At 31.0% G+C, this 55,987-nt stretch overlaps 4 protein-coding genes across 7 annotated transcripts; 3 read left to right on the top strand and 1 right to left on the bottom strand.

The window, feature by feature from the left end:
* Positions 1-10,508: 10,508 nt before the first annotated feature.
* On the top strand, positions 10,509-25,547 carry LOC112740967 (general transcription and DNA repair factor IIH subunit TFB1-1). Of its 2 annotated transcripts, none has more exons than XM_025789726.3 (22): positions 10,509-10,796; positions 12,519-12,657; positions 12,821-12,961; positions 13,836-13,914; positions 14,034-14,095; positions 14,245-14,305; positions 14,715-14,817; positions 15,461-15,536; positions 15,957-16,052; positions 16,726-16,770; positions 19,520-19,576; positions 19,691-19,846; positions 19,959-20,024; positions 21,116-21,239; positions 21,941-21,997; positions 22,076-22,185; positions 22,351-22,542; positions 22,734-22,847; positions 23,107-23,184; positions 24,188-24,235; positions 24,360-24,428; positions 25,138-25,547. In XM_025789726.3, the coding sequence occupies exons 3-22, from the start codon at positions 12,881-12,883 to the stop codon at positions 25,216-25,218; spliced, it is 1,755 nt and encodes a 584-aa protein (XP_025645511.1). In that variant the 5' UTR covers positions 10,509-10,796; positions 12,519-12,657; positions 12,821-12,880; the 3' UTR covers positions 25,219-25,547. The 2 variants fall into 2 exon arrangements, with proteins under 2 accessions (XP_025645511.1, XP_025645512.1); XM_025789727.3 differs by having other exon boundaries at positions 10,587-10,796; positions 12,554-12,657.
* Positions 25,548-27,197: 1,650 nt separating this feature from the next.
* LOC112740966 (adenosylhomocysteinase) lies at positions 27,198-29,834 on the top strand. Its single transcript, XM_025789725.3, has 3 exons — positions 27,198-28,081; positions 28,471-28,735; positions 29,120-29,834. The coding sequence occupies exons 1-3, from the start codon at positions 27,371-27,373 to the stop codon at positions 29,599-29,601; spliced, it is 1,458 nt and encodes a 485-aa protein (XP_025645510.1). The 5' UTR covers positions 27,198-27,370; the 3' UTR covers positions 29,602-29,834.
* A 10,275-nt stretch (positions 29,835-40,109) lies between these two features.
* Positions 40,110-45,405, top strand: LOC112740965 (glutamate decarboxylase 1). Of its 3 annotated transcripts, none has more exons than XM_025789722.3 (7): positions 40,110-40,455; positions 41,246-41,459; positions 41,552-41,752; positions 42,636-42,850; positions 43,567-43,820; positions 44,278-44,330; positions 44,725-45,405. In XM_025789722.3, the coding sequence occupies exons 1-7, from the start codon at positions 40,328-40,330 to the stop codon at positions 45,157-45,159; spliced, it is 1,500 nt and encodes a 499-aa protein (XP_025645507.1). In that variant the 5' UTR covers positions 40,110-40,327; the 3' UTR covers positions 45,160-45,405. The 3 variants fall into 3 exon arrangements, with proteins under 3 accessions (XP_025645507.1, XP_025645509.1, XP_025645508.1); XM_025789724.3 differs by having other exon boundaries at positions 40,131-40,455; positions 41,557-41,752; XM_025789723.3 differs by having other exon boundaries at positions 40,236-40,455; positions 41,252-41,459.
* Positions 45,406-52,870: 7,465 nt separating this feature from the next.
* Positions 52,871-53,230, bottom strand: LOC112740577 (protein RALF-like 22). Its single transcript, XM_025789225.1, has one exon. It carries the CDS (start codon positions 53,228-53,230, stop codon positions 52,871-52,873), a length of 360 nt encoding a protein of 119 aa, XP_025645010.1.
* Between the last annotated feature and the right edge of the window lie 2,757 nt (positions 53,231-55,987).

Here is a 55,987-nt window from a genome sequence, read left to right as displayed (position 1 = left end):
GTCTCATCCCAAATTATAAGTTTGGCTTTCAACAACAGCATTGCTTGAGAGGAACCAGGTTTGATGTTACATATAGAATCCTCAATTATATTCAGCGGTATTTTGAACCTTGAGTGTGCCATTCTTCCATCGGAAAGAAGTAAATATGCAATACCACTTGAAGCAATGTTCAACACAATATCACCCCTTGAGCGAATCTCAGCAGACATAAGGTTCCAGAGAAATGTTTTTCCAGTACCCCCATGATCATACATAAAGAAAAAACCCTTTCATTACAATACACAGCTGTAACAATTTTATCGAATGCATATTTCTGCTCAGGTGTTGCGATGGCTAACATGTTTGAGGCATTTTTCTTTAAATCATCCCTGTTAAAGTTTAGCTCTTCCCTGATAACCTTTTCGGTTAACAAAGAACTATCAACTTCAGTTGCTAAAGGCATAGGAGGTTAGTCTTTCAAGGTTTTACCATAGGAATGTAAGATCTTGTCTATATCCATTAAGCACAACTGATTAATCTCATCATCTGACATGGTTAACTCTGCATATTATACGATACTGTAAAAATTCAACCAAACTAAAAATGATCAATAATGAAGAACTTTTATAATTGCAATTATAAAAACTTACCTCTCATGTTCATCACAGTTCTCTGTCGATACAAAATATCATTTGAGAGTTCATGCCAACATCTATTCCAGACATATTCTGGTCTTGAGATATTGTTGGATGTTAAAAGAATGACAAATAACCTTCTAACATATGATCCTGAGGCCCACGAGCTTGCTTCCTTAATTGCATCCATGAATTCTCTGTCATCTTGCAAGAGTCCAAGGACGAAGCATGCATCTCTATATGTAGCATAAATTGTTCCTCCTACTGTTCTTATATCTCAAAAATTTATACATCCTCTTTGAGTATTTAAGAGAAGTCGTTGGTAATATTTTTCGGTATTTGCTGCAAAAAACTTGGTTAAAATCCCACTTTTAAATTGCTAAATGGATTAGGCTACGCGATTTCAATTGTTATGTAGCTACACATCCGCATAAGATTAATTTTTCTAAAAAATATAGAACAATTCTAAAATTGTATAATCTACAGATTATAACTGCTGAAAGTTATTTGAACATTTGTTTTTTAGTGTAGATAAATCGAATAAAATGGACGTAGGGTACATGCTATTAAGATTTTAAATTTAAATGGTCAGATAAATAAGATCAAAATTGAATATAAACTCATCATTACCTGTAGGTACATGAGTCAACCTTCCAATTGCGAAGCCTTGCTTTTGAGGAAACCACTTTGAAGCATTGTCCTTCCAAACAAACTTGGTTGGAAACTCAGCATAAGTCAGACTTCGAGCATAGGGATATGACATGTTCGTCGCCATCCATCCCAAAAACATGGACTTGAGATATTGCTCTTTCGTCGATATCATTCACATTAGAAGTTTCACTATAAACCATAGGTTGCTCATCCTCCAAATGGAATGGAAGTCTAATCACAAATAGTTCTTTCTCTTGGATTTCGTATCTAAATAAACCAAACCGCCTCACATACCAAAATGTACCTATAATTGTAGTGATTCCTAATTTCGTCAACAACTTGTGTGGCTTCTAACGGATCACCAGCGTTGTATAGGGTAGTTGTTACATGGTCATTGCCCTTGTGTACATACTTAAACAGATACTTAATAGAACTTGTTTGGCATGTGTATTCTACATTTATGTGGCACCCAAACTTGAGCAACAATTCTGGATTATAAGGAACAATAAACTTATTGTCTAGTACACATTCTCTTTTCTTCTCTGTTCGACCGTTATCAGTACGCGTATATTTGGGAAATCTGGTTTCATCAATGAGTGTTTGCTGTCTAAACTCTTTGGGATAAAACTTTGAACAGGATCCATTCTTCATGCAAGGTGAATTGTTGTTGTATAGACCACATGGACCATGTACCATGTAATTTTGAACAGCTCCATGTAGATTTGGCCTTTCATTTTCATCAGGAATCTCAGCTGTTGTATGTTTGTTTATGTCATCTAGTGTTATATGTTTGTATTTATCAACCCTCAACTGTGATTGTTTACACCTAAAGAATTTTAACCTCTCTGATTTCACCATTGTGTAGGCATCTACTAGAAACTGTTGGAATAATCTCTTTGATCTCAGAATTAACGGAGATTCATCCGTCCTTTTCTGTACGTAGTTGAAAAGCAAAGAATTGTTGCAAAGTGATTATTTTGTTTTTCTTTGTAGGCCTAGCGGAGATAGAATCTGATGTTGCAATACCCAAACAAAATCCATCCTCCCCATACGGAAACAACAATGGATATTGCAAGGCTAAATAAGATGGGTGAAAAATATCAATCTGTTGGAGCTTTCTAGTTTGACTCTCTATAATAATATCTCTATCTTTGCTTAGTTGTTCAACATCGTCAACAATCAATGCAGCCACTTCAGATGCATATGGCAAGTTGTATGTCCTGCCATCTGTAGTCCTTTTACTAATCAACTTAAGCTTTATGTTTGTGCAATTTTTCTGTTAGTACCTAGCTCTTGCATAGCAAAAATTCTTTGTCAAACTATTATATTTGTCTAGCATGTTTCTTGATATTGCCACACTTTTCTTATCCCGCTCATTTATAGCTTCATTCGAACTACACAAAAAAAAAAAAACACAATAAATTTTATGTTATTTTCTCTCACAGATAAAAAATAACTAAAATGTTTGACTGCTTGCATGAAAATTACCGAAGTGTGCTTATCCGATTATCAATCTCATTTTCTGTGTCATAGATATATAGCTGGGCAAATGTTGGTCGCAGACTATCTGGAGGAAGTAAGCTACCAATGCTATGGTAGTTTTGACCCCAGGCTTAAAAATTAGAGGAGCAGTCCCATTGTTCACCCCACAGTCAATTTTTCTGGCCATTGATGTAAAACAAAACATTGAATTAAATGCCCTTATATTTTTTAGAAAATTAATACTTTTTTGATCTCCTCTAGTATGAAGCTGAATGAGCTTATCAGGAGGCACAGAATGTAGAGGAAGCTCGATTTTTCCTTCCGTACAACATAATGAAAATTTTGGTTAGGGCGACTGTTTGAATTTAGCAAGCCTTTCTTCAGACCACATCTATACAGTGTTGACATTGATAAATAGAATTTTCTATATCCCACACATCTGGCGAATGAACTCTCTTTAGATACTCAGTTGTCATACCGATACAATTTAGTCCATGATGTACACAAAGATGCAAATAAACATACAGATAAAATTTTTACATACCGTCTAAAGTTTCTGAGGATGGTATGAAATTATCTTCTATATTCACATCCGGCATTGAATCATCATAACCATTCAAATGGTTTCAATAGCAGAAACCACATACATTCAACTCTTTCACCATCTCAGTACAGGTCCGTCCGAACAGAGTTGCGGCCTCCTTATCGAACACAACAAAAGTTGTTGTAGCAGTACCATAAAAAACCAACAAATTCAACTTATACCTGCTTTTTTTATTTAAAAACATCAATTGACACTTGGCCTGTCACCCTTTAGTTACAATAAAATCATAAAAATTATATTCAACATAATTTAAATGTTCAAACACAATTTTTTTAGGCTTATCAGTTTTATAGATTTTAGTCTAGCAGAGGAGACTTTAGTATAAAATTGTTGTAGGTATATAAATTTTTTCTATGTATTCTATCTCATTTTGCCATTTTTTTTTGTGGATAGACAATATTTCCATCAATCAAAGCAGTTTTATTTTTAATAAATTGTTCTCTTATTGTATACTAATTGTTGGTATTAAGCTAGATATTGCTAAATAAATTAAAAAGAGACATAATCAATTACATAACTATATTGCATTTTTATGAAAAGATTGCACAAATAAGTCCAATTAGAGTCGTACCTATCAACCACATTATTCACGTCCTTATTACAACCATCGCAGAAGTATGTATCCGTATTAGCTTTTGCCTTCACGCTGCAAACACAAGATTTATACCACCAACTTAGAACGGGTTCAACATCAAGAATAGTGGCCAGAACAACATAGAATCCAACCTACATAGAAACAGTTTGAAAGTAAAAAAAACAAACAATGAACCAAACATAAAAAAGTAGTTTTTTATAAGGCACTCACATCCGCAGCCGCACGTAACTCCTTTATTGTCTTTCTCTCAGTGGAATATAAAACTTCATCTTCATTAACATACGCCAGTTTGCCAAAAAGCACAGACAAGTACTGCGAGATCTCTCTATAGTACACGCTACTTATCAATCACAACGCCATAAAAATACAGTCAATATGCACAACTATAAATAATTCACAATATTGGTACAATACCTTTTTCGAAGCTTCACAGCCTCAGGAACATCTGAATTTATCAAGAGCTTGGTACCATACATAATGTTCTGTAAAATATTGCTACCTATGTACAATAATCATTGCTTAAATGAGTTGTACAATTATACATGACAGAAAAATTATCGAATGAAAAATAACCAAAAGTGTCCTTAGATTTAAAAAAATAACTATAATCTACTGTGAACCTAATTAATTAGTAAAATTTTTTATTTTAGCAATGAGCTATACAAAAAATATTTATTGTAAATATAAAATAATAAAAAATATTATATAATAACAAAAATATAGCTTGAAATTATATATTGATTAATTAATTGTTGAGTAATTCAACATAGAATTTACAATTAAAAAAATAAAAAACTGGTGATACAATTTATCCACGTGTATATAATAATAATTTTTATCGCTTCAAATTTTAATTTCTAGAACGCCAGCCATTTGCCTGAATTGTTATTACTGTTTTCTATAATTACACTTGTAATTCCACATGATCAAAAGTATTAAAACACAAAACATAGTACTTATAATTTTGCTTCCACGACATATAGTATCACACTCTAAAATTTAAAAACAAAAAAAAAATTACTATTATATATAACATCACACCATAAAATTTTAAAACTAAAAATACCTATTGAATCGCATCCCAATAATGAGTAAAAATAACTACAATAAGATATAACCATTCGATAGTGGTCAAATCCTTACAATTAAAAATAACTACCAATAGCTGTTGCTCACCCGCTGTCACAAGACCCTTGATCCATTCCACCATCTCTCCAAGAACAGCAATATTAAGCTTTAAACTACAGAGAAAATGTTAATTATTTAGAAAATAAAAAATTGCTTATATAAACATATTAAGTGTTGAGTAAAGGCATCGAAAAAATGCATCTATCATTCTCAATATGAATGACCAATATGTCAATAAGTTTGTCATTCTTCACATATTTTCTCTCACTCTCTACACCGGTCATAACTCCAGCAACGTCTAAAATAAATATCAAACAGAAGATTGTGCACAAATCACCCGTCTTAGTGATATTTTGTCATAAAAAAAAACTTATGTACTTGCCATAAGTCATACGCTTACCAACCAAAAAAGGATGTTGAAGAGAGTATTCCATAATTTTTCTAAAAGGGATCAACTTAATACTATATAATGGTATTGCATCACAGAAAGAGGGTAAGACAATAGTTCTTTTTTGAAAAAATAATCGAAAATGATGTGGTGTTGTGCGGTACAACCCACAGTTGTTGCTAACTCCAAAGTATGTAAAAACATACGCAACTCCCTCCGATATCAATGATTTGATCACAGATATAAAATCTTTACCTATATAAGCATGCATAGTTGTTCCTATTTTTCACAAAATAAAATATTTTATTATTCACTTTCTACACACAGTACCAATAAAGTCCAACTAAATAAACAAATAAATTTTATATAAAATATTTCTTTCAACAAAAATAATTGAATAAATTAAAAAAATAATTTAATTCCAAAATATTAAGTATTAAGTATTAACTAACGGATTTATATTCACCCAAAAGGAAGAATATACATATAATGGATTCAAATATTTAATACTTTAATGTATACTATCATCATATTTTACACAAAAATTTAATTATATATTAACACAATAATTAAAATATTTAATTTAAAACGAATAATTTTATTGTTTAGTGACTTTTACTTGAGTATAAAATTTTTGTACTTGACTTTTTTTTTTCACGCAACTCATATAAAAAACAGATTGAGAAAACTTTTGATTTATTTTTTTAACCATAGGTATTAAAAAGAAAACATTTGTGATGACAATCATGCATGAGAATTAAGTCTTATGTAGAAGAGGATTAAGATTAACGACAATCATGCATATGCGTTAGTCATGCTCTTATTATTTTTTTTTTCTCTTTTTTCCCCTCCATATTCATCTTTGTTTAATGTGATTGATTTAGTCTAAAATTTTGAACGTTAAATCAGTGGAGGCTATATTGCTTGGTTCCAACAGTCAACACTACTTGGAGATGCTTGGCACAAACTTTTCTAATACAAGCCTCTCTTGTTAGTTGTCACCCATACGGGAGGAGGAAATTTAAGTCTTCAAGATGAGAATAATAAACAAAGAAGTAAGGAATAATCTTATTCTCAATTTTGTTGTGATGTGCTTATTATTTCTTATCAAAGATATACATTATGCTTTTTTAGGATGTGAAAGCAATAGCGACTCAAATTTTGTTGTTTTTGGTCGGCATAAACTCTTATATCCAATCTGCATTATTTAGTGATTATGTATCTTGGCATTAGTGCATGTCTTTGCAAGCTAAAATTTATAATTTTATATAACTGTTTATGAAAATCTTGCTAAAAGTTTTCCAATCCCTCTCTTTATTGGCCGAATACAACATGAGCTATATATTAAATCTGTTTTTGACTGTAGAATCTTTTTTTTTTATGATGAAAAGCTTATGTTTTTTTGCAGAAAAACATAGAGCTGGGCTTTGTTCTTGTTCTGTTTTTTAATGAATAGTCCCAAAAAAACAAAAATTGTTGAGGTTGAAATTATGACAATTATGAGGTGAGGATCATACAAATATGGGAATAAGTGTATGAAAACAGAGAAACAATTATGTGTATGAATAAAATTAGAAGTACCTGCTCATCCATCAACACCATTTCAATGGAGTTAATAGATTTGGGGTCTTTGAATCTCGGTAAAGACCAAAGTTTGATTACTCTGACATGAATCTTCCAATATTCTTTTGGCGGTGCAATCATCTCCAACAAATCATATTGCTTAACCATTTTTTCTCTAGTGAAAAAAATAAGAGCAAACATAAATTCTAACAAGTACGTATGGTAAGATTGTAGGACCACACGTCCACACCTCTTAGGCTTTTATAGCAACTAAGAAGAGGTAGATTTTCGAGTAAATCATTTTAAAATCAGAGTGAATCCAAAATCACATATCCTCCATAATCCAAAAGAAGAAAAAATATGTCTTAATGATTTAAAAAATGAAAAAATATTTGAATTGAAAATAAAACACTTATTCTACATCATAAATACTGGCAAATCAAAATGTACCAAGTAAAAATAGGGTATGAAAATAAGATCTAAATCCATGCATTCCTTGCAGCAGCTCACTTCCATCAGTTACAGATAGGGAGTGTCCCGGTGCGACGACGATTTGAACGACAACAACATTAGTGAAAGTCTCCTCTTGTCGGTTCGCTATCTAACCTCTTTGGTCACATTAGTATCTCTGATCGTCGTCGACCTCCTCGCCGGCACAATCCCGTCATCATCCGCCGCCGTATGAGCAACCAGTCTTCTCATCTTCACTGTTCTAAAGTTGCCAATGCCAAGACGCCGTTCTCCATTGCTGGCGTATATGTTTGTTTGCTGGGAGAGAGAAGACCCAAAAAGATTAAAAGAGGACTTTGGGTGCGGGTTGAAATTAATTGTATGAGATCCGGATAGGTTTTCTATCTGCCCAGCTTAAAATTGGGATTAGTCTCCGTAGGCCCATGTTTTGTTAAGATGCAATGGAGGCAAGTAAGCCAACATGGTGTGGGCCCTACTTTTTTATTCCCTTTATATCACAATTCACAAGTTCTATACTTTGTTTGATTGTTGTATAAATCATGAATCTACATTGGGCCGCCTAGAAAATTAATTTATTCTGCTTACCTTTTAGAATGAGTTTAATTAATAATTTGTTATATAAAATTATTTTATATTTTTAATAAATCAAATCTAATGATATTAGTTAATAATACATAGAATAATTCTATTTAGAATGAAAAAAATTTTGCCTTATATTACTTTTGCTTACGAAAATATAAAACTTAAAACTTAACAATCCATGGAATATAAAAGGCTAAGAAAATAAGGTGATTTATAAATTATCTTTAATTTATATATAATATAATTAAATTTAATGAATTCAATTAGAATAAATAATAAATTATTTATTTTATTTCAGACTTTATAAATGAATAAACCAATTAACTAATATAAGGAATTACAATTAATGTAATAAAATTAATCAAGTATTATATACTATAATAAATTACATTAATATTTAAATATCTAATCAAATCAATTAGTTAATATAATTAAGTCATATCAAAACACTTAAAAATGTACCGTTCTTAAATAAATACTATCTATATTATATAAACCATATTTAAATCCATTTTTCCGTGCGTATATAATTTAAAGTAATTTACAATTTATTTGATTGAATATTATAATATCAAATAATTTATAAATTAACATTAATTCATATATAATATATAATTAAATTTAATAAATTTAATTAGAATAAATAATAAATTATTTATTTTATTTTAAACTTCATAAATGAAAAAATCAGTTCATTAATATAACGAATTATAATTAACGTAGTATAATTAATTAAGTAATATAGATTATAATAAATTATATTGATATTTAAATATTTAATCAAATCAATTAGTTAAAATAAGAGGTAATGACCAAATCAGTACCCGAAAGATTCAAATGCTGACATTTTGGTACCTCACTATTGTTATTGACAAAATGGTCCTTAAAAGATTTTAAAATTTGACAAGCGTGCCCCTGAGCTCGCCGAAGCAAATTTTCGGCAAGCACAATGCTGATGTGGCCACCGTGTTTTGGTGACTTGGCAAACCACCCCCAAAGTTTCCTCCCCAACGCACACTCCTTCCCCTGTCACAGCCCCTATCCCCAACGCACACTTCTCCCCCATCGTAGTCTCCGCCGTATCACAACCCCCTCCCCAACGTACACTTCCCCTTTCTCCCTCAACACCACCATTCACAGCAACAACAACTTTAATATCAACAACAACAACAATCTCCACCACTCTCCCTCTCCAACGCACACTACCCCTCCCTCCCTCAACCCCACCACTCGCAGTAACAATAGCCTTAATATCAACAACAACAATAATCTCCACCACTCTCCCTTCCCCAACGCACACTCCCCTCTCCCTCCCTCAACACCACCATTCACAGCAACAACAACCTCAACATCAACAGAGTTGTCCTAAATCATGAATTGTCCCAAATTTTTAGGTTAAATTATCATTCAAAAAAAGTAATAACAATAAAACTCAGAGAAAATAAACAAATTCATATACAATAATCAAAATAAAATAAAATAAAATAAAATAAAATACAACACCACCAAAGCAAGAATAGAGAAGAACACCAGACACAGAGGGAGCACGACACAATGGAGTCAAGATGGAACCCAGATAGAGGAGGCATGGCGGCGACTGGGGGCTAGCAGCACGCAGATACAAGCAGTAAAGGCGACAGCGGTGAAGACGCACAAACAACGCAATGCAATGAAGGAGATAGACGACACTGGTGAACGCAAAAGATCCGATGACGAGATGGTGACAGTGCGGTGTCGATGACACTAACTCTGTAAGACTGAGAAGGTTGAACTCCACTACTGTTTTGGAGAAGAGTGAGCTGAGAATGTGAGACATTGTGTTGAGAAGGAGATTAGAATTCAAAGAGACAAGGAAAGAGGGATTAGGGTTTAGAAATGGGGATTTTGGATTGAGGAGGGGGGAAGTGCGTTGGGGATGGGGAATTAGGATTAGGGAGGGGGAGGGAAGGATTAGGGTTGGGGAGGGGGGAGAGTGCATTCAGGAAGGGGAGGGGGAAGGAGAAGGAGAAGTGCGTTGGAAAGGAAGAAAGGAAGAAGTAGGGTGGGGTGGGGGGAGGGGTTTGCTATGTCATCAAAATGTAGTGGCCATGTCAGCACTGTACTTGCCAGAGATGTGCTCCGGCGAACTCGTGGGTACGCTTGTCAAATTTTAAAATCTTTTAAGGACTATTTTGTCAATAACAATAGTGAAATACCAAAATGTCAGCGTTTGAATATTTTGAGTACTGATTTGGTCATTACCTCCTAAAATAATTAAGTTATTGTAATAAATTGTATTGAATGAGTTAAAAACTTAAAATAATTAAATAAAAAAACACTCTTCAGAGTAAGTATGTCAGTATGTCACGTCAGTTCCATCGTTAAATATAAAAATCTAATTTTTATATAATATAATAGATAGAATAGATTTTGATTATTAGCTCTCTCGAAATAATAAATCAAACACAAATCCCAAAATACCCCTACCACTACTAGCACACCGGATTCTCTGGTCACTTTACCGACCATTGGCCACTATTCGAAATCCCTAACCTTCTTCCACATACTAACAGAACGGCAGCCACTCCTTTCTCCAGCATCTGCGGCCACTGCTCTGCGGTTCTCTCTCCACCGTTGTCGTGCTACGTAATGCCTCTCCACCGAGACCGCAACCTTTGAGCTCATCGCCGATCTCCTCTCCTATCCTCTGCTCGTATACTGCCTACTTCGGAAACTTAGGTATGCGTTCTCGTTCTTCATCTTCTCATACTTGTCTTCTCTCTTTCTCGAACCTAAATTTGTGTCTCTTGTTTTATTATTTTGCTCTCACCTCTGTAAATTGAGTTTATTTATTTTTAAACCGTGGTATTTTTGTATGGTGTTTTGTGTCATTTTCTGGAATGATAGAACTTTGGCATTAGAATTTCCCTAATGGAATGAGCATTGATGGTGTGTTTCTTCTTCTATTTTTCTGTGCCTATCTTGATACTTGATTTCTGATTATTTGATTATTGATTATTGAATATTGATGACTTTATCGGTTAAGAATACGGATTAGTTGAATTTTTAAATTTCCTTTTTTTTTATCTATGTTTTTTATTAAATTAGTTCTGATTTTGCCTCTTTATGAAAGAATGAACGAATTTAATTTAAGACAAATGGAAAGGTGAAGGCCTTAGTTTGCTTCTGTTTTGCTTGCCATTTAAGTTCACTAATCCATCTTCATTAAACAGAATGTAATAAGTGTCTTGCATATGATTGTTTGCAGTTCTTGATTTATCTTTTGTTGATGTAAGGAGACTCGTTTTTGGCTATGCTATTGATGACCGCTTGTTGAACTAACCATATTCCTGTCTTTTATTATTGTCTATGTAATTTTGTAAATTGCAATATATATCATATCACACAGAATATTATTATTCATTATCATTATTGAAAACGTTGAGAAGTAGAAATACAATTATAGTGCTAAGAATTTTGCACTCTATCAAAACTACGGGTATGAGAAAAAATTTCTTTTTGTTGTTTGTGGTAGAAATCTACTTGATCAGTGAACTCTTGCTCTGTCTATGCTTGAGGAAAATGAAAATGGCATTTCAATTTGCATAATCATCCAAACGTTGTTGATTTATTGATGTTAACCAATGAGAGAAACCAACTTTCTGTTCACTTGTAATGTGTATAATGTGTATAATATAATGATAATGATTTGTGATTTGTTATGCTTTTATCTAAAATAGATTGCTCTGCTATGCTTAATACACGATGTCATTGTGAGTGACAATGGAGTGTTTGTATGAGATATTGATGATGATGATGAGTAGATGGTAAAAAGAAATGCAATAACATGAGTTATAATATTCAACACCAGATTTCTTACATCATCTAGCAATGATTCAACAAAACTATTTGGATTTTTCACACACTTTTCTAACAAAGATTACACAGCATACACTCTTAAATGTTTTTTTCTCCCTTCTCAGCTTAAAGGACTGCCTTTTTATAAGAAAACAGTTGAGTGTTTAAGTGCAAGTAGGTTAGAAGATTTCAACATTTGGGATGCCGTTTTTCAACATTAGCCTTCGTAATTTAACCGGAACATCAAAAGACCAAACCAGCTGGGCAATGAAAGTGTAACTGGTCAAAGCCTAGCACATGGTTGGAATTTTTTATATTGTTTTAAAGAGGATAGGAAGTGTATAAATAAAACATGATGCATGACATTAATAAACATGATGCATGGACATGTACCATATGATGGAGGGAAAATAACGAAGGATAGTGTGAGGAAGATTGGATAATTGCCTCAGGAGATGACTAATAAGCTATCCGTCTGCTGCAATGTTTGTGCTATTAAGTAATAATATAGATTTATGATTTAATATATTATTTTATTATAATCTGGTTATTCCAGATGAACCTTGTTTAAACTGGTTAGACCTCTAAACTTTTGACCTGCAGACCTGGTAGCCTGAACAGTTTGATGTCTGGGTCAGATTTCAGAACCTTGCTATGGAGTGTTAATATGCATGATTCCTGAAGCAGCTTGCTTCTGCTGAAAACAGATTCGCTGCCGTGCCAACGTGATTTCTGGCCACCTGTATGCTATTGATCTTCAGCTCCTCGAAACACTTCTATTCCTCTCTCTCTCATCAATGCAAAATTTAACCCTTTACTTTTGATTATTCATTTTCCTAAACACTCCCACAAAGGTCTCAGTTTTTGTTTGTGATGATGATTGGAGCTGCTGTTTCAATATTCAGGTTAATCGGTGTGAAATTTTGGATTGTTGTTGAGATTCTTTTGTTTTGGTGTGGCTAAGAATGTCATCGGGAAAAGTGGTTAAGAAAGCCAAGTACAAAGCCACTGTGAAGGACCCTGGTACTCCTGGTATCCTTGTATTGGTATGTTTCCTCCTCTTTTGAACCAATTCAATTGCCATTGTCTTCGTACAATTTTACTTATATTGTTTGTTTTTTTTAGTGTATTCTATGATTAAACTAGTGGGACAAGGCTTTGTTGTTGTTTGTTTGTATTCTATGATTAAACTTTGCATGAGTGGGCTGAGTACAAACATGATTCATGTCAGTGCGCAATATTGTCTTTTGATACATGTAGCTGACCCCACCAACTGGGGTAAAAATTTGTTGTTGTCATCTCATGGTCTATTCTATGATTGAGCTCAACCTCTGGAATTTTGACCTGAAAATAACTTGAAGAATGATACAGAAGGTTATCATTATTGATAGATTATGTTTGATATAAACTATCTCTTTGGTACTGTTAAACATTTCTGTTGATGTGCCATATATATAATTGAATTGAGTGTCTGTGTAATATACCTTTGTATTCACAAGTCACAATGCATTGAAATTGGATTCTATATTATTATTATTATTATTATTATTATCAAAAAATTGTTTCTCAGATGTAACAGATCCTATTTAGTGGAATCAGGTTGCTCATTGTTGTGTTACTCCCTCTGTCATTAATTATTTGTACAGTGAGTTTCAAATATACCAAAATTTCCAAAGTGACAAATAATTTGTGACACAAGTAGTATTATTAATATTTATAATGGTAGTCTTGTTGGTGCCTTGTAATTTATGTATAAACTTGGTGATAAGCTTCTAGCTCAGTTGGCACTTGATGTATTGTATTATACTGGTGTGTGATGACAGTATTTGAGGTTTGATTAAATAATTTGTATAGCGAAGTAATTATGTTTGCTACAGATCAATGAATCATTTGTGCTGGAATGTTGTTTCCTCTGTGCAGACTGAGGAAAAATTTGTTTTCAAGCCCAATGATCCTACATCAAGCAACAAACTTGAAGTCGATTTCAAATTTATAAAGAGTACTTATGATCCGTATTTTTATGTTATTGTTAGTTTTCGAATGTTCCTTATCCATGTTGTTTGCAACTTTAATTCTTTGGGCTTGATGTCTTTTCCTTTTTATTGCTTAAAAATTTAGGTCATAAACACACTAAAGAGGGATCAAACAAACCACCATGGCTTAACCTCACCCATTCACAGGTGTTTCATTGGTTTATTTTAACCTCTTGCTACTCCTTTTTGCTGTTGTTCCATTTTTTTGTATACTATAGTTCACTAGTATTAAATTGTTTTGAAATTTTGAATGTCTTCTCATGCTGAATGAACTCTAATTAAAAATGTTGTTCCAGGGAAGTTACATATTCGAATTAGAAACCTTTTCAGATCTTCATGTTTGCCGGGAACTAGTGGGTAAGTTTCTTTGTCATGGAATGACAATATAGGTCTTTTTTCTTTTATTTAGCTTTTAAATGTCCTTCTGAGGGCTTTATTGACTAATATTTTGCACAATTGAATTGTGGCACACTGCCATTCAGCTTAAGTTCTTTATAAATCATTCTGTTTCTATGCATTCACATTGATTGCATTATATATTTATTACTCTTGTAACATTTGCTAGATAAAAAAATGATGCATCATGCAGTTACCAATTTCACGTTTCCATAGATTGCAGTGTCTTTCCTCCTTTTTCTCAATTTTCATCATCCAATTTTATTTTCAATATGAAAGTATCTGATCATATGAAGCAAATTTGGAGTTATCAATTTCATTTATTTGTTTTCTATAGCCTTCCAATGTGTTGTCTGCTTTGTTTGAGCAGGTATTGCCCTTAGCAAGCATGGAGAAGCTGCAAAAGTCGTTTCGGAGGAACAATTGAGTGCTGCTGAAATGGGACAAAGAATTAAGCTATTACAAGAAGATAGGTATTTATTTCACAAAAATGCACTTTGATTCTTTTGGTGGAAAGGGTTAGTTATCGGTGGTCTTGTTTTATTATGGTGGACTCTCTATTTGTGTGCATCGTTCTACTTTACAATATCTTTTTATGAATTTCCTATTCCTTTTTTCTATTTATATATATATATATTTTGTTTCATTTTTGCTGTCTTTGGAACTTGTCAATATGTTTCCTCTTCCAGAGCTTACATCTGTCAATGATCAATGAATTTTATCTTTCATATGTTTTCTGAAATTACTTCCACATGGAAGTGATGCTAAAATCTTGTAACGAGGAGAAATATATTTCTTTATTTTATCAAAATCTACATTGTTCCACAAAAAAAAAAATTCCCTGGTGAATTAACATGGTTTAAATGATAGCAATGTGTTTAATTAAAATCCAAACATACAGAGGCCTTTTTGATCAAGGTGTCTTTGATACCGTGCTTTTACTTCAAATGTTACAATCTCTAATTACTCTGGCTCAGAGTATTGAACAGGTCTCATTTTAGTAATAATAGGAAATTTGAAATTTGAATATGTTCTGCTTGCTATTGGGTTATCATTGGTTCTGATATTCATGCTCCCCTCAATGTTATTGATTTTGCTAAAGTACAACTTATGCAGCAAGTTGCAGAAGCTGCATAAGGAACTTGTGGCTAGTGGAAAGCTGACGGAATCAGAATTTTGGGCCACAAAGAAGGTAAATATTTTGAGTGCAATGTGATGTTAATTTTTATTTTTTCCAGGCTTGCAAATGGAATTTTTATTTTAAACTCTAGTGAGACTTATATGTTCAACAAGGTGTGGGGTGATATTATGATTCATGAAAGGTTTTTTATGCATGGAAAAGAACTATGTGAAGAATCTTGCTATTAATGTATTTTTTCTATAGCACCTTGTTTTTTAAGTGGTTTCCCTAGGAGATATGCAAAGGGATTGGACAGCTTTGCCATATTGGTTTTTCCCTTTACATTTTTCAGTTGTTTTTATTCTTGCTTTCTTTCAATGTAATTTTCTTCTTCTCATGTTAGTCAATTTTTTCTTTCACAACTTTATTATTATTGTTGTTGTTGTTGTTGTTGTTGTTATTATTTTATTATTATTATTATTATTTTTTCAGCAATTACTTGATCGAGATGAAAACAGGAAGACAAAACAACAAATTGGTTTTAAGAATTCTTTGATCTTCGACACAAAGCCTACGAGTGATGGTCGGGTATGATAATGCTTCATTTTATATTGGTTCTGTATCTCTATGATTACACTTGGATGTGTCACTGATCACTACATTCTTGGATGTCTCTATGAGAATGCTGTATATTTGGTATCTATATCTTGTATTTAGTTTGTCTGTTGTCAAATTGAATGCCAGGCTTTGTGCTTTTCCCTTGAGTGAATGGAGGAATAGAAAATTGGATAGAACATGAAATATGATTGGACTCAAGAAATCCCAAACTAAATGTTCCCATTGAAAGACCAATACTGATTCTGCAACTTTTCAACAAGAATAGAGTAGATATATACTACTGCTACTTTTGGTCATGTAAATCAATAATCAGATCATCCTTGGATGGCATTGCAACATTTCTGATAGAAACAGAAAGTGAAGAGAAGATGTGAATTAGATTCTGTTATTGATGATCGAGTTAATGCTCAGCTCATAGTATATATATATAGTTTGACCACAGGGGGCATAGGTGACATTCACACTCATGCTAGTTACATCTCTTAAAGCTCTAAATGATTTTGATCCTTCTAGACTTCTCTAGACTCTTCAACTTACCTCTATTGATTTCATTGTGTCTATATGCTTTATTTATTCATTTTTCCCCCTTCAGGAGTATGCATATGTAATCATAATCAATTACTTTACTTGTTTTATTTTGCAGATAAACCAGGTTAAATTTCAATTAACACCGGAGATAAAATATCAGGCATGCTTCATATAGCTCTTCCCTTTATCAATCAACTGGCTTTTCCAGTCAAACTTAAATATTGAATGAATGTGGTATTGGTTTTTTGGTGGGTGGTAATGCAAAGAATTTTAGCGAGATAATCATCATGTTTTCAATGTGATATGAAGCTCAAATATTCAAAAGTTTAGACTTTTTCACATAATTTTGCCAAACAAACGGAAGTGCTGGTTTTGTACTAATTTGTTGAAGCTTACTTTTTTATAAAAACGATTTATATAGGTTTCTAGCTAATGTGAATGTGAACTACAAGCTTCCTGCTAATATATATATATATATATATATATATATATATATATATATATATATATATTTGCACAATCATACATTTTTTATTGCTTAGGTTCTTAATTATTCTCTAGAAGCTTTCATAAAATTCTATAGTTGGGAGTTCATTTTTGAACTTCACCTGAAGAGATGGAATTAATTTGTACCATCATCCTTGTGTTTTGGCTTGTCTATATTATTTTGTTTTTGGACTCTATATTCTACCATTTAGCAGTTGCATGCGGTTTAGCGGTAGACTTATTTTCTTGCTATATTAGTTTGGCGACAAGTGTCCGAAAATTAATATTTGATTTAATCAGCTGTTCAGCACTATCGTGGATATTTTTTTCCGTGTTTTTTTTGTTTGATTTATTTTTCTTCTTTGTTGGTTAAGGAAATTCATGAAGATATTTTAAGTTAGTCCTAGTTTTTCACAAATAATGATAATATTTAAATTGTTAGACTAAGTTTGATGTATATAATGAATTATGACTCTTGAATGGGCCCTCATTTGAGGCATTTATAACATGGAAGCAAAAACATACTTTTAGGCCGCCATTATCTCGAGTTTTGAACTTCTTTTTATATTAAGGATAAGGTGGATTTTAGTTTTCCCCAGTCTTATAACTAAAACCTTGTGGAGTTTGGTGAAGGCTAGCAGCCTTTTCTATTTGTAGCAAATTATAATCATAAGTTTCATTGTTTACTAAGTGGTGAAGCATTGATCAACTTTTCGGTTGCATGTGTCTTCATGTATCAAGGAAAGGCCTATAATTGGGTGGCTTAAGAAGTCATATGCCAGGTGCTAGAGAAAATTGGATTTCATACGTATGTTTCAGCTGTTCAGGATATACAACTAGGATTTTGGGTGTGTTCAGGCAGTGATTATTATGTGAATGGTTGAGGGAATGAACTCCACAGCTTATAGGTTTTATCTACACTAAACTAATCATACTTCATAATTACAATGTCTAATAAAGGAGAAACTAATTATCCCTACTTTATTCTAATTGACTCTAATTGATCCTAATTGATACATAAAGGAACTTTATATCAACATTTCCCCTCAAGCTAGAGCATATTATATCATATAAACCAAGCTTGCTACAAATGTAGTTACCATGTGGACCTCTAATAGACTTCGTAAAAATTATCAGTTAATTGATCATTGGAATTAACAAACTTAGTGACAATTTCTTTAGACATAATCCTTTGTCTTATGAAATAACAATTAACCTCTATGTGTTCAATTCTCTCATGGAATACTGGATTAGGGCAATGTGAAGTGCTGTTTGATTATCACAATATAACTTCATTTCTGTAATTGTCCCAAACTTTTCTGAAAGTATCTGTTTAACCCATCATATTAACTCATAAGTGTCACGGGGTGATACTTTGCCTCTGCACTTGATCGAGCAACAGCACTGCTTTTTGACTTTTCCATGATATAAGATTGCCACCAAGAAAGACACAATACCTAGAAGTGGACTGTCTACCAGTAGGAGAACCTGCCCAATCTGCATGATAATACCCAATTACTTGAGTATTTCATTTATATCTGTATAATAGTCCTTGACCAGGGGCTCTTTTGATATACTTCACAATCTGCATTATAGCTTCCCAATTATCAGTGCAAGGGGACTGCATAAACTGACTCACTACACTAATAGGATATGAAATATCTGGTCTTGTAATAGTGAGGCAGTTTAGCTTCCCTACAAGTCTTCCACATCTCCTTGGATCAGGATAATACTCTCCTTGATCAGCAACAATTTACTATTAGGATCTATTGGGCTGCCAACATTTTTGCAATTCAACAGATCACTTTCGTCCAATATATCAAGGGCATATTTTCTTTGTGATATAGCAACGCCATTTTTAGATTGAGCCACCTCAATACCAAGTAATAGAGTTCCCCAAATCCTTATTCAGAAGGTGATGAAATAGATGTTTCTTGAACTGAATTATCCGTTCATGATTATTATGAATAATGACTATATCATCTACATAAACAACCAAATATATGCATTGCCCATGTGAGTTGTGTTGATAGAACCCTGAGTGGTCTGATTGATGCGAGTTGTGTCAATAGTACACTAAGTGTTCAGTTCAATCCTTTTCATTGCAAAATCTTTGAACAATAGAGCTGAATTTGCTAAACCAAGCTCGTGGGGATTCTGGATTATCTTGGACTAGGATGCACCATATATAAGGTCTGTTCAACTAAGATGTGAGCGTGGGGTAGCAACATTTTGGACTTGACATACTATAAGCTGGACTTATTTATTTGTGGTTGTTTGGGTAGGATGGATCACTATCCTCTATCTGTATTTCACTCCATTTTTCTATTATAATTGTATATTGCTTTTCACTAAAATAAGAAAGAAGAAAAAAGTTTATGTGGACTTATTTCTTTACTTTCTTTGTATTATTGTCTTTCCAGATTTTTGCCCTAAAACCAGCTGTTCACCAGGCATTCCTCAATTTTGTGCCTAGTAAGGTATGTTGAGTTAGTAAAATTTGTAATATCCTCCTTGATAATCATTTACATTTGTTTATCAGTCGCTTTGGATAACAAGTCTTTTTATTTTTCGCATTGGTATCCAAACTCAAGATGAGTGAAGTAGATTTTTGGAACAAATATTTTAAAGCTGAATATCTCCATAGTACCAAAAATGCCGTTGCGGCAGCTGCAGAGGCAGCTGAAGATGAGGATCTTGCTGTTTTTTTGAAAGATGATGAGATATTGGAAATTGAAGCTCGAAAGAAGGTCTTTCTTTTGTTTCTGTTATACTCTCCTTGATGATCTTTTGGGTCTCCTCTCTAATATCATTTATTTTTACCTCAGTATTTTTTTCTGCTATTTGTATCTGCATTTGCAGGTTCGGCGGGTTGATCCTACTTTAGACATGGAAGCAGATCAAGGAGATGATTACACTCATCTTCCTGTATGGTGAATGAAACTATTCCTTAGTCTCACATAGGATGTTTTCTTACATTGATTTCATAATTCATGCTAAGTTTGCCCTATTTGAAAGTAAAGATTTGCAACTTGTAGTTATTCTTTGTCAAATTGCAATTACACTTTCCCACTATTTTAGTTAGAGGATAATTGGCAGTAAACTATGTTGGCATGGGTTTTGTTTCATGGATAAAAACCAATATTCGGTAGGGTTTTTCCTTCATTTTTTTAAGACTGGGAACAATGAAACACACAAGCAAAGGGAATATACTTCACTCAGACCATCTTTTAGTCTTGTATGAAGTTGCTAAAGTATGTAAACCAAGTGACAACAGTTCTGCTTGAAATTTTGTTGCAGAAGGCAGTTAGTTAAAGGATTCACTATTTTAGTGTCATTAAGAAGCCCATAAAACTCGCTTTCTGGTGATTTTGAAATAGACAAATATATACTCATTGCTCGGTTGCCAAAGTTGGTTTGAGCCATAAAGTCTATGGGGCCTTAAAGTGTACCTTGTTTACTTAGAAATAGAGAAAAGGGAAAGGATGGAGGAAACTCTTTCTGGGAAAATGCTTAAAAGTGCATTTTCTGTCTTCCTCAGTGTCTTACTTTGTGGCTATGACTGTCCTCCTTCCGTCTGATGATCACCAGTGCCATCCTGACTGACTTGTTCCCTGTGTTGCTGCCTCAACCTCTGGTAAATCTACCCCGCCAAATATGAACTATCCTCTTTCTTTCCCACATCTCCATAATGATGAGAGATCGTGAATTGAGACAAGAGAAGTGCAAGAGCCTCAATTTGTTGTTCCAAAATAAGATAAAATAAAATTCAGGCTCAAGGGAATATGCTACCCTTATATTCTTATAGCTGTTTGGACGAAACCTATAATAAATTGTCTTCATTTATTATCCATTATAGCAAGTCATTCATATTCCATACAATATGCTGCCAATCATTTAGTAGTTAATGAAAAATGTTCCATACATGCATAGTTATCTTTTTGTGCTGTTGGGTAAGAAGTATAAGGGCTGCGTTGTTCTCCTGCATCCTAATATTTTTCTCTCTATTCAATGAGAAGGATCATGGAATCTTCCGTGATGGTAGCAAGGAAATATCTGAAGCTCAAAATTCTCTATATCGGAGAACATTGTTGCAAGATCTTAATAGACAAGGTGCAGTTGTTCTTGAAGGGAAAACTTTAGGTAATTCTTCGGACCACTTTTATGAATTTTCTGCGTTTCTAATATGATTACATTGTATTTTTTAATTTTGATTTAGTATTAGCCATGTTTTATGTCTTGTGTCGATTGTCATAGAGCATGCCTGTTGTACTTTTATATTAATTGTATCTCTATAAGGAGGATAAAAGAAAACCTTTCTCATAATATGGTTAAAAATTTCCAAATTCTCAATGTGCTTTACTCCTATACTGATATTAAAGGTGGTTTCTGATTATGTTCTCTGGGTATTTGTTCAAAGGGAAAATACAAGAGAGAAACTGCATCACATACACCAGCTGTTATTTACCTTTTAGAATAGGATAAGAGCATATGTAGTTGTCAGTGCACATCACTTATCCCACCATACTGTGAGTTATATTCTGCTATGGTAGCATGAATAACATGATGCAATGGCATGAACAGTAATTGAAAAAGCTTCTTCCTGCACAAAGATTTGTGTTTTTACTACCGGTAATAAATAGTAACTATGTGATTGGTTTTTCCCCCCCTGGAAATATAATGGAGAAGTTTTCTGTTTTGAAAGTATGCAACTTGTTCTGTTTCAAATTTTCTCTTAATTGAATTGGATAGGACCAGACCATATTCCATTGTGTTTGTGTTAGATTATTTTCTTGCTCTCAATGGCCTAGTCTGATGAGTGGGGTTTCAAAATACTAATGTAGATATAGAAATGGAAAACCCAAGAGCAGCAGCAGAAGTTCTTGCCCGGAGAAAACAGGGTTAGTCTGGCTAACTTCTTTGTTGCTCATTTCCTTTCTATTCACGTGGAGAAAGCTCTTATTCAATCCACTATATAGAATCCGATGGGGTTGTAGAAGATGAAAGACGTAACAGAATTTCTAAGATGACCCAGATTGAGGATCTTCAGGCTCAGGATGATCATCGTTTTGCACCACTCTGCATCAAGGTCCAACTTTGTCTCCAGAATTAAGTGCCAATTATTATTGTAGTACTTTTGTCATATAGTTCTAGTGAATACTCAAATAATAAAATTATACTTTAATTCAATATTTTCTTTTGGGCTTAAAATATTTGTTGTTTTTTATGACTTTTATGTTTGTTTTCTTACCAGGATCCTCGTGACTATTTTGATTCCCAACAAGTTAATGCAGTAAAAGCATTGGATGATTCCCAAGCTGGAATGGAGAAAATAAAATGCAGTTTGAGTTCCGAGGAAGCCTACAGCTCTCTGAGGGTGTCCATATCTAAGATCAAAGCTTCAGGATTAAGGGATCCTTTATTTAGTCCTGAGGTTGCTCTCAAGGTAATGACATATTTGTGTTGCATAATGCATAATTCTTTCATTTTAAAGATAAAATTTTTGAGTAGTGGACAAATGCATATTATATTTTTATCACTCTATATTATGCTAAGACAACATTTTCTCCTGTCTTGTTGCTTCCCTTTTAACTATGATTCTGTCATAAATAATGAAAGGTGTTTATTACTTTTCAGGTCCTTAATGAATTGACCAAAAATATCTCAAGCACCAAATCTCATATTGGGAAACATTCTCAGGATAGCATCCTTGATATATTGCCCACCTCAACTAAGGAGAAACTACTAGATGTAAGTTAACCCGTATTAGTTTTGAGGTCTTTGGAAAGGGAAAGATGCCAAGCAAAAAAAGAATAGAAATGGATAGAAAAGAAGGAAAAGGAATAAGGGGATAATCTTTTCAATTTTTGTTTATTATTTGAGAAAGTGGCATGTGTTGCTCTTATTTTCAAGTAGTATGGCTTTTAGTTTTATTTATATTGCCAGTTTGGGTTATCTACTTATCCTAAATGCCCTTATTTATATTTCTGTAATGTCTCCTTCCTTCCAGCATTGGGTTTGCAGTCAGGAATTGCTGAGGCATTTTTGGTCTTCATATCCAATTACAACACAAAACCTTGCAAATAAGGTAAATGCTGAGCTTTTGTGATTTCACTAAGAACTCTTTATTGTTGCAAATTGCACCACAAAAATGTTGAGACAATTATTTTCTGAGTTCATCGTATATCAATTGATTTTGTCGTGAATGTTATTTTTCTATTTATTTTTTTCCTGCTACCCTCCTCTCTCTCATCCCATTGATTTTAAGGAGCAGTGCTTTCAGAAAATGATATTATAGTTTCATATTTATTTATGTCTCTTCTAATAGTTTGGTGCCTACTTTGTAAGAAGTTCCTTGACATATGGGATATTCATTAGCTTGATAAGTGTCCTGGTTAACCAGTTTTGTCAAAATTTTGGTTGATTATATAATCAATTTTGCTTGCTTTAATAATGATTAGTCTTCATATGTGATGAGCTGCTGGGTTTCATACTCATAATATGCAATTACCTTTTCAGGCTAAATAATATATGCAGACGTAGATTTATTATTTGAGTTTAAAATTCTAACATGCTTAATCACTTGATCAGATTTAGTTATAAGATGTTATATAGTAACTACTAAACTATTATCTTCACCTTGTTTACTTATGATTGAGGCCTAACTTAATTGATCAATGGAGATTTTGATGTCTTGCCAAGGAAACACTAAACCGAGCAGTTAAAACAGTAATATAAGTAATGTACGTCATATGAGTTCGTGATGTTTAATGATTCCGAAATAGGTTCCAAGGACTACTATTAATAGATAAATTTTGTTGGTCATGTAACACTGATTAATATTCTGCTCGGATCAGTCTTTCATTGAGCATTACTTCCTTTTCTTTTCTAAAGTTAATTATTATTGACACTGCAGTGATTGATTAGTTACGGGTTAGATGTGATGAGAGGGTTTCTATTGGTTTATGTCATTGATGGTGACGTGCCCTTATATGCATATGCTTCTATCTTTATGTAGTGATTCATCAAAAATTGCCCTGAATTTCATTTTATCATGTCTAATGTCTTGTTCATGTCAAAATTAAATACAGACCAGAAGACTAAAGGATGCCATATCACAAGTGTATTCTAAACTTGAGGTATTCATTTAGCAACAAAAAAAAAAAAATCCACTAGCATATATTCTCTGTATTAGTTTCATTAGTAGTAAACATGTAATTTTTGTGTTAACCTGTTCCCATTTTCTTTTTGGTTGATTCCCAGGAAATAAAGGTATCTGCAAAGTCAGACCTGCGGCACCAGGTTTCCCTTATTGTCCACCCTATGCAGCAGGTAACCATACTATACTCATTTGACCATGTTTCATTGTTTGGTCTTAAATTTCTGCTTGTCCTGCCTCCTAAGTACAGGAGGTAAAATTGAGAAGTGGAATCAGTTTTTGAGTAAGTTAATTATTATATTTTAAAGATGGGGAGGGACATGAAAGAAAACTATTATGTTATTATCATTTAATTGAATAAATAGGTTTTGGAGAAGAAAATCATTGAGCACTTTCCTGACCAACCAACCCCTCCCTCATACAGAGTTGTTTTTGCCACCTAATTCTTTTGTCTTTATATTCAATTGGATGTATTTTCATCAATAGAATGCCGTGAAAAAATAGGAGGATGTATTTTCATTAATGATTAATCCCATATATTGTAAAGTAATTGAAGTTTTAGGAGGATTTCTTTTCCAATCTTCTTGTCAATGCATTGTAACATTTATAGTTAGGTACTTAGGTTTTGATTTTACTATCTTCATCTTACTGGTCAATGTTCTCACAAAATCCCCTTTTGATGAATGTATTATGCTATCATATTTTTTTTTTAATTATTTTCCGATATTTAAACAATTACATCCAGATTGTTTAAATCCTGCCTTTACAAGCAGAAAGTCCTAATTGTCCTAGTTAACTCATTGTATTTTGTTACTATTTTCGAAATCCCTGGTGCTTGTTGCCTCTTATTGACATTTGACAACGATAACATTTTTGGTGCAGGCTCTTGATGCTGCCTTATTACATTATGATGCTGACATTAGGAAACGAAACGCAAAAGGAGCGAAGCCCAACGGTTTTTAGGAGGCATTCCCCAGCATCATCCCAAACACAGTTTAGGGATGTAGATTCCGACAATTTTGCCGAGACATGAAAAGCCATATTGCTATTCTTCTATATACCATGGTGAAAATTTCAAGTAGCAGTGCGAATCTTATTATATAGTTATTAGTTAACATGCAACACAGAATTAACATAGTTCCTTACATAGTCCAAATGAATTTACATACAAAAATTTGCGCATTTAGAAGAATTTAGCTCCCACACGTTGTATTATTATGTTACTGCTGCTGCATGTCAAAGCACTGCTTCCATTAAATGAGAACTGAAAAACATGGTTAATTTGATTGATTTATGCATGTCCTTTTATTGAAGAATATGTATATTAATATCCTAAATTAGTCTCTAAGGACTGCTTAGTCTGACATTTTAGTTCGTAGGAAAATTTAATTACGAAATCGGTCATTAAAGAATTATTTTGGTATAATTATAATCCACATGTTAGTTTCACCATGATGGATAACGGCATTTGCCTATGTGGATTGTTAAATTGTCACATACCGTTAAATGTCACGTATATAATATTGGACAAATTAGTCTTTATGCAGAATGAGCGAAATTGTGTTTTGCAAATATTAGGAGTGTTGATATTTATAGAAACTAATATATCTTTTTAGATTTTTTTTAGGGACTAAGTTGAGAATTTTACAGTTCAATTGTCTTTTTAATACGAGTGATGCTATAGTGAACAATGAAGTATTGGTGAAAAATAGAGTATTCTTTTTAGTAAAAAGAATATAAAAAAAATTAAATTATACATTTTTAATAAATTTAATAAAAACTTTCACTCTTCATCAAAGAACAACTAAAATGTTTATATTTGTAATCCTTTTTAATATTCTAGCAATGAAGTAGTAACAACTAACAAACCTACTACAAAGGTTTTTAAGATTTTAATGATGGATGTAATTTATTAAAATAATGTTTGGTTCTTTGTTTTTTAGATTTTCACCATGATGGATGTAGTCTAATAAATAATTTTATTTTTAATTTTGATCAAAATCTATTTGAATTTATATTCTATTTAGGTATGTTCACTTTTTGAGGTGTTAAATATGATTATTGTGATATGTTTAATTAATACTTACAATTTAATATGTGCTTTTTTCTTAGTTTGCTAGTCTTGCTTTACAATTTAATTTTTCTATCAACTTTACTATATGTACACGGAAAATAATTAGCAAATTACTCGTTAATATAAAATATATATTAAAATATAAATATATATTAAAAATTAATTAAATAACATGTAATTAATTTAATAATTAAACATTTTAGTATATGTATAATATTTTTCATTCTCTTTAATTGTTTTTATTGTACTTGTACTTATAATAAAATATAAATTATTTTCTTGAGTTTCATCTTAAAAATAATTAATTAATTATCTTAGTGAATTTAGTCTAGTATCAAAAGAAAAATAAATGAATAAATCAATTCAAACAAAAAATCAATAAATTGTGGTAATAAACTTTGATACTAGCTCATTTGTTATTTACCAAACTGAAATTTATTCAGTCACCCAAAAAAAAAAAACTGAAATTTATTTCTAAAATATAAATTAAAGTTATTAGCAATATCTATTTTTTTCAAAAGTTAAGTTTTTTGTTTTAATGTTTAAATGGTCTTACTTATAACAACTATTTTGGTTAAAATAGTTTTTCCATGTAATGAATAATGTTGTAACAAGAAGATCTCGAGTGATAAATAATAAATAGTTGAATAACAATTATATATATATATATATATATATATATATATATATATATATATATATATATATATATTATTTAATCATGTTAAAAGATAAATTGTTGTAAATTAACATTTTCATTATATATATAGTTATACATTTTTTTATATGTTCTAGTTTTAAATTGTAAGATATATCTATGTCCGAAAAATATAAAAAATAAAAATTAAAAAGCATTCCCATCCAATTGTACTAGTAGCATGTGTTTGTTTTGGGTGGTTTATAGTCACTCAGCACCAACAACGGATCTTCCATTTTCCATTCAAACCCTATATATACACTCCCTCACAACCCCCACTCTACTCGCTCACTCTCCACACATCACTCTCTCTTTCTCCATTCTCTATTCTCACTTCTCCATCAATGGCGTTACTCGTCGATAAGACCACTAGTGGTAGAGAGTACAAAGTCAAGGACATGTCCCAGGCCGACTTCGGCCGCCTCGAGATCGAGCTGGCCGAAGTAGAAATGCCTGGGCTCATGTCCAGTCGGGCTGAGTTCGGCCCGTCACAGCCCTTCAAGGGAGCCCGCATCACCGGCTCCCTTCACATGACCATCCAGACAGCTGTCCTCATCGAGACTCTCACCGCTCTCGGCGCTGAGGTCCGCTGGTGCTCATGCAACATATTCTCCACGCAAGACCACGCCGCCGCCGCCATCGCTCGCGACTCCGCTGCCGTCTTCGCCTGGAAGGGCGAGACCCTCCAGGAGTACTGGTGGTGCACCGAGAGGTCCCTCGACTGGGGACCTTCCGGTGGCCCTGACCTCATCGTGGACGACGGTGGCGATGCCACGCTGCTCATCCACGAAGGGGTCAAGGCCGAGGAAGAGTACGAGAAGACGGGTAAGTTGCCTGACCCGTCTTCTACGGACAATGCGGAGTTCCAGATCGTGTTAACGATCATAAGAGATGGGTTGAAGACTGATCCCAAGAAGTACCATAAAATGAAAGAGAGGCTTGTTGGTGTGTCCGAGGAAACTACCACCGGTGTCAAGAGGTTGTACCAGATGCAAGCCAGTGGGACCCTCTTGTTCCCTGCCATCAATGTTAATGACTCTGTTACCAAGAGCAAGGTATATTATCTTCAGTTTTGTGTTCTTATTGTGTTGGATCTGTGGTTTGATTGCAAAAGTAGTAAGTAGTAACTTTACAATAAATCTGAACGTGTTTATTTTGTTTTTTATTGTTTGTTTCAAGAATTATTCTCCATACTAGTTTTGGTTATTGAAATGATCATTTAAATATGTAAGGAATTTATCTGGTTTCCAAAAATTGTTTCTATATTGGGTTTGAAGTTGGATTTATCAACTGTTTGATGTTTATGATGAAAGGATCAGAGTTTGTATAAGAAGAAACAAGTGGGACATGGAATGTAATCTAGTTATAAATTATAGCATGTTCTGTAATCCTCTGTTATTTTTGACAATTTGTCTAATAAAACTTGTTTGATCTGTGACGACAGTTTGATAACCTCTACGGCTGCCGTCACTCTCTCCCTGATGGGCTGATGAGAGCCACCGACGTCATGATCGCCGGAAAGGTTGCCGTGATTGCCGGCTATGGAGATGTCGGAAAGGGCTGCGCCGCCGCAATGAAGCAGGCCGGGGCGCGCGTCATTGTGACTGAGATCGATCCCATATGCGCCCTCCAAGCTCTCATGGAAGGCTTCCAAGTCCTGACCCTTGAGGATATCCTCTCAGAAGCTGACATCTTTGTAACGACCACAGGTACTGATTTTCAACTATTAAACTCACGTGAATAAATCTATTGGTTGCTCTTTTACCAAATTTAATTTATTATATTAGATTCACTCTTTTGAATCTATTACTTACTTAAGAGTAACAGGAGAAAGCTAAAATATAATAAGAGAAAGTCTAGGGGACATTAGATTTTGTAGTTTTTAGCCATCAATAATGTTTTTAATGGTGTTAGATTGTATCTAATGATGTAGAATCATTCAATTTACTTTTGATAATTAAGTGCTTACCAAAATTTAACAAAAATGCTACCCCTAACACTCCTCGTATAATAGTATCAGAGCTTTGTTTGAAGTAAAATTTGAGAATTATATGAATTTAAAAAAAGATATATTATTAATATGTGAGTTTCAGGTAACAAGGACATCATCATGGTGAGTCATATGAAGAAAATGAAGAACAATGCGATTATCTGCAACATTGGGCACTTCGACAATGAGATAGACATGCATGGACTTGAGACATACCCCGGGGTGAAGCGCATCACGATAAAGCCTCAGACTGACAGGTGGGTGTTCCCGGAGACGAACTCCGGCATCATCGTGTTGGCCGAAGGGCGTCTGATGAACCTTGGGTGCGCAACAGGGCACCCGAGTTTCGTGATGTCGTGTTCTTTCACAAACCAAGTGATTGCTCAGCTTGAACTTTGGAAGGAGAAGGGGACAGGCAAGTATGAGAAGAAGGTTTATGTTTTGCCCAAACACCTTGATGAGAAGGTTGCTTCTCTTCATCTTGGCAAGCTTGGCGCTAAACTCACAAGGCTTAGCAAAGATCAAGCTGATTACATTAGTGTGCCTGTTGAGGGTCCCTATAAGCCTGCTCATTATAGGTACTAATAACATGTCATTATCATGCTCATCATCATAATGATATTCAAGTCAACAAGTGCCAAGGACTAGATTATTATTTCATTCTTTGTTTTTTTTGGTAGTGGTAGTTTGTTGGATTTTTGTTAGGGTGTGTTTCATTTGGAATCTTGGAAAGAACAAGTGTAGTGGAAAATCAAATGGATTTGAATAAGGATTTATCGTTGGGTTTTCTGTTTGATATAGACTTACTTTTTTGCGTAGCTATAGTTTGTATTGTTTCTGTTAATTTGGCAGGTTGAAAGATAATAAGAGAAACAAAAAATGGAAAACAATCAAAGGAAGATGAATTTCACTGCTTGGCACATAATTTACAGAGAACCTAAACCTATGCTTAGCTATCTAGTAAAAGTTGCAGCATCTTGATTTCTAACATGATTAACCAAAATTTTTTTTTTTGTGAAAATTACTCCTGGAGGTTAACTTCATAAAAGATAGGCTTTTTCACTTAAATAAAATAAACCCAACTCAAAATTACTTGATTCTCCTAAAACAATTTTTAAAACGAAAATGCCTTCTTCTTAATATTATATAAATCGTCCTAAGATTTTGAGGGTTATATAATAGGTTAACCATGACACCCTGAGACGATCTATGCATGAATACTTAAAAGGAGAATAACTCATAAATTGTGCCAGGGTTCCTAACTATATAAATTGTCTATAAATCATTCTAGGGTGGACGGAGTTACGCGATTCGAGGCTAAACCACACAAGGCTGGCACGATTTATGTGCAAAGGCTAACTCTCAGCTTCCTGGCACGATTTATGATCAACTTTGGAGACTCTCAATACCCTGTCACGATTTATCCTCAACTAGCTACTCTTGAGGAGAGTTAGGAAACCCCATAGACGTATTCTTTTCTAACTTGTCAATTATTTATTCAAAAATAGATGTGGATGTATCAATTATTTTTAAAAGAGTATTTATTTAATCCAATCTAAAAATAAATATCAATAAAGATTATATACATCCACATCCTACTTTAAAAACAAATTGATACAATACAAATTGATACTCTTTTTCTTTATTTAATTTGGTATTTTTAATAAAATTAATAATTAAAATTACAAAAAAAAATTAAAAATTATACAAAACCAAATAAAAAAATAACAAAAAAAATTCTAGAAAAAATATGCATCAATAAAAATGATTAAAAAAATTATATGAGCAACGAATAATAAAAATTTCATAAAAACTTAAATTTATGTTACTCAAAACCACATAAATTTATATTATGCAAAATTATATTTTTTAACGACTTTTGACTCATTTTTTTTTAAATTTAAATTTATGTATTAAAATTTAGTACCCTTTTGATTATAATTTGTTAGTATTTTTTTTTATTTAATTTGGTCTTTCCAATAGAATCAATAATTGAAATTATAAAAAAGTATATTTTTATTTTTTAAGTTAAAATTTAAATAGATATAATTTAATTAAATTTAAAATTTAAATTATATCTATTTAAATTTTAACTTAAAAAATAAAAATATACCTTTTTATAATTTCAATTATTGATTCTATTAGGAAGACCAAATTAAATAAAAAAAAGAGTACCGACAAATTATAATAAAAAAATACTAAATTTTAATACATAAATTTAAATATTTTTGAAAAAAATGAGTCAAAAGGATGTTAAAAAATATAATTTTGTATAATATAAATTCATGTTATTTTGAGTAACATAAATTTAAGTTTTTATGAAATTTTTAATATTCGTAATTTTTTTAATCATTTTTATTGATGTATATTTGTTATAGAAATTTTCTTTATCATTTTTTTATTTGGCTTTGTATAATTTTCAATTATTTTTTTATAATTTTAATTATTAATTCCATTAAAAAGATCAAATTAAATAAAAAAAAAAGTATCGATTTGTATTGTGTCGATTTATTTTTAAAATAAGATGTGGATGTATATAATCGTTGTTGATAGTTATTTTTAGATTGGCTTAAATAAATACTCTTTTAAAAATAATTGATACATCTTCATCTATTTGTAAACAAATAATTGACAAGTTATGGAAGAACACGTGTATGGGGTTCCCTAACTCTTCTCGGGATTAGCTAATTGAGGGTAAATAGTGACAGGGTGTTGAGAGTCCCCAAAGTTGAACATAAATCGCATTAGGGAGATGAGAGTTAGCCTTTACACATAAATCGTACCAGTCTTGAGTGGTTTAGCCTTAAATCGCGTCATTTCGTTCACCCTAAGACGATTTATAGACAATTTATAAAGTTGGAACCCTGTCACGATTTATGAGTTATTCTCTTGAAGTATTCATGCATAAATCATTCTAGGGTATCATGGTTAACATATTATATAACTCTCAAAGCCATAGAATGATTTATATATTATTAAGAAGAAAACATTTACATTTTGAAAATTGTTTTAGGAGAATCTTATAATTTTGAGTTGTGTTTATTTTATTTAAGTGAAAAAACCTAAAACATAGGGACAAAAATCAAAATTAAAAGATGCATGCCATGACAGGAGGAAAAATGGTAATTAAAAGATGCATGCTATGGCAAGGAGAAAAAATGGTAAATAGATAAAGATTCTCTCTTATAGACAGTTATAGATAGTTAAATACCTATGTAAGAAAATGTGTTATTTTATTTTTATTAATTTTTTAAAACAAATTAAATATTTCTTTTTGTTCTCTCATACAAACACCTCTTTATTATAGAATTGTCTAAATTAAAAATGTATAGAATAATTTTGAAACAAATAAAAAAGTTTAAAAATAAAATTGAATAAATAAAAAAGTTAAAGGCAAAATTAAATAAGATTAAATGTTAAAAATATTTTTTTTAAAGGAAAAGGGCTCAACACATTAAGGTGGAGCAAACAGTATCAAACCAACTAGAAAACAGACTTCTCCCGAAGAATCCTACCCCAATGATCCAACATCCCCACATCATCTCCGGCATAGCCATCAACAACCCTAATGATGCGTACCTCTCCACTCGTCACAACTCAGGGCGGTCATCGATATGATCTTGTCAACGCCTTTACTTATATTCTGAAAGATCCTCCTATTTCGCTCCATCCAAATGTGTCAGACAATCTCGCAGAAGCGTCTCAGGCGCTGCTTTCGGTCTTCCTTTCTTCTCGGCTCATCTATCCAACTCAAAAAATGTTCCTTCACTCGCTCCGGGAATACCCATAGTCGGCCAGACACAAATATCTATGCACTCCACACCTGCCAAGCAAAATCACAGCCAAAAAACAGGTGATGGACGTACTCATCATCCTTATTACACAAGACACACCACTTATCATCGTTAAAAATATTTTTAAAAAATATTATAAATATTAAGGATAAAAATATATTTTATCTATTTTTATTTAAATGATAAATATAAAGATTAATCATTTTTGTATGAGTAATATCGTAAGTCGTAACACCAAATTAGAAAATCGGTTGAATAAGGTTAATGTTAAAATAATTTTGCTAATGTCATTTTACACATAATATTTTTACATTATATATTTACATAAATTTTTCAAAAAAAAAAAAAAAGTAACGCTACCAAAATAAGAGTGATGATATCCCTCTCCATAAATTATTGATATAGTTCATTTCTTAATTATAATCATTTTGTCGCATGATCATACATTGACCAAACTTTGGGTATTTGTTCACAGGAACAAATATGTGAACAAATACTATTATATATTAATATTAATATTTAATAATGTGCAGTTAGCTTACACAAGTTAGAGTCCATGTGCCACGGTGATAAACAAAAACAAGAAGTATGAGTCTTATTTGTGGAATTCAAAGAATTTGACTTGTCAAAGCATTCATTTTTTAAATATATTGTTATAGAAAATCATACTCAATTTAAACATGGAAATGTTTTATAAGAAAAAATTTAGGTAGATCTAATAGATATCTAAGTCATTTTATTGTGATTAATAGAGCATATCTCCGTGCTCTTTTAACCCTTACAAAAATATGGATGAAACGATATATAAAGTGGCCCCCTTTATCATCTTGACAACAAAAGATATACTCATAGTAAAAATCGAATCAATAATTAAACTGATAAAAGATAAAATGGATTAAAATAAAATTATATATTTATATATAATATATATATTGTTAAATTTTGTTTTATTTTTTAATATTTTATTATTTTAAATCGATTAACTTTTAAAAAATTAGACCGATTTGAGCGGATAATCAATTTTTTTATTAATTTTTTGATATTTTGCTCGGTTCATTATCAACTAATTTTTTGTCTAAACCAAATTGGTAACTGATTCACATTATAAAAAAGTCTCTAGATATTGTCAAATTTAGCGACAAATAAATTCAACATTATAAATTTCGTTGATAACTGTTTATCGACAAATTTTTTTTATCCGCCGCTAATTATTGATGAAATTAGAGACAAATATAAACATTTAGTTGGTAAAATTCTAGAATTTGTTACTCTCGGATTTATACCCGATAAATCTAACAGTAATATCTTATTTATTAATAATTAAATTAATAACTATCGACGGATTTAATCGAAGATAAATTTTAATTTTAATTTTTTAAAAAATATTTAAAAAATCAATATGTATATAATTTTAAATTTTTATTAAAAAATAATTAATTCAAACACAAATCCAATTAAACCCCAAATTATCTTCATCAGATTCCCTTCTTCATTCTTCTTCTTCTTTAATTTCATTCTCTACTTTCACTCTTTCAAATCCAATCAACAAAGAGTACGAATAATCTAAGAATGACAATATGACAACATCAATATTAGGAACTCCTCCAAAAATCCAAAGTCCTACCTGTTACAACAGAGCAAGAGAGTGAATACGATACCCAAGAGATAGAAGATTTCATGGTATACAGCAACATAACTATTGTACCATCAATTTCTCATACCGATAAATTAGTTATAAATATAACCAGAGAATTAAAAAATCAATTAAGCAAACAAGTGGTGTGCTAGTCATAACCAATGCCCTAAACTTTCTATAGTTTAGTCGCCCAAAAGTAAAGCCACAATGCCAGGATGCCCGTCTATCATGGGACGTGTATATTCAATTATATGAAAACTCAGGTGCAGTCGACTTCACGTGAAGTTGATAGTTGAAAACCGTTAGATGAATTCATTAACGTGAAGTCGACTGCACCTGAGTTTCCACCGTCCAATTAACATTACTCTAAACACAAAATCCATTAACGAACTATACACCAATTTAAACTCTTACATGCAGCTAACAATAAATTCAAACTCAATCTACATTGAAGAAGCACAAATTCCTAAGTTTGTCGTTGAACAAGTTCCTATCTATCAACTCTACATTTACAAATTCGAAACTCCAATTCTTGTGTAATCAATTGACATGCTATAACACTGTCAACAAATTAACTCAACAACTAAATAAATTATTGTCAAATTGAATTCCATAATTATGAATTTCCTACCAAGCCATCCACAAGCATAGCTCCAAAAACAATTATGGAAAACACTTTACAGGTAATCCAAGAATGGCAGTAGTGACAGCATTAATATTGAGGGTGAGAAATGAGACAACGTAGTTGTTAGAAATAAGAGACCAAACTAGAATGAGACCTGCGCGATGCGCGGACGGTAAATTAATGATAGTATATAATAAATATTAAAAATAGATATGTTTTGTAGAATTAAATTAAATATGGGTAAACTAAAGTTAAATTTAAAAGGTATTTTGTTTAAAATAATTTGTAGTGCAAAAGATTTGGATGTTGGAGTTGTATAAAGTGACATTTTTATTTGATGATTTAATTTTTGCATTTGTTTTAGTTGATGGACTTAGTCTTATTATGTGTCGCTCGTCCTCCTTCTTTTTTATTGGTTATTGTTAGAGTTGTTGCTTTCTTCTTTTTGTCGTAGATTCTTGTGAAGGCATGTTCTTTATGAATTATTGAGTTGTAGCACTTTCTATTGTGTTGTTTGTTCCATCTTTGCATATATGTTCTTCTTCCGAAGATGTGTCTTGAATTTGTATGATTTCTTTTTTTCTTAATCTCTTGATGTGCATGCAGTTTTCCAATGACATCTACAATAAAAAGAATAAAAACGTGTAGAATTTTTTTTGAATAAGTTATTTTTAATAAGAATAATTGAAATAGTATAAAGTAAAATTACCTGTTAATATTTTTCATTGACCAACTCTGTTAGACAATGTCTCAAGTGATGCAAATTCAAAATAGTGTTGAAAAATATTCAAATTTGAATCTTTAATTTCTTTCATAACAGTTGTGAGTAAAAAGTTTGCTTTCATTGTACCTTTAATTGGTCTATACAAATTATTTGCATCTTTTATTTTAAAATTTTTTATAATATAGACTTTTCCTTCTTATAACAAATGTTTGAATTTGTTCATCATATTTCTCTTCACAATTACATAAAGAGATGTTCCCTGCAGTGTTAGTAAATTATAGTTAATAACTAGTTAAAAAAATTGACTATATTTATTTTTTTTTTAAGTTATTAGAAAAGAAACAATGAATAGCATATTAAAAGAAGTATAATTTTAACGATATTAAAATACAATTATATATAAAGTATTATAAATAATATAAAAAGCAAAAATAATTAAAGTATTTTTTCGTAAATCCAATTTAAAAATACAATAAATATGTTTGTTTTGTACCTTTTCATCTAATATAATCATTTTTAAGCAACGAGACTCTTTTTCATTTGTGGGTGTTAATGTTTCCCATAGACGAACCACGCAAACTTTGATAAACCAATTGTCTGTTTATTTAGTGATATTGTCCAAAGAATGATGCTCCATTGAGTAAGTTTGAGATGTTGTGTAGTGCGAAAATAAATTTCTTGTACTAAATTTGATGTTATTTGAAGAAATAGTGATAAGAGACTTATATAAGTAGTTCAAATAGTATAGAATTTGAATATTTGTAACGTGAAATTTATTATGATTAATAGATTATTATGACATTTGTAATATGGATGTTTATTACATTTAATGAGTTATTTATAGAAATAAATTAATTAATTATTAGGGTTATAAATTTATTGTATAGGAATATGGATTCTCGTAAGTTACAAATTTGGTTAAACACTATTAATTTCTAATTATTGTCATTGGTAATTTTGTAGTCTAATTTGTATATATTTCTATTGTATATTTTTTTGTATATTTTATTTTTTTTGTTGTTGATTTGGCAAAAATTGAGTGGTCGATTCTAAAATTTTGTCAAGTAAGCGATGTTGCTGACATGGCATTAGTAGGAGGAGAAAGATGTCTTAAAAATAATGTGGGTAAATTTATCCATTTACTTTTATATATTAAGAATAGATTTGAGAAAGAATTTGTGTATCATTGAATTGTGTCCAAATTGTCTAGAATGATACAATATAAAGGATATTTATAGGTGCTAAGAGAATCGTAATAATAAAGACGTAATATTCTATAATAAATATTCAGATATACTAAATAATTCTAATGAATGCTAATTGATCCTAATATATTATGACATCCCCATCAAACTCAAGTGACAACATGAGTTTGAAACTTATTTAAAATAACGAAATAAAAAAATGCATAAACTGATAGAACAGGTGCAAACGGAACTGCCAGAAGGAAGCGCAAATGAAACTGTCGATGTTTGAAGGAAGCGCGGACGGAACTGCCGGTGTCTGAAAGGAAGCGCAGAGGGAACTGCCGCTGTCTGAAGGAAGCGCAAACGGAACTGCTACAAAAAAACGCAGATAGAACTGCTACAAGAAAACACAGATGAAACTGCTACAAGAAAACACAGATGGAACTGTCGGAAGAGTGGCAAACTGCCGAAAAACTGCTGAAAAGATGGCGAACTGCCAGAAAACTGCTGAAAAAGGGACAAAGTGTAAAGAGATGGCAAACTATCAGAAGGTGACGAAAAATATATGGTTTCTTCATGAGAATAAGTAAGTAGTGAATGAGTTAATTGGTTAGATGAGAAAGCATCAAAGCATTGACAAAAGAGAAGAAAAAAAATGACACGGAAGAAAGATATGAAAAATACGGTGATTTCACCAAAAGAAAGACAACTTATCCTCCTCAAGGAGGATACCATAACTCTGATACCATGTTAGAAATAAGAGACCATACTGGAGAAAGGATTTGTGTATTATTGAGTTGTTTCCAAGTTGTCTAGAATAATACAATATTTTTGGGTTTTTATAAGTGTTAAGAGAATCGTAATAATAAAGACGTAATATTCTAAAATAAATATTCAGATATACTTAAATAATTCTAATGAATGCTAATTGATTCTAATATATTCTAATCACAGTGATGCATAGGAGACGGAAAGTGGTACAGCGATGCCATGGGGCCGATGAGAGGCGATGACAGAGGAGGTTGAGGCTTTGAGTTCTGCCTCTGCGGTGTTTGAGTATTGTGAGTGTGAGAGACTAGGTTGAGAAAGGAGGCGAGTGGCGCGGCGCTGAGACGGCGACTGGTGAGGGCAGCAACAAAAGATTGAGAAAAGTTTTGCCTGACTTGTGAATGTGAGAGAGTACGGTTAGCAAGGGGGCAAGGGGGTTGAAGGTCATTAGGATATATATATATATATATATATATATATATATAGAGGAGAGGTTTGTTAACGTGGCAAAAATCAGTCCAGCTCAACTTTTTGATAATGCTCAACTTTCTGATAATGGAAAATACTTTAAAGACTACTATAGTACTATAAGTCTCGGAGTATAATTTTGAGAACAAATTTGAATAATTATTAATTTTAGGGATTATTTTGAGACTCGAATACAACTTCAGAAAGAAAAAGTCTAGGGGACTAGCACTTTTATTAAAATTTGGCCAGCACTTAACCAGAAAAGGAAAAGTGAGTAATTCCACACTATTGAAGAAAAATCTTACACCATTAAAAACACCAATAATAACTAATTAATAGCTACAAATTACAAAATTTGTTGACCCTAACACTCTTCTTTCAAAAATTAGTTTAAAATTTAATTCGACGATAGTAATGTATACCATTCCAAGTTCTGAGAATTTTGTCAATCTTTATTTTTTTTAATAATATCTTAATATATATACACACTTTAATAAAAGACAAAAGATATATACATCATGATTGATAAGGTTACATAACATTTTAAGTTTTAAATTTGTTTTTGACAAAATTTTAAAAAAATGGCCATCGTTATTATCTATTAATCTATTAATTAATATAGTTAGAAGTTGTTTTCAAAAGAAAAAAGTTTTGGAAGTTGTAGATGCAGCAGAACTACTGTACGACAATCCATTACATCCGGACAGATTATATATCCATCTTGGTCAATTAGCGTTTTCCTTTCAATATGGTTTATATATAAACGAATTAAATTATTGTAAGGATGAGATATTTTACTTTAATTTTTTTTTCCAGTTAAAATTTATGTAATAAAAGTAAATTTGATATTAAGATATAATTATTTGAAAGTACAATAAAAAGTACCTAAAAACACAATATAATCATAATTGCAGGTAAACTTTACATAATTTATATTGGAATCCAAAACAAAAATATAATATAAAAATTAAATTATAAAATCCATAAATCCAATAGTATAAAAATAAGATATAGTATTGACTGATATTGGTAAAAAAATATTAGTCCTAACATTTTTTTTTAAATAAACTTAAAAAATAGAACCAAGACCAATGAAGAATAAAATGGTAGTGATGATTTATGTGTCATGATTACAATATCATTGAGTAATTAAATAGGAGCAATAGAAATATGAACAAACTTATTTTTCACTGAGAGTTTGGAACAACAATTTTAGATAGCTCAAAAAGAATGTCAGGATCTGATATCATATTAAAATTTGGTAGAAATTCAGGTATAATTAATTATTAATTTCAAATCATTTAATAATTTTTAATTATTAATTTTATATAAAGTTAACTGCACTTAAATTTTTATCTTAAAATTTATGAATAAAACTAATGTTTAAAAACTGTTGTTTGAATGAATAATAAAAAGTGCTTATTTATAAACCAAAAATATCAAACTAATAAACATAAAATTAAATCAATTTATGTTAGTCGAATAATCAATTCACTCGTCCACTTAAACAAGTGTTAAGAATTTGAATCTTGTTTTGTATATGTAATAATTTATTCAGCCGACTCTTAAATAGAACTCAAACCTGCGATAAATTAGTGTTTAAAACTAGAAAATACCTTAAACTGCTGGACAAAAATAAAATAAACACAAAACCAATACCAAAATATCTAAATACTATATTAATATATAGTATTTTAAATATATTCTAATAGGTACAAATTAAAGAAGTAACCTAAAAGTTAAATTTGACCAGAACTCTGAGAAGAACTAGTAAATTTACTGCTACCAATGGCGTGCCGTTGTCCAACAAACAGGGTGTAAGAAACGCGCTAATAAGTAATAACAATTCTTAAATAATCTTAAAATATTTAATTCAAAGAATGATAATAATAAGCTTTCGTTTTTTCAAATTAAGCTTGCTTCTTTCTAATCTAAAACAAGTCAAACAGAAATTTCAAAGTCAAATACAATCCCTACCTTCTCATCACTAAGTAGTATATAAATAACACATGTTTGTTCTTCTTACCAAAAAATTTTCCTCGCTAAAACAGAAACAACCACCACCATATCAATATAACATCTTTTTTCTTTTCTTTATTCTCACTCTCTATGAATTTTTCGGTTCTAAAATCAGCAACATATTCCACAGCGGTTGTTCCAAAACCAGCTTCTCAATCTGATCTCTTTCTTCACTCTAATAACCACCCTTCTCGCCATGCCAGGGCGTTTCTTCCCAGGTATATATATGATTTCTTTTTATTTTTAATTATTATTATTTATGTTAATTTTCATCATGCATCTTTCCCGGTAAGGGTGTTATGGGTTCGATTTTAGACTAAAAATCAACCGAATTGATCTGTTCGATTTTTAGAGTACCAATCAATCTGTTTGTTGTTTGTGCAATAACCGAATCGAACTGAACCGAATCAAAAGCGATTTAGTTTGGTCGGTTTTTTCGGTTTTTAAATTCTAATTAATAGAAAATTAATCCCAATAAAATGATGTTTAAAACAATTAATAAACTGAAATAACATTACATTACATTTAAATTCAATAAAATTTCAACTCATTCTAACAACTAAACATAAAACAAACACATTTGTTAAATTTAAAATTTCCATTTTAATGCATTACTAAGTCATTTCTTCAGTTCGATTTGGTTTGATTCGGTTTCTGGCAAACTAACTGAAAATCGAATCAAACCGATCGGTTTAATTCAAAAAAACCAAAAAACTGATTTTTTTTTTCATTTTCTATTCAGTTGTTGTAAATTTTGATCCGGTTCGATAACTTACACCCCTATTCTCTGGTTTAATTTCTGTTTTATTTTTTTTATTTTTGGTTTCATGATTAACACGGTCGTACAATTACATTTATTATTTTGGATTACTATTTATGCAATTAATATAAAATATAGTTATTTTTTATTGATGTGATGTTATTTAATTAGATGCATACTTTACGGTTATAGTGCATCAAAATTAAATTCTAATTATATATGTAATAAAAATAAATATTTGGTGGCAGATGCAGCTTTAATGAGATGCCGCAGAAATCAATGGCGAAGAAGACGGCTTACGAGAAGATAAGGGAGGAGCTGAAACTTGATGCAAAGCCAAAGATGAACTTGGCTTCCTTTGTGACCACGTCAATGGAGGAAGAATGTAACATACTCATGATGGAATCCTTCAACAAGAACTATGTTAACATGGACGAGTACCCTGCCACCACTCAACTTCACGTACTGAACTTGATCTATAATCTTCTCATTAAAATCTTTGTTTATGTAATTTTAATTTGTGTTTTAAAAGTAGTTGTAATTTTTGCATACAGAATAGATGTGTGAACATGATAGCACGTTTGTTCAACGCTGAAATTGGAGAAAATGAGAACGCAATTGGAACAGGAACTGTTGGATCTTCAGAGGCCATAATGCTGGCGGGCCTTGCATTCAAGAAAAAATGGCAGAACAAGCTCAAGGCCCAAGGCAAGCCCTATCATAAGCCCAACATTGTCACTGGTGCCAATGTCCAGGTATTAATTATTCGCCCATGACAAAAAAAAAATTAATTATTCAATATTTATGAGAGATTAATTTTGATGTCTGATAGTATAAAACGTTTTATATAATCGTACAATTACATCCGTTCTTTTGGATGAACATTTACGCAGTCAATATTAAAGGTAGTTATTTTTGTTGATGTGGTATTACGTAATTGAATACACGTATAAAATTACTTTACATTTGACATTATATCAAAATTTAAACTCTATATATATTTGTGTATATTTATATATATTTTTTATATCTTTTAACAAAATGATCAAATTTTAATCAGGACAAAAAAATATGTCACCACTATTTGTTATACTTTATTTTAGTTTCAAAAATACTATATGCACATAAAAAAACTAGCCACCAAATTAATTACTATGTTTTTGTGTAAATATATGTGGTATTTAACTTATCTTTAATATAGATTTTATATTTCAATATGTATTTTGTATGGGTGAATAATTTGATTACTGATTTTTTGTACATATATAAAAAGCATGGTTATAGTCGTATTTTAATTATAAATGTAAATTTAATTTGATTTATATCGTTTATAAAGTTTTGGTTAATAATACTGTTGATTATAAAGTTTTACCATAAATGTGAAAATGTGATCATTTCGTAATTCAATATATATATATATATATATATATATTGCTAAACTATATATCTAGTTAAAATTTGAAAAAAAAAAGTGTAATTGAAGTCTATAAAATATTAACTAGGTGATATCTTAAGCCAACAAAAAAGCACACGTTTTTTCAAAGGCTCATTGTAAAAAATGGAGCAGGAAATTATTTAATGGCAACTGTTTCTCTTTTACTTATATGCATATTGCTTAAATAAATAAATATTATGCAGGTATGTTGGGAGAAATTTGCAATGTATTTCGATGTAGAGTTGAGAAAAGTGGATGTTGGAGAAGGGTATTATGTGATGGACCCTGCTAAAGCCATTGAAATGGTTGATGAGAACACTATCTGTGTGGCTGCAATCTTGGGTTCAACTTATAATGGCGAATTTGAAGATGTCAAGTTGCTTAACGACCTCTTACTACAACAAAACAAGAAAAATGGGTGAGTAATACAGCAATAACTAATTCTTATAACTCAAAAATATTACGCGTACACAAAAAATCAATTATTATGTATTTTTATATAAAGGAATCATTTAGATAAAGACGTCTAAAACGTCTTTTTTTTAAATGTTTTTCAGTAATTAAAATTTAACGTATATAATCGATTAAATTATGTTATTTTTGTCAAAATTAGGTTAGACAAATTGATTTAACAAAAAAAAATGGTGAATCAAATCTTGAACTGGTCTAAATTAATATTATTCTTTTATAAAAAATGAGTATAATATCTTTATTATAGAAAATGATTAAAATACTTTTATTATATATATATATTAATTTTAAAAATTCTAAATCTTAACCCTACGATAGAAAAATAAAGGACTAAAATTTAGGATGTTCAAAATTAATATATATAATAGAAGTATTTTAATTATTTTTTATAATAGGGTATTGTAGTCATTTTTTATAAAAAATAATATTAATTTAGACCAGTTCAAGATTTGATTCATCATTTTTCGGTCAAATCAATTTGTCTAGCCTAATTTTGACAAAAATAACACGATTTAATCGATTATATGTATTAAATTTTAATTATTAAAAAATATCTTTATAAAAAGACTTTTTCAGCGTCTTTATCTATCTGAGTTAACTTATTTTATATTTTAATATGTAAACTAATGTTTTGGCCTCCTTTGACTTGTGACATTATTATAGATGGGATACACCGATTCATGTTGATGCAGCAAGTGGTGGGTTTGTTGCTCCTTTTCTTTATCCAGAGCTAGAATGGGATTTCAGGCTTCCATTGGTGAAGAGCATAAATGTTAGTGGCCACAAGTATGGTCTTGTTTATGCAGGCATTGGTTGGGTTATTTGGAGAAGTCAAGAGGACTTGCCTCAAGAGCTTATCTTCAATATTAATTACCTTGGAGCAGACCAACCCACCTTTACCCTTAATTTTTCTAAAGGTGATTATTATTTATTTCACAATATATACATTTCTATTACCTTATTGTGGTCTAAAATTGACAAAATGTACACTAATATTATTTCAAATGAGAGTTTAATTTTGATGTACCAATAATTAAAGTGTTTTTACGCAGTCATTTAATTACATCTGTTCTTTCGAATGTTATTCACGCAGTCAATGTAAAAGATATTTTTTTTGCTAATGTGACGTTACATAATTGATGCACGTGTAAAACTATTTCTTTAAAAGATTAAAAAAAAAAAGGTGAGAAGGTTAGGATTAAGTTAGTAAAGTATATAGTTTTGAACATTGGGTGTACTCATCATAAAACAAAGGTTAAAATATCTTGTATATATTTTTGTAATCTAATCCAAAATAACTTAAACCCTTTTAGCATGTTTTTTTACCAAAAATATTTTTGTGTTTCAGCTCTAAAATTGACTTGTTAAATGCAGGGTCTAGTCAGATTATTGCACAATATTATCAACTAGTTCACCTTGGCAGAGAGGTAATTAGATAGAATTCTATCACTTTATATTTGAAATATTTTAATTATTTAAGAAAAAGATAAATAGGTCCCTAACTTTTTGTTTTGCAGATATTTTTGTCCTTAACCATTGAAAAATACTTTTAAGTCCCTGACCTTCACAAAACTTGGACAGATCAGTCCCTCCATCCAAATGCCTCTGTCAGGGACTGATCCGTCCAAATGCCTCCGTCAGGGACTAATCCGTCCAAGTTTTATGAAGGTCAGGAACTTAAAAGTATTTTTCAATGGCCAGGAACGAAAATGTCCGCGGAACAAAAGGTTAGGGACCTATTTGTCCTTTTCTCTAATTATTTTTATACAATTTACATGAATGATCTTGTTTCTGATGATGGTTGCATCTTTGATTCACTAGGGATACCAAAGAGTAATGGAAAAGTGCAAAGAAAATGCAATGGTGGTGAAACAAGGATTGGAGAAAACAGGGTGCTTTAACATACTCTCAAAGGACAATGGTGTTCCTTTGGTAGCCTTTTCTCTTAAGGACACAAGCCATGGTGACGAGTTCAAGATATCGGAGATGCTACGCCGCCTCCACGGTTGGGTTGTGCCGGCTTATCCAATGCCGTCCGGTGCGGAGCATGTCAATGTGCTCCGCGCGGTGGTTAGAGCCGAGTTTTCGCGCGAGATGGCCGAAAAACTCGTGCTGGACATAGAAAATGTGTTGCAAGAACTTGGGAAGCTTGGTCCCAAGTACACACCAAAAGTGACCAAAATTAAGAAAGACATTGCAAAGAGGAAAATCATTGTCCGAGAATCCAACAAGCATCACAAAGTCTTGGCAGCATAGGGAAGATTAATTAGCCATCTCACTTACGTACATAACCCAAAGGCTTAACTAGAATTCTTTTTATTTTAATCATGTTAGATAGAGCTTTAGTTAACCATATTCAATTTATTTATTTGTATTTTTAACAAGTGTTAAAATCAATATGATTTATTTATTGTCCCCCCCCCCCCCCCCCAAATTATGTAAATGAAGAAAATCGATATACGATTCTAAATTGTACAAGTAAATGAAGAAAATTGATATTTACTTCTTAGTATTTAGATGATTCAAGTTGTTCATTGCTACTTATCTGTTTTCTTTTTTGAGAAAAAATCCAAAATAACCTCTGACAATTATTTCAAAAGACAACAAGGTCATTGATAAAAAAAAAAATTCAACCCAACTCCTGACAATTACCTCGAAAGGACAATGAGGCTCCTGTGCAAAAAAAAAGTCAATGTTATTTTTTTTTTGCACAGGACTTAATCCATCCCAAAAAAAAGATTAGAGATTGGATTGAATATTTTTTTTTCTTAGAGACATCGTTATTCTTTCGAAGTAATTGTTGTTAGGGGCCGGATGAGGTATTCACTCTTTTCTTTTTCTTACGAAATAATGATACTTAAACTCAATACTTAAACTCAAGTTTCCATGAAAAAAAGTGTAAACACCAACATTGTATATATATAAGCTCTTCAGAAATACATTAACATTGTGACAGGTGGCATTATAACATATCATATCCATGTGATACGTGACATGACAAGTCATCCTCACTCACACAACATTAAAATGTTCCTTTTCAATACTTAGTGCATACACTAAAATTCGAACCCGAATACAACGTATTAAAAAGCATATAAATTACCATTGAACTAAGGCCTCAGCTGCAGGGGAATAACCTTAACACGGATTAATAACATTGCTATCACCAACAGAGTCTATACCCAGCTAAACTTTGCTCTAAGCTGGCCTAAAACCTTTGCCAATACTCCACTAATAGTTCTGTTATCATCAACTCCCAAACTACGTTTAAGGCGATGATGGGCAACTCAAGAACACTTCTTTTGGAGGGATGGACTATATATTTGTACAAGATTTTATCTAAAACCAAAATGAATCTACTTATATTTTTCTTTTTTAAAAATTTTTCTATCAAACATTATAAATAAAGATCATGCATGACATACACCCTAGATATATCATCTAATTTTAATCCTTATATCTATATCTTGGATGTTGAGTATTGGAGTCCTTTATATATATCACAACAACGATTCCTTCTATCATCGCTAAAGTATATGTTTGTTATTATCTTCTCTCAGGCTAACTTAGCTAAGGCTCTTGATTAGTACCTTCTTAACAAGTTTTATAAAATGTCAATGACATTTTGTCTTTAATAATCAAAATAATATTTTTTTACAAACTATTATTATAGTAATGTAAAATATTAAAATGATCAAATATTTTCGTATTTTATACTAAAATTATCCATATGTAAAAAATTTTAGCCCCTCTTTGCTTTTTCCATTATTTTTTATTGGTGACTTCATTTTTACAAAATGAACATCTTCCATATTATCTAGAATAATCATCCCAAAAACTTAGAGCTCTAATACCATGTCATGATACCACTCATCCCAAAAATTTTAGCTGATGACAAGAGGTAACACTAATGATTATATCTCTAATACTCCCTAATCCTCTATTATACAAATATTCCATTAGCTCCTCATACTTTCCCAAATATAAATTAAATGTTAACTCTTTTATGCGTGAAAAGTTTTAGTCAATACTAATTTTAATTTTTTTATTTTTTTGAAGTTGAACGTCCGGTTATGTTGGTGTTGAAAAATTAAAGTTTGAGAAGGTGGGTGGGTCCAGTTTTATATTGACATTATCAAAGATGGGATGAATCATTGATGAATGTTTCATTTGTGCTCCCAGCCCATAACTTGGATTGATGGAAGGGCTTAAAAAGTAGTTATTACTTATTAGTTCTTATCATTACCAATAGTGTGCTTGGATTTGTCAAGTGATCATCATCGCAGTTTCCATTAGAGGACTTTATCTTTATAATAGAATGGTGCCAAAATTCTGTTTTGCACTAAAATCTAAGCAGCAAAGTCACTGTTGTTAGGTTTTAGACCAAAACATTGGAGGAAGAACATTGAATGGAAAAAAAAAAAAGATACCACAATTTTGAAATTATTAGCCATTTACTACAAGAATGTAAATTATTAGCCATTTCCAACCTATTTACCAAACTCATTTATACATATAGTCTGTTTCAGGTACATTTCGGTACAAAATTAAATATGAGAGTTTATATATATATAATTGAGAAATAGATCTTTTTAAAAGGTGTACGACGAGAGATCATAGTTGATAATATTACTTCATAAAAAAATTGAGAATAATCCATTCCAACGTTGTTTCTCGACAAAAATAATACAAAAATTGTAAGTATTTAGAGGAGAAGAATAGAATCAAACATGAGAATTCAAACTTAGGGCTGTCAAACGGGCTAGTCCATAACATTTAGGTCCGGCCCATGAAGTTTGTGGGTTAAATGGGTTAAACCGTTTAAATCTATTTTATTCGCGAGTCATAATTTTTTAGTCCGGATTATTTATGGTTAGCCCGATGGATTAAACGGACCAGTCCGTTTATCCTTTTATTTTATTTTTAAAAAAATATTTTGACAAAAAATATCACTTTTAAGTCAAAAATATTAAACAAACAATATTTTTAGTTAATTTGTCGAATTTTCGGGTCGGATCGAAAGAAATATCAGTTAAAAGTACTATTTTAAAAAAGAAAAAATTTAAACGGATCACCCGTTTAGTCTACGGGCTAACCAATTTAACCCGTCCATTTTTTCGGGTTAATCAGACTCAGTCCGTTTATTCCAAAATTTAAATAAGTTTAATTTTAGAGACAAAATCTACCCATTTAAATAGATAAACGGACTGATTCAATGAATTTAGTCCATTTTGACGGCCTATCTAAACTTAAATACGACACACAGAAAATTTAACCGCTGAAACTGTGAAACATGGTTCAACCGTACCAACTTCACTTTGGTTGCTAATTAATAATTTGTTATTTGTACATTATTATAAGGGGAAAAAAAAAAGTTAGTGCTACACAGCCGACCTCGGAACATTTTAGCATAAAACTAACCTAGATGGCTTATTATAGTGTGAACATTGTTTGGCACACCATATATATATATGTTGGTTGTTGTTCCTAACTTACGTCCCTACCACTAATCTAATGCGACTTTGATGAAGATCCCATATGTAACCAAGCTTAACTTAGGTAACAGATATTTGAGTAAATAATCGGAAATTATTCCCGGAACTTGCATTGCTGAACAATTATTCCTTCTTTGATCAGTGATGTAGTAATTTGAAATACTACTTTACTGTTTAACTAGTGGTAGAGATTTTTAAAAGAAAATTGTCCTTTATGAAAAAAGATTATGTACTTATGTAATAATTTAAATCTTGAGAGATATATATCAATTGCAAATAAAAGAGCAAAATGTAAGTTTAAAGATGGTTAATAGGTTGGACATAGAGATAAATTCTTGGAGGATACATGATAACAATGTGAAAAGTTGATAGACTCTTATCTTAGACTTTTTACTGTTTCAAATAACAAAGAATCAGTAGTTCGTGCAATTGAGACAAGAATTATTATTTATTATGAATTTTATATTAATATATTATGAATTTTATAGTTTTTCTTATATATAAATTATAATTTATTTTTATAGAATTATATATTACATTTATGTTGTTTGAGTCAACTTGTAAATTTGAGCCAACTAATTAATAAGTTTTTTTGTGAGACGAACATAAGCTTTATAAATAGACTAGATTGCTAATAAATCGAATCACAAACCAAACTTAATTTTTGTGAATCAAACTTGAGTTTAAACTTAGAACTATAGACAAGTATGCAAAATATTTTGTATCTTTTGTCATTCAAAGAAGTGGAGACATAAAATATTCTCTCTATATTTGTATCGTGTCTCACAGCTATTAAAGTTAAACACAATCTTTTTATGAAAATCTACACCACTATGTTGACCTGTTATGTACATAACTTTACACAATAACAAAAGATGTTGGTAGTAATGCAATGGCATTAATAAGATGGGAAGTGGTGCAAGCTCCAAAAAAATTAGGCGGATTGAGAGTTGGGAATGCTATGGTTCGTAACACAGCTATGTTGTTTAAGTGGTGGTAGCGGTTTGCTAAGGAGGATTGCCCGTTGTGGAAGAATGTGATTTGTTCCTGCTATAATATGAATCCTCATGAGCTACTGTCAACTCAAGTGCTACCTACTAGAAGAGGACCGTGGAAGGATATCTGCCAACTACAAATAACGAATGACCATATAAGGGATAAGATGGTTACAGGCTTGTCTATGGAGATTGGTGATGGGCGGCGTACGCGATTTTGGGAAGATATTTGGTTGCATTGTGGACCTCTAAAAGAGTGATTTCTCAGGCTTTTCTCTGTTTCAAACCAATGTGAATCTGTTATAGGGAATTGTGGGTTTTGGGACGGGTTAGACTGGATTTGGAACTTTCAATGGAGGAGAGAGCTCTTTTAATGGGAGTTGGGACTACTGGGTCAATTAGATGAGGCATTAAGACTTGTGCAACTAGTAGCTAACAGAGAGGATATGGTAGTCTGGAAATATGACAGGTAAGGAGTTTATTCAACAAACTCATTTGTTCAAATTTTGCAGGAGGCGATACTCCCGGAGGAGGTGACAAGCTATAGCTTCACAAAGACCATCTTAAAAGGGTTAGTTCCACCTAGAGTAGAACTGTTTGCTTGGTTTGTTCTGCTAGGAAGGGTGAATACAAAAAGAATGGTTGAGCCGGTTAGGGGTCATTAGCCAGGACGATAACGTCTGTGTTCTATGTAATAAATATGCGGAACATGTGCACCACTTGTTTCTATGTTGTGAATTTGCTTGGCAGGTGTGAAGTGCTTGGTTATTGATGGTTGGCCAACAATAGTCTATTATTTCAGGGTCAATGAGAGAACACTTTTTTTGTTGGACAGAGGGGCCAAGGAGGAGGGAGGATAGAGAGCAACGATTGAGATGCTTCTGTGCGATTGTTTGGAACATCTGGTTGGAGAGAAATAGAAGGATATTTCAGAATAAAAGTAGAGGTGTTGAAGAAATCACTCACATGACTATGTTGAGCCACAACTAGTGGAGAGGTGTGGACCCTTTTAGTTGTTGATGGCAATGCCAGAGATGACAAAGGGGTTACCTTTAATGTTACTTGTTTATTTTAATTTGATTGTTTTATTTTTATTTGACTGCTCCATTGTATTGTGTTGAGTTATTTGTTTTAAAAAAAAAATAACAAAAGATGCAAGATAAAAAGATGATACAATGGAATTACCATATGCTTTTTTAACCAGAACTATGTAATGCAGTTAAAATAAGCTAAAAAGCTGAATTGAACATGAATGAAAGGAAGCTTCTTCCTTTCAATTTCCACGGCAATGATTGAGAAGGTTGTACCTAATTGGAAACCTAAAAAGCAATCCTAGACACAGTTTCAAATAGCCTATCCAAATTTGCTCTAAAGTCACAGAAAGAAGGAGGGGCGATATAGTAATTATATTCTGAAATAATTATACAACAAAAAGGAACTTCATTTTCAGAAACATTGAATTTGTCATTATTAACTTCACATTCTTAAATCAATATATCCAAATACGTTGAATTTGGGTATAGTATTATTTTAGTTTCTCATATTTCAAATATTTTAATTCGTTCTATTTTTGTCTTTTGGTCAAAATTAAAACTTTTTCTTAGAGTATTTTTTGGGGAAAAAAAAGTTTAATTTTGACCAGATAACTCAAATAGGACAAAATAAGACGTTTAGGATAAAAATAGGATATGTTAAACATTAGACTCAGAATTAGGACTTAATCTAAATGTTCGGGACTAAAACAGTACTTTAAAAGAAAGAAAAAAAAAAAAAAAAACAGAGAATATTACTTTGTGGATTTTAATATGATCTATGATTTCTTCCCTTATTCTTTGCTTGTAAGGTTACAATTCACTCAAACATACTGAAAAAGTGGTATGACATATTCCAAGATGCAGTATGCTACACATTTTCACTCTAGATGTGTAATTAATACTCTTAAGTTATTGAATTACAAGATGCCTACCACCCCACTCAACTTCTGATTCACAAATACAACATTGAAAAGAAGAAATAAAACAGCAGTTGAAATTTAAGACCTGCAGAAGCTGGTAATATAAATCACATAAAAGTAAGATCAATAAGGTTGCCTTTGAATTCTATCTCTTTGACAAGAATACAGATATAGAAAACACCAAGACTTGTATTTTTCGGTTTCTGGGAAGGAAAGAAAAATTTGTTTCTCTATCAGTATCTCTACAACAAAAAAATTCTGTATCTACTGTCATTTTTATCTTAGAGACAGTATCCAAATACAACTTAAGTAGTATTTATTTTTAGAGACTAGAATTAAGACTGAAGGACTAGGACTCAGTATTGTATTTGGTGGTTATAAACTGGAACTAAAATTTCAGTTCCGAGATACAAAATTTCAGTTTTTTCAGTACTTCCAAAAGGTGGAGACAAAAGGGACTGAAATTTCTAGGATTAGAGATTGAAATTTCAACATTTCTTTCCAAAAATACTCTCATGTAATTTTTTAAATTCTAAATCTACTCCTTAATCTTCATATTTATCTTAAACCAAATACGATACTTAGACATAACTCAGTCTAGTACATTTTACACCAAACACACAATACAGAGACTTAATTTAGTCTCTATCTCTCGGTCTCTGTTTCTCCGTCTTTGTCTCTCAATTTCAATCTCCTTTCCAAACACAGCCTAAGAGATCGAATTTATATATTGTGTTGAGTGATATGTCCAGACATGTTTCAGAAAATAACCATATACTAAGATAAAATTTGGTTTTCCTTATGGATCAAACTACTCTAATCTTTCTGAATCCGCTAGATTGAGAAAATAAACCCACGGCATTTGATGTATACACCAAAAAGAGCCAACAAGAGATTGTTTTCAATACCAACCATATGAAGAAATAGACTTTTCATTGCACTCAAATTCTGGTATTATTAGCTGTCTTCTGCATAAGACAATATGAATAAATAAAGATAATGGACCTAGTTTCTTGAAAGTAATTTTTCAGACACCATATTTTCTCTCTAAAAAAATAGGTTATGAGGACAAGTTCAAGAAGTTAAAATGCTGCAACTAATTCCCATGAATATTAGCATTATGATCATCTGGCAAATGGGATATCATATAACATTTTAAGATTCTGTTCTTGCTTTCTAACAAAGTGATGTCAATTGTAACTCCAAATTTCCATCATACTCTTTAATAGCAGACATCAAAATGTCAAGAAAAATGTCACATAAGCATAGATTTTCTGGAAAAAGGACAAAAAAAAGGAACATTTAGATATTTTCATAGATTATCTAGCCACATACATATAATTAAATTTAAAATATATATATATATATATATAAAATTATGATATTAACTAGAAGGAAATGATAAAAAAAAAGGGTAAAGCCCACATGGGTCACATTCCTAAGCATCCTATTCCCTTTCCTATCCAAAATATTTGTGAATTTAGAACTTGTATATGAAACTGTGAATCCCTATATATGAAATTTCAATTGTGGGATGCTTGAACACCTCTAGCACAAGCAGTAATAACTTCACATCCTCTATTATAAGGGTTTGCTTGCCTTGCATGACAATTGTAGTAAGAAGCACCAGCTCTATCACAAGGAACCATGTCTCTTTTCAATGTGTCATAGCTTATGTACCTCTTTTGCTGCTGCATTGCAAGGATTCTTCTGTTACTCTCTGAATCCATCATTTCATTCTCAGCCAAACACTCTACAATGCTCTTTCTGCATACCCTTCTGGAAACCGCATTCAGATCACTTGTGTTGAGGTCCATAGAAGATGAAGAGAGGGAATGGGTGTGGGAGAACAGAACAAGAAGAACAAGAACAACAAGTGTCATTGAAGTGAATCTGGGTTGGGACATTTTGATGATGTGTGTTGTTGGATTTGTGAAAGTGAGATACAAAGAAAGGGTTTGGTTGTTGGATGGTAATAAATTTGGTTGGGATAGAGGGGCAAAAAAGTCAACTTATATGTTATTTAGCAAAAATGCTATTCGCACACTAAAATCAGCCACTAAAATCAATCGTCAATATATTTGTGTATAAATATATGTGTAATTTAATTTATTTTTAATATATATTTATATTTCAACATATATTTTATATTAGTAGTTAATTTTGATAACTGATTTTAGTATACACTTAGCATACATCATTACTTAGTGCCATCATGTGTCAACAACCCACCAAATAAAACAAAATGATTACTCTTATCAATTCCCAAATACTAATTAGGAGTTTAGGACACACCAATTTTAAGGGAAAAAATTTAAATAAATAAATTAAGAATTTAACTAACAATTATTTTAAGGATTTAGCTAATATATTTTTTAAGGACACATGATAAATTTATCATTAGTGAAAGGTTCTAAAATGTTTTCATTTAGTAAATACAAAACAAATATATTAAAAATTTAAATTTTTTGTATTTCCAAATAAAAATTTTCTTAATTTACAATTTTAATATATGTCTTTAGAACATAAAATAGATAAATTCTTATTTTAAAGACAAATTAATATTGTTAATAATAGAAAATTTTAAATAATTTATTTTAATAAATACAAACAAATACATTAAGAATTTAAATTTTATCACTTTTTTTATAAGTTTTTTTAATTAATAATTTTATCATGTGTCTTTAAAATACATATTAATAAAACTCATAAATTAAATATTTATTATCGAAATACATTATTTACTGCTTAGGTAATATTTATTAATTTACATAATATTAATTATTTCATTTATAGAAAATAAAAAATAGATATACATGTATTTTATTTGTATAGGAAACAAGAGAAATTATATATATATATATATATATATATTGGTACCCATCTCGACTAAAATGAAATAGGTGTTTTTTTTTCTTCGTTATATCTATTATCTATTACCTAATTTACAATGAGCATAATTATAAATAATATACGTGTATTTTTATCTCATTTTCACGGTAAAACATTTAATTATTTATCTCGTTCCTGTGTTTCGTAAATTGACCAATGATAAATTTACTAAATTTTTATAAAATAAGAGAAAATATTACATATGGTAAAAGTGATTTATCTTTATGTTTTTAACTAATGCGCTAAAATGACTTATTAAAAAATATCATAAGATAAATTTAATCATTTAACTATTTTGGGTGGTTGGCATTCTTTTTGGTATGGATGATTGATCTATGAATCTTACTTCGCAAGTCTTCTGTTGCTCTTATCATTCATTAAAAAATTAAAAAAATATCAATATGGTTAAGTTGATGACTTCATGCACAATACTTGTTGATTTATTTATTAAAAAAACTATTTGTATATTAAAATTTATTATTATATATTTAATATATATAATTTTATTTATTTTTAATATATATAATTTTATATTTTAATAAGTAATTTTTATATACACATAACAATTATTTATATTTCTTGTTGGACTTATATTTTTATTTATTTATTTATTTATCTTTTATGCTTCCATCTCTATTCTCTTTCTAATTTTTGAAAAGTATTATGTATTAAATAACTAAATATGTTAACCCAAGTTTATTATTTATGATGATATTTATTAATAATCATAATGTTTTATTTTATATTTTTAATAATTATCTTAATTCTTTCTTATGTTTCTATGAATATTAAATATAAAATGTTTGGTTTATAATTTATGACTGTAAATTCTAGATCTAAGATTTGTTGTTTTGGTTTTTCAATGTTTTTTTATTCTTTTTTATATCTTTGTGAATATTATATGTAGTGTTTTATTTATAGTTTATGTGTGTATGGTTGTTTATTCTTTAACTACTTTATAAGTTAATAACATATTCTTCTTTTTTTTTTTTCAAATTGACACTTTAATTTAAAGGTGAAAATTAAAATTCATCATTCTTTTTAGTCTATCCATATTTTTACTCCATTAATTATATAATGAGGGTTCCTAATCAAATTTAATTTTTTATGGTCTTTCAGTACGATTACCTTTTGTCACAATTATTCTATGTTTGAAAAGCTTTATATTTAAAGGACAGTCAATTTTATTCAAATATTATATTCTTGTATATTATAATTAATATATTTGTTTGGTTTTGTTATAAGATTTGAGTGCAAATACCTTTTTTGAATATATATATATATATATAAAAGGATAAATTCATGTTAAGATTCAAGATAAGACTTTGATTTTTGCATTTAAAGAAAAAAAACAATTTTTACTTGGTGAGTAAAACTCAAAATTAGAGAAATAGTGAAATACATAATTTGTTTAGAATTGTTGAATTATTTTTGTCCTAGGTCACATATTTATAAGACAATTCTAGTTAACATGATAAGTCTTGATGGTACTAGGAGATTAAATGTATTATCATATCATTTCCAAATTGCTTATAAAATATTTTGAATCCGATATATTTTTTTGTTATACTCTTCATTTTTGAGTATATTTGATAAATTTTTAATAATAAATAACAACAACAATAACAAAGTCTTGTCCCAATAGGTGGGGTCGGCTACATGAATCAAGCGATGCCATTGTGCTCTGTCATGTATCATGTCTACAAAGAGACCGTTTACATGTAGATCTCGTTTGACCACCTCATAGA

This window comes from Arachis hypogaea, chromosome 14 (genome assembly GCF_003086295.3).
Source record: "Arachis hypogaea cultivar Tifrunner chromosome 14, arahy.Tifrunner.gnm2.J5K5, whole genome shotgun sequence".
NCBI classification, from domain to species: domain Eukaryota; kingdom Viridiplantae; phylum Streptophyta; class Magnoliopsida; order Fabales; family Fabaceae; genus Arachis; species Arachis hypogaea.
This window is presented reverse-complemented; position numbering and strand designations above follow the sequence as displayed.

Coding starts and splice junctions, on each gene's coding strand:
- LOC112740965 (XM_025789722.3), top strand. CDS start 40,328: ATGAATTTTTCGGTTCTAAAATCAGCAACATATTCCACAGCGGTTGTT. Junction 41,460..41,551: donor CTGCCACCACTCAACTTCAC/GTACTGAACTTG, acceptor TTTTGCATACAG/AATAGATGTGTGAACATGAT. Junction 44,331..44,724: donor TAGTTCACCTTGGCAGAGAG/GTAATTAGATAG, acceptor TTGATTCACTAG/GGATACCAAAGAGTAATGGA.
- LOC112740577 (XM_025789225.1), bottom strand. CDS start 53,230: ATGACACTTGTTGTTCTTGTTCTTCTTGTTCTGTTCTCCCACACCCAT.
- LOC112740966 (XM_025789725.3), top strand. CDS start 27,371: ATGGCGTTACTCGTCGATAAGACCACTAGTGGTAGAGAGTACAAAGTC. Junction 28,082..28,470: donor ACTCTGTTACCAAGAGCAAG/GTATATTATCTT, acceptor CTGTGACGACAG/TTTGATAACCTCTACGGCTG. Junction 28,736..29,119: donor CATCTTTGTAACGACCACAG/GTACTGATTTTC, acceptor TGTGAGTTTCAG/GTAACAAGGACATCATCATG.
- LOC112740967 (XM_025789726.3), top strand. CDS start 12,881: ATGTCATCGGGAAAAGTGGTTAAGAAAGCCAAGTACAAAGCCACTGTG. Junction 22,848..23,106: donor CTAAGGAGAAACTACTAGAT/GTAAGTTAACCC, acceptor CCTTCCTTCCAG/CATTGGGTTTGCAGTCAGGA. Junction 23,185..24,187: donor CACAAAACCTTGCAAATAAG/GTAAATGCTGAG, acceptor AATTAAATACAG/ACCAGAAGACTAAAGGATGC.